A 62,028-nucleotide genomic window follows, 5' to 3' on the forward strand; every position below is an offset into this window, starting at 1 on the left:
ACCCTCCCCACCCCTGCACGGGTGGAAATCACACGTGTTCTGTCCCTCTGTGCCGCACTGTGGGGCTATGGGGGTTAGACACCCTGGAAAGCATGAGCAGGACATGGCTGGGATTGCACATGGCATGCCACGCAGCAGCAAGGTTATTCTTAGGAGAATGTGGTTTCTCAGGTTAAACTCTTAATACCCAATTAATTTTTTTGCACATTGCTCCGAATGCCTCTCCCTCTGCTTTTGGAAAGACAGCAGCATCATATTTTCCAGCAGGAAAAGTCTTCCCGTGTAACAAACGTTCTATTTCAACAACGTGCTAAAGAAGTGCAAAGGGTCACGGGAGCTTTGAGATGACATCAGCCTCTTTACTATTAATCCTGTGTTGAATATTATCCAGGAGAGAGTAATTTTTAATGGGGCCCTGGTTTGTCTTGTTTAAACTTGCACATACCTGAGCTACTTTTAGGCCTAAACCCACAGAAAAGAAAATAATGCAGCTTGGCTTTAGAGCAAGCAAGAGAAGTGCTAATTCCACCTTCTTTTATCTCTGCGTTTACTCAGTAGTACAGAGTAAATACATGAAAATGGAGATTGTTACATTAAGGCACACCTAACAATACTACACCATTCTTAATGCCAATTAACTCTGGGGCCTTTCAACATTGCAATCACTTAGAGCACACTTCAGATAATACAGCTGATAGAGTAAGTGGAAAAAAAGTCGTGTGATCAGCAGCTGTAGGTTATGCTGAGCTTTAGTGAGTGAAATGGAAGCTTTATCACAGCAGCACACAGCATCTTTGTTCTGCAGGTCTCCAGGGCTTTATCAATAACTAACCCAACTCCAACATCCCCATGCTGTTATTAAATATTATAATGTACAAGAGTTAAGCCCCAAGCAGCAGAAAAGAAATTCAGGAACCCAATTTCAGTGCTAAGGTTTCGCCTTATCCCAGATTTACAAATAAACCCAGGTGTAAGTTAGCTGAGCAGCTGGCCTAGGCTTGCCCAGCCAATCATGGTGAGAGGTTAGGAGGGACTGAGGCACCCTGCCTTGGCACAGCTGGGAGCTGGCTTAGGTCTCACTCCACGTGAGTAGAAACTGCCGAAGATGACACAACTACGTGTGAGCAAACAACCAAACTCCAGTCCATGTGAAGACCGTTGCTGTCTGTAGAGATGGGTGTTCTCTGCCAGGATGCAGGTTACACAGGTTTCCAGCCCATTTATTAGTACAGATATAACTTTCTGATGGTGCCTCAGAAAAGCCTACAGAAAGTGTAAAGTTGTATTAGTAATCAAAAGAGAATTTAAGGTGTTGTTTTTTTTTTTACAACCATCTGTCTGCTAGTAATGGCAAAGTCTCCCATGAGACTAGTGTCTGGGTCTGACAGCAATGCCCAGTTACACAGCCAGACACAAAAAATCCAGTGCCTGCAGAGAGGAGACAGGTCCGTGGTTCACAATGCTGCTCCCAAATAACTCAAAATGCCCGAAGCTGACCAAGAGAAACCTACAGTCAAGTGGGGAAACTCCATGGCCAACAAGCAAGAGGCTGCAGGAGCCCAAACTGCTCAGCAGTTCAAGAGTGAGCTTTTAATTTTCATGCTTTAAATTAAGTCATCAGGTTTGGTTATTTTTGAGATGGAAGGTATGATCTTCCTTTCTAAATATATGTGTGGAAGGCTGCCAGGGGTAACGTGGGCCTCCAAAACCAACAGGCAACTCAGCTTTCAGGAGACAAGAAGCCCTTGAGATCTCAGGAACTGTTTGAAAGGTCTTTTTCATGGCAGGGAAAGGAGACCTTAGTAGGCTTTGCAGATGGGGAGATGCTAAGTTTCTGATGCAAACTGAGAAGTGACAGAACCTTCAAAGCAGAGAAGACATGCGTAAGCAGAGCAGCCCCACAGTTCAAACAAGCCACAGTGCTCTTGATTCGACAGCCTCCCGTTAATGAGCGGGACAGTGCCCTGAGGAGAAAGCAAGGAGTTGGCGATACTCATTGCGCCTTTGGATCGCTCCCACACCTTTGACTGAATTAGCTCAGCTCATTTTAAACCTGTTTATGGCCAGACCGCAACATTGCACATCGTCATTAGCTACCCAAGGGTATGGGACCTGTCTGACAGACACTCCAGACTGCGACACAACCCACCAGAGCTTTGCTGGAGGAAGGCTCAGGCTCCTCGTGAGGGTGGGATGCTTCAGGAGCTGGTGCAAACACTCACAGTGGCACTGCCCATGTCCTGGGACACATGACACGAGGGGCAAGGCAGTGCTCTGGGCATCACAGGAAGCCCTACAGAGCAAAAACCCCCATTTCCTTCCCCCATCAACCCCAAAGAGTGATTAATTAGGGAAAGGTGCACCAATGTCACTTGGGCACCAGAATGCTCCAGAGGCAAAGATAAAACCCTCAGCAAAGAACCAGTCTCACACAGACAAGTGTGGCATCAGCCCATGGGACAGAAGCTCCCTCCAAAGCACACCAGCAGCTCTGAACAAGGGTTTTCAAGTTTCGTAAGAATTCCAGCTTCCAAAAGCATTGCTTCTCTGCCCTTTGCCCTGAAAATCCAAGATTTCCAAATTTTGAGGAGTTCTAAATTTTTCACTGGGCATCAAAAAGCATTTAGAAAAAAAAACCTGGGGAGAATTATTCAAAAACATGTTTTGATGGAGTAGAAGTAACCTGCAACATGTATGCCAGGCAGAGAATTGGCTCAACATTCAAATCCAAGGTTTTAGGAGGAGTTGCTAATTTTAAGAAAACACCTTGTTACAACTTATAAAGGCAATTGATTAAATCACAGAATCTGACACTATGGAAAAATAAGTTATTGCTTGAGGGGGAGGGGAAAGAAATTATTTTTCAAACGCAAACATAACTGGACTGATTTGTGCCAAAGATTTTTTTTTAAACCTACACTGTTTGCTCTGTGGCACAGACCTTGTTTCAGCTCAGAGCTCATGTTTACAGTGTAGTCACCAAACCGCAGAAGGGAATGTCTAGAGCCGTGGGATGTCACCCCAGCAAGCACAGTGCAAACCGAGGCCAGGTAACAAGAGCAGCCCAATGGCCTCGAAAGAATAAAACCATGCTTGCTTGGATTAGCACTTTGGACCAGTTTTGCAAGTGCAATGACTTCTGAATAAGTGTCTAGAAGTTTTCACTAGAGCCATAACAAAGTCAATCTAACTCGTTTCAACAGACTTTTCCCAGTTGCAACAACAGGCTCGCCCATGGTTTATAGAGGAAGGAGCCTACTGAGGGAGATGCAAGTTAGAAAGAGCAATACCCGTGAATTTTAAAGTCATCTGCGCTGCCTTTTATCTACGCGTTGCTGAAAACGTGAGCAGGATCATGGCAAATCAGGTCATTTCACACCACAGAGCCATAAGAGAGCTCTCTAGGTCTTGCTGCTCTAGTTAAAGATGGCTCGGGCAGAGCAGCACTTGCAGACAGACGACCCAGCAGCCTTCGCCGTGCTAATCAGAAACAGTTTGACCCGTCTTGGAGACTAAAACCAGTCCCCACTACTGCTTTGCTGAATGAGCAAAACCCATCAGCAGGTTTCAAGTGAATTTTTCTTTTCCATGGGGCTGGATCTAATTAGTAAAGGAACAGCACCACCAGAAAGGCTAAAATTAAACTGTCCCTTCAATTAGCGAAACACTGCTGGCAGCAAAGCGGGACCTCTGGGCCGCTGGTTTGCTGTCTGTCTTTGGCTTGGCTCTCCAGGAGCAACAGTCACTCCCCTGCCTTCAGAGCCTGCTTGGTAGTTGGATGCTAATTTAATTAAATCAGGGTTTCAGCAACAAAACAGGCGACTTTCTGGAAAATGCATGAGTGGGCACAGGCTGACTAGTACTGACTCACTGCCCTAAAGCCAGAGCCACTCCTTGTCCGAGAGATGGAGATAAAACAAGATTACTGGCCATGCTGGTGCTCCCCAGTGTCCCAAAGCTCCACCAAACATGAAGGAGGGAGGAGGGCCAGCCTGAACACAAACTAACCTCTTCTGCCTTACCCCATAGAGTAACCTACCAACCAGCCTATGTTAACCAAATGAGGGATGCTAAAAATTCATCGTTTTCACCCAAACCCACTACAATCATGACAAGAGATTAACAGGTCTAATTACTAACTCCTGGATTTGGCTGTTGCTACCAGCTCCTCAGTGCAATACCACATACAGAAGTCCATCTCCAAGCACACATATACTCATGAACATCAAAAGGCTTGCAGATGCCACTCAGGATGGAGAAACCAGGTATTCTAATGCAAATAAACATCAATGCATCCACCCTATTACCCAGAAATCAAAAGCAAGGCTCAACCAGAAATACAGCTTCTTCAGATGGGAATCCCTTGTGACATCCAGTCTTTCCTGTTTCTAATGAGATCTAGAATTGCCCTGAAAGACCCTTCAAGATAGTTCAGAAGACATGCTTTTAGACTTCCCACTTGTGCACACACATCTCCACTGGAGGTCACAGGACAGGAGGTGGTGACAGTCCCATCACTGACCTGCCCTTCCCCAAACAAGAGTCACCTGCAGGTATCTCCTACCTTGTGACAAGGATGTCACAGGAACCAGACAGAGATCATAAAATTCAAAGTATTATCTTCATTTTACAGTCCTTTGAAAAGAAGTGACTTGCCTGAAACCAGAAGTAGTATTATAGACCATAACCCATTAGTTCCCAGTCTACTAAACTGGGACATGGCCTACTCCAGCCTTCCTGTTGAAAATCAGCAGCTCCCCCATCCATGCTGCAAAAAAGCTTCTGCTCAGTGTTTCAAAGAGAGTCACTTTTGGTGGAAAAATGGACACATTCCTCATTTTAAAAATTCTCTCAAAAGACTGCAAGATTTATAAAAAGGGGACCCTAACGATGGTAAGAGAAGAGGCCTTTCCTGCACTCTGTTAATGGGGTGTTAAATTATCCCAATTACATGTGTTGCAATGTCACATATTTAGCTCTGTAACAAGCAGTAAAATCTTGGCATTGCTTTTGGCCCAAGGCAATTGCTTATCAAATGCAGTGCCAAAGAAAAATGATAACAATTTCCTAATGCATTAGAGGAATTTTGCACTAGATGCAGAGCTTCATTAGCCAGAGACAAACCCATTGTGATCGTATGATTTTAATCTATACGGGGTCTAAGGCAGCATGTTGTGGGCAGGGAGGTCTGTGAAAAGAGGCTCCTGTTGAAAATGAGATGAGCAGAGCACAGCCAAAGACACATGCACTGACGCATGTTAATTTAGTCGCGCTGCTTTTTATTATTATTTATTTAGAAGGCTTGCTTTCTACATACAACGAGCTGCAAAGAGAAAACCAGCACAGAAAGGATTTGTGAGCATGCATTATGCTACATGAGGGATTTATAGAATCATTTAGGTTGGAAGAGAACTTTAAGATAATCAAGTCCAACCATCAACCTAACACTACCAAGCCCACCCCTTCAGCCAGAAGACCGGCTGCAGAAGGAACCAACAAAGCTGGGATGGGTGTTCCAGGTGTGGCTGCCTCCAGCCCATGGCCACAGCAGCCAGACACTGCAATCTGGGTGAGCACAGCAACCCTGCAGCACCAACCAAGCACAGCCCGACTCTTGCAAGCGCCATCGCCACCTGTAAAAGGAAGAATAAAGAACATCTGCTACCCTGAGCAACACCCAGATCTTTGATGGATACATGACATCGATTTAGTCTGTTTGGAGAGCCAGGAGCAGTGCAATGTCAGGATTGCTCTAAGTCACACAGGCACTCTCAGGTTTAGGTTACTGGCTTGTTTCAGCCCAGTTTGGAAATCCTGCAGCGACAGCTACAGCCTCCCCCAGCACTTCAACAGCTCCCGTGTCCCAACCCTGCTGGAACCTGGATGAGAAGAGCCTGCACTGAAGGAAAAAATAACATGAGGGAGGAAGAAAGTTAGCTGAACTTTCTTTAACCCCAGAAAGAGTGCAAAGGGATTTCTTATTTTCTTCCCTCTGGTTTGTCCATCCCTAATTAGTATCTCAGAGAAAACCATGTCAGTATTTCATAACCCCGCTAGAACAGGGAGGCTCAGCCAGGATTGCTTGGTGTTGCAGAAATTTATAGCTTATGCTTTGTCCTCCTAGCACTTCTCCCAGGCCAGACCACAGGGTGTGCCAGGGGCCAAACTGCCAGACATCAAAGCACACCTTGGCCCAAAGAGTCCTAAAAAGGTGACTGAAACAGGATCTTCTGGGAGCTGGAATGCCTTGGACTGAAGCCAGCACCAGGAGCATGTGGGATCATACCGGCCATGGAGGTGTAACAGCTTTGCCATCCAGAGGTTGGCCCAGAAAAGAGATAAGGTACAACTATTGCTTTCAGCTCCCACCGAGGACAATTCTGTCAGTTGTCCATTTAAGCTGAAGGGTGAGGAGCTCAGCTTGGGAGGTTGCACGCCCCCAAGCACATCTAGAGATGCAAGAGACTGAGGTGGAGCAGGAAGGACGCAACCCACTCTCCCTTCCAGAACTGCAGGGCTAGCAGCTGGTCTCAGGGAATGAAAGTACTTCTGCCATCAGCTACTAGAAAGCAGGATTTCTGCTCAGAGATTTATAGATGTTTCCCAGGAGTGCTGTGGCAGGGAACCATGGACACAGCCTGTGAAGTTTGGGGAAGGCTGAAACAAGTTTAGTGCAGTCAGACTTTGAAGACTATTTACTGGAAGTGGGTGTGTCAGGATTCATAACAGCCAATTTAAACCAAAATGGTAAGAAATTCTATTGAATTCCATTGAATATTCACAACAGAAGTCAGATCTCAAGAGCTACGCTCCACCAGACCAGAGAGCAAAATCTGTGCTAGGTGATCTGTTGCCCAGTCAAGAGAGTTAAACAAAAATGCCATGACTTACTAACAAGCCAGAATATGAGATTGCTCATGCAGAAACCTTGCTGTTCTCTTGGATCAAAGTGCTTGAAAGGAATCTTATCAATTCACCAATTCCTCCCACCCATGAGCTACCAAGACCTGACCAGTACATGCCTTTGTGGATGGCAGATTTTTAGACCAGGTGTTGTCAACCAGTATAGGTTCATCTTCAGAGCAACACCACAGTTTTACAACCCATAGCATCTGGCTCACCAGGACTTCCTACTGACCAGAAGGTTGTAGGAGGTGCCCTTAATACATATATATCACCCCTCCCCAGAGCGCACCCACCACAACAGAGCTCACAGATGACTTCTCCTGGAGAAGTGCAGTCATTAACAGCTAGAGGAGGGGTCTCCATGGGAGGGATTTACTCCAAAGAAGACACATCCTTCCTGATAATGTGTTCCAGTTTCCTTTTTCCTATTAACATCTGGGGTATATTTATAGGTAGCCAATTTAGCTCAGTGATTCCACATATGGTACTGCAGCATCGCCTTTTTCAAGCCTGAGCACTCGCTGTGTGCACTCAAAGAGTGCAGAGAAGTCCTTCTTCTGGAAAGCAGTGAGAAAACCCCCAGCGCTTTATAAAGTTGAACAAGGAGTCGCTAACACGCGAAGAAACAACAGGAAAAAGGAATATAGCTTTGAATAAAGTGGTGCAACAGCTCTGGAAAAAAACAAGCAAAAATTATCCAGTGTGTATAAGATATTCCGAAACCCAGTGTCAGTCCATCATGTTTTGTATTAAACCCAGATGTATATCATCTTCTCAAAGAGAAGTGGCTGTAGCTGTTACAGTTGGCCAGCTGGTTTTAAGCTCCCCTTTTCCCCGTAGTGTAATATATCCCGTGCTCGTTGGAGCTTACGTCCCATGGAATATCTTTGCAATTTGTAACCAGCACACACATACAGCTCAGCTGTAATTTCATAAATCACCCTGGAGCCTCCGTTTAATAATAAATCTTCTGATAGCTTTGGATTGCAAGGGACAAAGCAGAGGTCTGAAAGGGGATTTTTTTTTGCCTTTTGAAGAGACAGAGAGATGCAAAGACATTTGCAAAATCCACAAGGGGTCAGTGTCTTGGCAGAAATCCTCCTTCAACGTTCAGGAGCACAAGCGTGGTCTCAGCTCCAGGATGTTTTTAATACTCCAAGACAAGGGTAGGATTTGTGGGGGCAGAGGTTTGATTTTGATGTTTCTCCCTCACTCTAATGAAAAAAGCAACTCAAGCAGCAATTCTGCCTTGCTGCACTACTTTTCCGCTTGCTTTGGCACAAGCCACTTCTTGGGAGCAGGAGCACCCAGCCACAGCCCTGAAGAGTGATGCTGACCTTGGACCTGTATTGCTCAACCAGGATGGAAGTTGGGCCAGGCAGGGAGGGGGGCTCAGCACCACCAGCCTTCCCAGAGCTCAAACATCCTCCATGGTGGGAGAGCAATGTCATAAAGGGACAGTGAGATCAGAGCCCCTTGGGTTCACCCAGTCCCTCAACACTGGTGCAACTCCACAGTGAGCTCAGAGCTCTCCTCAGGTGCCCTGGTGATTCCCGGTTTGGTGGTGACATCCCCACCACACCTGGGAACATCAGCCCAGCCTGGACAGGCTGGAGCAATGTGAGGCTGCAGAGCAAAGTGTCAGTGGATCAGCAACAACCCAAGTCTACCCAAACTGAAGCCTAAACTCACATCTGACCACAGGGCCTGTGGCGCAGTGAACCTGTGTACACACGATGCCTTCCAGTGCCATAGAGCAATTTATTTATTTAAAAATAGATACCAGCCTCCACGTCCTCCCCTCTCCTTGATCCACCTGAGGGGTAGGTTACCAACAACATTCTAGAAAAGGAGGGAACAGAACATTTCCCAGCTTATCGCAAAACAATGATCCCGGGGTGTTTTTAAAACAAGGGAACATCTTGTTCAGCACTGCTCCAGTATTTTTCATTCACAGCCATGTAAAAAAGCAGGCTGAGCTTTGAAAGTTCATCTGCTACATTTCCCTGTACCATTTTCCTGCCCACATGGAAGATTGCAGGATTGTTTTGCAGATGTTTTCTGTTGACTCAAGGACCACAGCTCCAAGAAGTGATGTCCAGAGGCTTTATGAGCCTTTACTTTGTTTCCCTTTCTCTGCTGCATTGTGCTGAATCGGCTTAAACTGATTGAGGGGGGTGTAGGTTGGTGAGAGAGGGAGGATTGCCCAAGTCTTACTCAAGAAGCAGTTCTGACCTCCCACCCCCCCTGCACACCACCACTCGTCTTGAAGGAAGCATTTCACAACATTACAATGAAAAATTACCTCAGTTTTATTTTATATTCAACAAACCAAAGTTTATGAAAGTTAAGCTGATACCAAAGACTTCTGGAAATTTCATCTCTGCTTGCCTAGTTTCAGAAGTAAAAAGTTACAACCATCTTTGGCAGCTCCAAAATCATTGCGCAGCCCCTTGCTTGATGCCAGCTCATATATGCATATTTGTGAGATGTTTACTGAATCAAGAATTCAAGGGCATAGCAATCAAGTTGGGGTTTTTTAAAGAAAAAAATAAATACTGAGGTCAGTTCCTATCAGGGCACCACACTCTTGAAGCCACCTCAGATGCTGAGAGGCTTCCCACCCAAGTTACTGTACATGCACTGCAATTTAATAAGGTTACTTATACCAACAGCAGCACAAATCCTGCTTAAAGGCTGCCTACTGAACCCAGCACAGGTTTGACCCAGGTGTGCGATGTGTCAGATCCCAGGAATTGATAAAACGGGGAAGCAGAGAAGAAGAAATAGGTCTCTAATAATTTTCCCATGGATTGAGAGCTGCACTTGTGCAGAGAAATTCTCCCTACAGAAACTGCTGGAGGTTTATGTGCAGGAGACCAGTGGGATCTTTGCACTTTGTGCCTGTAAAAGTCCTGTGAGTGAGTGCAGGGCGAGGAAGCCCATGTAAGGATGTGACACCTCAATCCCCAAACCCCTGGTGCAGAGGAGGATGCTTTCAGGCCCCAAATGGGCTGAGCACAGCTCCAACAGTTGCAGTGAGTGAAGGACCTGGGCATAAGGAGCATGCCACAGCATAAAGTTGTAAAGTTATTTCCAAAGCAAGGCTAGTAGGCACTGGCTGCCCATAACAGAAGTACACTCATTTTATTAATCAGAATTCACTAGAAATGGAACCTCAATTTTGCTACCTGTTATCCTGCTTCTTGGGATTTGCAATAACTACATGCAAGACAAAAGCTAGAAGTGGCAACTAACTATGCACAGATCCCACAGATCTTTCCCCAGAGACAAGGGAAGGAAACAGCAAAAGCAGAGAACACCAAAACAATCAGCTAAACTGAAAGAAAAGCGCAGGAGCTTCTTAAAAGTGAGAGAATACTTTTTGACCAAAAATACTGATCTGATGGAACTGGAATAATTTGCAAGACTGCAGCCTTTTGGACTAAGTGAAAAACTGCAAAGCTGAGTATTCTTCAGACTAATCAGGTTCTGATTTAGTTTCTTGATGATTTTTAAAGCAGGAAGGACAGACAATAACTCTAGTACTACAGAACAGAGGAGCTCTTGGTTCATAAGAGCTTTCTGTGCATCCTTTCTCTGGAGAAGTAATTTAGATGTTTCTTTGAGAATTCATCCTCCAGTTCACACATGAAACCCTCCAGATCCAAATTTGGTGGTGCTAACAGCTTGCTGATCCAACTAATTATCTCATCACCACATACATGTCAGAGCCTAGCGACAAGTTACACAGCAAGCTGAACACCAGCCAGACATCGTGCTTCTAACACCACTAACCCCAGAAGGTACAGGTGGATTTGTCTCCTGCTCTAACCCATGCCTTCATCTTACATCAGCAGTTCTGTGTTTGTCTCCAATCTAAAGAGAAGGAAAGTCTCATCAATGAAGCAAGTCAGTGTCTGAGGCAGCTGAACCCCTTCCTATTCCCCCTTGCCAAGCATCATAACCCATGGAGGCAGAGTCCAGATGTCAAAGCTGTGTTTTTCCAAGGAACTGGTTCCTTGGGCTGTCCAGGAGGCTCTAACCGGTCACCCAAGCAGTCTGTCACTGGGACTACATGAACCCTGAGGAAGCAGCAGAGTTTTCAGAAGTATTTTAGATCAGCAATGTCAAAGGTTCCTTCCACCCACTTTCTGGAGCAGAGCATAGGTCCTATAGCAGGTTACTCTGCAAACACTCAACCAACTGGAGGAGTGGGAGCATTAGCCCTTATGAAATACCAGAAGCAGTGACCAGAGGGGAATCTCGTGCAGTTCATTGCCTGCAGCAGCAGGACAACTCAGCAGGGACTTTCCTGGTGGGAGACATTTTGAGCAAAGCAGAACAGCCTTATTGACCATCTACATGGAACTGCTCCTTGAAAAGCTGCAAGTGAAGCAGCTAAAAGCCAGATGAGTACAGGAAAAGCATGAGACATTTTAGAAAGGCATCAAACCCCCAATGTTAGAGCACTGAAGGCATTCCCACATGCTTAACTTGTTCCACTAGAACTGAGGAAAAAACATCTGTAGGAGCAAAAAAGCTTTTTAAAGTTTCCCATGCCAAGGGTTCAGCTCCCAAAGAGTGTCACTTCACAGGAGCCTCCTTCCTCCACTTCAGAGCCATCAGGACTGGGAGAGCCCTGTGAGCAGCTGGAGAGGGTCTGGGCTTTATGGGGCAGCTTGAAGAGCATCAGGACATGAGTCACCAAAGAACTTCTGAACTTTTATACGCTTCTGTTTCCAGCTTTATCTATTTATTATACTTCAGAGATCTGAACTGGAGGAAAGCAAACTGAACTCAAGACAGAAAGACCACAGCAGTCCAAACCAGGGACTGTTCAAAACGAAGCACCTTTAGAAACCAGTGTTATGGACTACTTCCCAAATTTCATAGCAAAGGTGGTGGAAGTGAACAGTCACATCAAAGGGACTGAAATCCTGCTTGAAAGAGTGTGAATCCCAACCACGCATGCATGGACCATAGAGTCTGGAGAAGTGGAGTAAGTAGAAGCTCTCGAGGCACCATGCCTTCTGTTTCTTCAGACACAGACAGGTCAAGATCTAAGAGACTGAACACAAACCACACATGGTCTGAAGATGAGAGAAAGGAGGATTCTGTAGAATTTGGATATTCAGCAGAAAACCTAGATGTTTCTGCCAAAACCTCTAATGCGTTTAAACTTTTTTCTTGGTCTTCCAAGGCCAAAGAAAAGCAGACCCCTTCCCTGTGTGAACTCAAAGAATACACAAAGACCTCTGCAGAGGTGAGCAGAGAGGAAGGCCACAGCAAGATCCCAGCTGCAGCAGTGCCAGACACATCATGTAAAGAGCTTCTCCTACAGATAGAGCACCAAACCATCATATCCAGAAATTCACACAATTGAGAGTTTGAAGAAGTAACAATGGGTTAATTATTGACTCAAAGCTATTTTAAAACCACTGCTATGACATAGAAGAACTGCAGAAGCTGTTACAGCATCAGCTCCCCTAGACTGATGGTCCCACTCAATCCCCACCATGCAATCTGGACCATCGGCTGGTTTACGAAGTCTTCAGAAGAAAGAAAAACATGCTGAATTCCCCAGCATTTGAATCACATAAGCGTTTGCCAAGAATGGGCCTCCCTCGTTACAGTTTCATAATTCTTCAATCCTTTCAGACTAACTCAGACACCGTTTGGGTAATAATTAACCATTCCCAGCGCTAAGCGCCTGCTCAGTTGAGCTCTGCATGTTCAAGCTTGGCATACAAGACCTTAAAAATTAACAGCATTGCAAAGTTTATTTGTTAATTATGCTATTTTGGAAGGAGAAGAGGAAGGAAAGCAATTTCCAGAGACTAGTGGGGGGTTTCTTTGTACCCTCCGCCCCCCAGCACCCTCTGGGAGAAGGCACTTCATACTCATGTATCTTCCCCAGAAATGGGTTGTGGTTTCAATTCTGCATCCCAAAAGTGAACGCAGTGGCATGTCAGATATCCCTGCTGCCACGGGGGGAAGCACAGCGCATGCTCCACAAAGCCCTTCAGATGGTGGTGTTTAACCACAGCCGGGGTTTCACTTTGCTCCCCAGAGCAGTTTGTACCACCTGCCTGTAAAGCGTCACATCCCAAATATCATCCCACAGCATGGCACCATAACCCACTTCAGCCCAGTGCTGAGATAGAGCATCATCCAGCTTAAAACATACAACTCAAGGTGGTAGATGACAGAAGGCATGGGTGTTGGATGAAAAACAGCCAGGGACAATGTGCAGAATCGTCTCCATCTAAAACCCACAGCCAGGTTGCAAGCAATGCTTTAGGGGCTCTTTCCTTTCTCCCCAACCTGTGTTTTCCCCCACTGCACATGCTCTTCCCTGTGATGTCAGGCTGGAGGGCATGCTCTGGGGACAGGCAGGCTGTGACCTCCTGCCATTGCAACTGAGTGACACAGCTACACATCCCCCACTGTTCTCCAACACTGTGGCTGGAGATGGGCAGGGCATCAAAAATGTTTTGTGGTCATTTTATTTGGTTCCTGTCCCACCATGGGTCTATGGTGTAGAGGCACTGGGGACAGAGCAAGTGTCTATGTCTCCTGTACCACTACCACATATTACACAGCAGCAGCAATGGGCAACCCCATCCTGGCTATACTGGGAAGCAGGCAAACAGGCCAGAGATGCTTTCAATTTATTATTCCAAAAAAATCAAAGACATTTCTGGGAGTCATTTACATGGGCAGAATAACCCCATTTCCTCTCCCCTGTGTCACAAGTTGATGTCCACTCTCTACAGGAACTGTGGAGGACCCAGATAGTCCTATCACATATGCCACAGAGCCATTGACTTGTCACCCAACTCAAATTGGCAGCTGGAGGATGCTGAGGTTGCCTGCACCCCCAGGGCTGTCACACACCAGGCAGCTGGAAAGCACCAACATGCAGATGAGGAACCTCTGAGCAAACACTTGGCAGCAGTTGTAAAGCAACAGGGAAACCATGAGCTCTGAGGATCCTTTATTGGGACCACAGGCCAAGAGCAGGATGGGGAGATGCCACCAGCCCATGGGCCCTGGCAGACAGTCTGGCATCCCCAACACCAGTTCCCACTGCCAGTGCTAACCCCCTCCCGCAGATGCGATCATGCCGAACACAATCCCATAAAGAGCATCCAGATGTGATTTGGGAGGCTAAATAATAGTTCTTGATCTTCTGACAATAGTGCCCAGAAGGATTTGGAAAACTGACAAAAAGCTTTGAAGTTTTATGTAACATGCTTAGGACTTCTATAGTGACAGCTCCATCATCCCTGTCCCACCCTGACAAGGAGATGAGCACCCTTCCCACACCCAGAGGTGTTGCTGTGTCAAGATACACAAGCCTAAAATTTGCAGAGGTCTTGTTCAGGAATCAGGAAGCTCCGATGCTGCTCTGCTGTTTATCTCCATCTTGGTGGTCTAGAAATCACACTGATGTTACCCAAGGACAACTGCACTTAGGACACTTCCTCTGTTTCCTGGTCCAGGCTGAAAATACTGTGGGAAAAATTATTCCCAGAAAAAGATTGGTAGCTCTAAGCCTGTCCCAACAGCAAGCAGAAAGCAACAGGCAGGAAAAACAGCAGAGCAGCACTCCTTAAAACTAGAGGGTAGTTGGGGTTTATTTTTAAAAAATTTTCCACAGGGGAGCAAGCCACCCTGTCCATCCCCACAGTCTTTGAACCCTTTATTTGATTTTAGCAGAACTCGCGAGAGGATGAGCAACAAGAGACATTTTGCAGGGTCTAGCATATCATCTCACACAGCCCTTGCTGTCCCCGTGCAGGAAAAGGCTGTAGCAAAACCAAAACACTTATTTAATAAGGAGCCTTCACAAACAGGATGCGTTTTACACCCCTCTCCCAGAGCTCCCTCAAACACACACCAGGTTTCATCTCACTTCTCAGAGGTTCATTTTCAGCTTTGTCCCCCAAACCCCACATCCCCCCAAGCCAGGGCCAGAGGGCAGCTGTGAGAGTCACATTTCCCCAAGAAATTCCGGGAAAGGCACTCCTGCTTTTAATGAGGAGAAGATTTTTTTTTCCTCTTCTGACTTCCATAGCCAAGCTAATAAAAATGGAAAGCAATAAGAAATTCCAGCAGAAGGGAGGTGTGGGGGAGGAGGAAAGGGAAGATACTGCTCATTTGAACCTATCCTAAACAGGAGAAGATAATTAGCCACATATATCCCAGAAAGAATAGCAGCAGTATATGCAATTATTGGGAATGCACACTTTAAGAGCATTTGCCAAAAATGCCTGCTTTTATTAAAAAGGAATGGTTTCACAAAGGCCCAACTGTAAGAAAGGTTGTAATTTGCCCAAATAAAACTTAATTTGATCCATGAAATAGCTGTGGTTTATTGTGTAATATATGTGCTATGTATTTTAATTTAATAGAATCCAATATAATTGTAAGCCAGTCGAGTTTCAGAGCAATTTTGGGTTGTTCCCACAGTGTATATAGTACAGATGCTACTTTGTGCATCGTACCAGCACATACATAAATCAGGAATATAGAAAGGATTATCCACAAAGCAGCAAGCAATCCTTCATCATGCACCAAATGGAAAATAAGACCTTTGAGGAAAGCAAAAGAAGTTATTTACAGAAAATAACTCTGGATGCTATATCTCAGACTCCTGGTCCCAGTGCTGGGACAGGGGCTGCAGGGATCAGCCCAGGGATGCCACCCAGCACCAGGTGATGCTGTGGGCCCCATTGCAATGCCATGTCACCCTCAGGACACCTCCCTGCCTGGGCACTTTGCCAGATTCAGCAACCCAGTCCACCTCAAGTGAGAGGGAACAGAGATGAATCTTTATTTTTGCTTTCTAGGAAAGTTGTGGTCCATGCTGGCCATCTGTCAGACCAGATCCCTGTTCACCCACAAGGCAGCTCCCACTCCCAAACAGCTTGGACGAGGGACAGGAGGGACACAAAGGGGCAAAAGCACCAGCATCAGTCTCACTCCCCAGCATAGCTCCGCAGGCACCCCACACCCTGTTTCTTGGGAAACTGAGCTTAAAAACCAAACAGTGCAAACAGGCAGCAGCAGATTCACCACCAGCCCCACTCACCAGATTCAACAGCTCAAACCCCCAACACAGAGCAGCAGTTTCACACAGCCCCGTCCCTGCAGCTTGCTCCCTCCACAGGGACATTTACCTGGATGAGACATTTGATTTTTGGTCATGGTGTTTGTCAGAAAAAAACCCACACCACTCTGGCTCCACCCTCGGAGGCACCGGGAGAGCAGCAGCTCCAACATCCTCAGGCTCGGGACCACGCCGTGTCCTGGGCAGCTGCTGAAGCTCTTCCTCCACTTCAATCCCACCCACTGGCTTGAAGACAAACACAGCTACAACAGCGGAGCAGGCAAAAAGCCTGAGCCTACGGGACCCACTGAAGTTTTGGGAAGTGCAGATACGTGTACAAGTACTTCAGCAACTCCACTGCTCTTGTTAAATACTTTAATTTGCATCCCAAAGGCTGGAGTTGTTCCATTACTTACAAAGACCATGAAGAGAAGCATCACACCCCAAGACAATCCTCTAGCTCCATCGCCTATAACAGCAGTGATTTTTTTTCCTTTTTCCTCACTAGTCCACACATGCTGGGCAATATTCAGCTTTTAACGATGCTTTGAATAAGTGTCCTGCACTTTAACTGCAGAGATAAAATCCTGAGGAGGACTGTGGTCTAAAGTCTGACAGACCCTGTAGAACTGTGGCAAAACCTGTGCCACAGAGGGATCTTAGCTTCTCCTTTTAAGAGGAGCAGACCACAGTTCCTTTAAACATTGTTTTCTTTTCCATTCTGGCTAGGAAAAGGTATTTCACAGTCATAGGAGCAATGAGCATCAAGGACAGGGGTTACGACAGTCATCTAAGGAGGAGCAGCAGCCTCTACAACCTACCAGCAGTAAGGGGCTGCTTCTCATCAGCTTATTGCAGTTTTAAAATGCAGTATTACTCAAATTAAGAGGATCATGTCAAATAAACAGTCCACAGAACAAAGCCCATAAGGAGTCAGGTCCAATACTAGAACTACTAATACAGGACTTCCATGTGAGTAGACTTTGGGTGTACTTGGCACAGGGAAGCCAGAAACAGACTGTGCAGACCTTAAGCTCCTGGTTGCACCCGTAGCCCCCTGAGGAACCAGCTGATGCCTCTGTCAGTGCTTTGGCACTCACAAATAAATGTGTCCAGCAAGTTTTGCTGCCTGAGCAACATCTTGGGACATCTCCATGTCCCACCACCTCCACAGATGATCCATAAAGGAGCCAGCATGAGTCAGACCACTCATATTAGTCTCTTCTGCAGGATCAAGGTTTTACTCCTCCTTGACAAGGAAGTTTGAGGGCTGTGGTGTGGGGAGGCTCCACCTGGGGAGGAGTCACTGCCTTGGAGGGGTGAGACTCACCAATTTAAGATCAGCTGAGGCACCAAACCCATGCAACATCCCCATCCTACAACAAAACCACAACCTCTCTCTACAAATAACTGATGAGTTGGAGCAATCTTCAAGGCCAGTACATTGCTGGAACCCTTCAGCACAGGTGGAAAAGGGTGTTTTACGCCAAGATTTACTGCCCCTGACTCTTTTCTAACCATACAGGACCTGAGGTGCTACAGTGATCCTGTCATGCTACTGAGCACACCCAGCTCCTCCAGCTCAGTCTGACCCCTGGAGCCACAGGATGAGTGACCCAGCACTACTACAGAAAAAAATGCTTCCCTGCTGCACTGCCCAGCACATCTCTCAAAAAAAGCACTTGGTAATAACATAGCCACGTGGCTGATCCAACCACCTTCCCAGGACAAAGCTACAGAGACTCCAGCTTTGAAGCAATCACACAAAACCTGGTGGACCCCAGGACTAGGACACCCACATCAGCATCAGGAGCCCAGTCCCAGCACAGCTCAGGTGGAACCACCCCAGGGACTGCTTTCCAGTTCTGCCCTTAAAACAGCACAACCCCATACAAACCTTAAAAAAACAAAGAGAGCATAGCACTCACCTCAGGTGTTAGAAGACCATGACTGTTCCAGGCAGGAGAAGGAACCATGTTCAGAAGAGCTCAGAAGCTTGTGGCCATCTTGTTTTTATAGAGGCAGGGGCAGATGAGCAACCACCAGCAGCTGTGGCTGTGAGCACAAGAGACCCGTTGGGTCATTAGCAAAACCTAACAATGCCCAGCTGCTCCTACAAGCCCTGGCAGGGAAATAATTGTTCTTTCCCTGATATAAGTCCCCTCCATGCACAGCCACCCCAAGGGCTGCTCCAAGTACTAACATAGCCATCAAACAGCCCCCAGGTTTAACTCTAGTGTGTGGGATCACATGGGGAAGGTTTCAGCCGAGTCTTGTGAAGGTCCAGCATGAAGTTCAATAGCTTTGAAGTCCTAAAGCTTCTTTAAAGGATCTTAAGTTTGAATGATTACAATAAGGTATTTAAGGGAAAAAATGGGATAGAAAAGAGTACTTGATGTCTTATTTCATTGCCCTACCATAAAATCCTTTTTTATTCCCTTTAAAGCCTTGCTGTCAACTGAAATAAAACTCCAGATTTATTCCTGGGGAAGTGCATGAGTAATAAAAAAAAATTAAGCACAATCAGTGGATTGCACAAGAGAAACCCCTAAGTTAACCCCCAAATTTCAACCCACAAGAATCTTGTCACTGATGCAACCCTGGGACAGAGCTGGAAGGCCCCTGACCAGCCTGGCCACACTGCAGATGCAAAGGGTTAAGTCAGTGAAAATCAACAGCACACCACAGCTTCCATGGGCACTGGGACAAGGTCCTTTTGTGGGTGGTATAAAAGCAAACAATAATGTCCATTCTTGGTGCTATTTTGTCCAAAATGTGGAAGAATCCAGTGGAAAATGGACAGCACTGCTGCATCTGTGTGTGCATGCAAGGAGGAGGACAGGGAGGAAGGCAGCAGCCAGTTTGGGATACAAGTGCAAAAAAACCCTCTGGGTGGTGGTGGGAAATGCCAGGAAAGAGGAGAAAAGGGAACAGGGAGAAGCAACTCAATTTTTGGCTGGTTCTTCCCAGTTAAAATGAGAACAGTATTAACAAAAATCTCTTTAAAAAAACCCGAAACATAAAAATGGCCTCTTGACCGACTGCATGGAAGTGATACAGTGAGTGATGCAGGCAGTATGGCAGAACACACCAAATCTAAGCCAAAGGGGATTAAAAAAACCTGCAAAGCTCTTGAAAGCTGGCTTTAAACGATAGTGACATGTTTTGACACCATTCCCTGACAACAATGGCTGTAACACAAACAAAATTTAATGATGTCAAGTATTAATACCGATGCTGCATAAACTCAACCAATGTGGTCCCAATTAAATATCAAGTATGGTTATAATTTGAAAAATGACTGCGGAAATGTCATTGCAACATTCCCTGCTCGTGTCTCTCCTCAACGTCCAGCCCGGGTCTGCACATTTCCCTGGCGGGACGCAGTCCCCTTACATAGTGGGATCCGGTCCCCACCTTCCCCATCCTTGCTTGTGGCTGCTGCAGAAACACCAAGTCCAGTTGCCAAAATGCCTGACCTTGACATGTGTCAGGAGGGTTTTTTAATAGTAAGTTTATGTCCTGTTTTACTGAGTTTCGAGCCACTGAGGAGGTCTCATTGCACGTTTTTCTCTGCAAGTATCAGGGCTACAAAAACTTCCTCTGTAATACTGAAAGCTGAGGTGCTTCTGCAGTCACTGGACTCTGGAAGCTGGGACTTCATGAAAATCAAATGTACAGGGATTTGTAAGACAACTCTAAGTCTTGGCAACACTAGTCACTGGCAATAAATAACTTCACTAACCAAGTGAAGCCAGAAAACATCCGACCTGCCCCTTATGCAAGCGCATGGGTGCTAGAGCGCTGACAGCAACGAAGCTCACGCCGAAGTCAGCAAAGTGCCTGATTTTATCCAGATTTCCAGAGAGAGTAAATCAGCCGAGATAAGCTCATTTGACCAGGACTCCTGGCCACAACTGCTCCTCAGAGCAAACATATTCTTTCAAAAGATCTCCCAACTTCTGTATCGGTTTATTGCCCAACTGGGAGATCTGCAGGACAAACCTGCACACAGCTCATCCGTCTCACCTCTGCCTTATTTCAAGTTACTGGCGAGGTTCCCGAAATTCAGGCCATGCTACAGTGTCTCCAACTGAGGATCCACCCAACCATGAGTTGTCCAAACCCACCACTTGTTTCACAACCATCAGATAGGTCTGTGAGATACCAGACTCAGAGACAACCCCTGTGCAAAGCTGATAATGCAAACTGGTCCTACTGGGCAGCTTTTAGGGCCACGGTCTGTTCTGCTCTTCCCACCAGCACTGATTTGTACTGATAACCATTAATTTGCAGCAACATGAACATGCACGCTCATCTTTACCATGTCCCCATCATGTTTTGTGTTATCAGAGAGATCCCAGAGCCCTGAGCAAGAACAGCTACGTGAGGCTTTCCCCTCACCTCCTCCATTTGCTCCCTGGCTCTCAAAGTGTCCTCATTTACCCTCCTCTTGGAGACAACTGCAGCCTTCCAGCAACTCATTTATTGTTTTTCTAAGGGTCCTGGCTGAGATGGGAGACAGCAGTTGACCCTCTGGAAACTCCCCCCTGACTGCAGAGCACCTGAGCAGACACTGCTGTGGACTTCAGTCAGGGGGGGAAAAAAAAAGACAATTAAACCCCCCCCCTATAATGCGAATACTTTATTATCAATGAGTGACTGGTATTAGCTTTTTGTCTGGGTATTAATAATATTTCAAAAAACCATACATCAAAATTAGGGCTTTCTCCTATTTTTGCTGTATAATTTTTCTTTTTTAAAAAATCTGTATTGAAAGAATTATATAAGCCAAAGTGCATTTTCTGTTTTTTGTCCATATACACATTGCACCATACATAAATAATTACATTGTAAAAATGACTCCATAATTACAAGTATAATATATATTTTCATATAATATATAAAACTTTATATTAAATCTAGGTAGATGATATTTGGGATAGTCTGTGTCTTTTTTTTCTTTTTCCTTTTGTCAGAGGCCGACCGTTACCGATTGTTACTGAGTAAAATCTCCAGCCAACAAGGACATGACGTGATAAACTGTCTTGAATAACACGGCCCCCAGCCTTTGGCGAAGCTAATCCGCACGCTGTTTGGGTCGTAGGGCCCATCTGCGTAATCCAGATCGGCTGTGTGCTGCAAGAGGCAGGATTTCTCGTAGTCAAACACCTTGATGGAATAGCCTGGCATCACCTTGCGCACTATCAAAGTCCTACAGTTGGGGATGTCCAGTGTTGGGGAGTTGACGAAGATGGGATGCTCGCTGCGGTTGTAAGCCCACACACCGTCCGGTTCTTTGCTAAGTAAAATCCCGTAACCGATTTTACTTCGAGTCCTTCTCACAGTCTCGCTCCTGTTTTCCAGGTTTAGCTGTCCGAGGCAGAAGCCGTTTCCTTGAGGTAGGTCATAAAATATACTGACAGACTGTTCATACACTGTGTAGAGGCGGCCGACGCGCGTCCGGTGCTCCCAATAGGCCACGTTGCACCAATGGCTCCTCTTCATGGCATCGGGCGACGTACTGGCATCTGTGGGGGAAAGCAGAGAAGAGTCAGGGTTTTTTGCTGTGACCACCTGGGAAATGACAGATATGGAGGATAAACAAATGGCTCTTCCCACCCATCAGCTTTGCTCACATGGGAACCGAACTTGTGTTCAACCCAAAGCCCATCTTCAATTATGTCAAATGCCACCATCAAAGAAGGCCACCCACCAGCTTCCATGTTGCTGGTGCTCAACGCGTCTTTCTCTCTCTAATTTAATGTTCAATCCTGTGTCCAGCAGTCAGAACCTTAAGTACTCAAGATATGTGCATCTCTACCACAGATAGTGTACCACTGCAACTCAGCCACTTCCAAGCTTGGAGGGTCCCAAGTCCCTCCAACACCACTGTGGTGGTGTACCCCCCTATTCAAAGGCCAACGTGTTGAGCTCAAACACACGGGATGTCCATGAAGTGCTTGCGTGACTGACCCGACAGTTGTCTCTGCTCTGTAATATTCTTTGACAGCGATGCTGATGTTCCCACGGGGAACATGAAATCTGAGGAGGCATTTCATGCCAAGGGGGAGTAGCTGCTATGAACTATACATGTCCTCCTACAAAGTCACTGGAACTCTCTCCAGAACAATGTCTCTTCTTTCTAGGAATTACATTCAAGGAAGATGGGAGGGACGCAGACTGCCAGAAAGCTGTTTAATTTATGATGCCTCCAGAATTTATGATGCCTCCAGAATTTATGATGCCTCCAGAAGGAAGATGGGAACTCTCAGCCCTAAAAGAGCCCCGAAGATGGAGAATTAACCTCTTGCTCAACATCTTTCTTGCTCCTACCACACCAGTTAACAAGAAACCACCCTGGGATTTCACGCAAGGAGCTCTGCTTCGAGCCAGCCCTACTACATGCCTGGCATTAAGCTCCCTGACAATATATCATGCGCCTGCGGCCTGCTGACCCCTCTGCCTTCGTGCCATCATGTCCGATTAACTCGCACGCGGGGTGATGCCATTATTTTGCTTCAGAGACTGTATTGACACACCGGATTTCAAGCGCAGCCCTACAGCCCTGTTTCTTTTCAGGCTCAAATTACCCCAGAGGGGAAGGGGCTCTCCTCCCCATTAACGATCTTTGAATTAAGCTGCTTTGTTAGAGTTGAAGTTGAGTTGTAACTATACAAGTTTAAGGGGAGGGAGACAGGGGGAAGGGGGGTAATTGGGCAAGTGGGGAGGCAGCGGGACCAGCAGGATGCCCTTTGCTGTGGGCAATACTCACCATCTTGCATAGACCCCTTCACCCATCAAAGGTCTAAACCACCCCAAAAATGCCAGATTGGTCCCTTTTTCACCACTCATATGTTTAAATGATTTTCTAGGACCCAGCACAGCCACCAACAGCTTTTTTGGTTTGATGTGCATTTTATCCAGAACTGCGAAGGAAACCACACCACACCTATCAGACACTTCAACCTCACTGAGAAAAGCAACACCACTTCCCTGCATTTATGGCAATCCTCCATGGGAGAGCAAGGCAACAGCTTTGTGCCCCCTAACACTGGAGGTGATATCCTGGGCCTCCTAAAGGCATGGGGAAAGTTCTGCTGAACACAACTGGGTGAGATGTGCCCTTTAAATTCAGAGTTAGTGGCTCCGCACAGCAGGAAAATGGGTGAAGACCCTTGGTCAGAGCAACGGCAGCATCCTGGAGCTCTGTGAGCCAAACTTAGGTTTCTTTGCCCCAAGGCAAATAAACCTGTCTGTCCCCCAGCTACAGGCCTTTAGCACGGTGGGACACTTCACCATGCCCCAGTGGCACCAATGGGGTCTTTGTGTCTCCGTGCTTCTGAGCCATCCTCTAATGGAAACCACTCAGTCACTCTCTAATAAGCTCATCCTAATGTTGCACTCTGCTAACGACAAAAATCAGAAAAAACAAAGGGTCTTCCCCATTCTTAATGTATGGCAAATAACTGTATTATTTCCTTTGCTATCTCAAATGACCCTCCTGAGTCTGGATTGTCAGGAGTTAAATTAACAACCCAGCTTGCTCCAGAAGGGCAATGACTTTATCGGGAAGTGCATGACAGCTATGTTGTACCCAAGCACATCATTAAATACTGACAACTGGACTTGACTCTTCCTGAAGTATCTCATGATGCTCTGCAAACCACCAGCCGTGTGAACATGAAGTTTTAGGAAAGGAAGAGAAGATTCAAATGTAATTCTGGGTTAGAAACACCGCCAGCACCCTAGTGCCAATACGATGCACTCATCTCCACCAAGAACAGAAACTTTGATGAAATAACTTTCCTTGGTCTACCACCATGCAGATGCTCTTTAAAATGCACTATGGCAAATAGTTCTAGATTTTCTTTTAAGAAGTGCAACAAGAGGTAGTTCATAAATGACACAACACCTGCAGGTACATCTTCCACAGTGTCCAGTTTTCACAGTGATCTTTCCTATGGGACATGAGACAGCTGAGATGTCCCCAGTGCCTTTCCAAAACTCTTCTCAAGTACTAAATTTTGCTGTTGTCCCACTCGAGTGATGCTGGAGGGCTACAGACAAGCTCAGAGCTTTTCATCTGCCAGACCCAGAGGCTGGTAGCAATTACTGAGCTCTGCATCTGTTTAACCTCCCAACCTCCACAAAGCCCTGCATGCCCATTAGGTAAGTTGGTTTTGTTATTACATTTTTTAGAAACTACCACTCAGCCCCTGAATTTCCCTTACAGACTAAGAATGAGACAACTTCGAAACTCAAGTTTCCTCATCAGCTGAATTAATTAGGGGAACAGTCAGCAATAAATATTTATATAGGTGTTTCCCATAGTTTATTGCAAACTAACATACCTAGTGGGGAAAGCAAAGCAGGGAAAAAACAGTGTCTGTTCTACAAGAACATCTCAATGTAGGTACCACCACCCCTGGTGCCATCTCTGCTTTCCAGAACTGGCAAATATTTTAGCAAAATCATAAATCTACACACATGCTGAAAACAGGGGGAGGTTTTATGACACCTCCTGCTTTCACGCATCTGAAACGATAGCCTTACTAAAATCACTTCCACACAATTTATGGCATAAGCTTCAGTCCATCCATACACTCACATCTCAGGGAGTGAATCTCTCCCTGTCAATGTGCTTCTCATCTCTGTCACCCCATGACAGCTCCTGCCTGGTAGTGACAGCTCTGCCAGCTCAAAGCACTCCTGGAGACGTCCTGTGCTTCTTCAAATGGGCAAGGACCTGAGTTTTAGGTAACTGCACATCAAGCAGCTAGAAGCTTCCTACCCACCCCATTTTCCCTGGCTGGGGGTGAAGAAAGGCTTTAAAAAACAGGCACCAGCTGCAAAAGCAACCTGCCCATGGCCCACAGGCAATTAAAACACCCGGAAAGGAGACAGTTAAAAAGGCTCATCTAAAAAGCCTCTGCCTCTGGAAAGCTTTTGGCAGGGTTCCTCTTCTCCCCCAGCCCCCTCCATCGCTGCCCTTGCTGCCTGCCCCGCTCCCTGTGCTGCGGTGGGTTCCTTTGCCTTCTTTTATCTCCCAGGGCACTCAACCAAATCCCGAAAAGATGAACTCATCTCGCAGCCCTGACATAAAGCAAGCACTTTAGCAAGCCCCTAATACAAGGGGGCCTGCGCTGTGTCTTATCCCCTGCCAAGTATTAGTTTCGCCTCCAGCTATTAGCCACTACCACTCAGCAGACAGCAGGGGCGGCCGGCAGAAAGGCATGTCCTCTGCCTTTTAAATAAATATTCCATTTTTTCCTCCTCTTTTTCCACGCTGCCCTTTACGCACAGACAAGAAAATCAGCTTTTTTTTTTTTTCTTTTCCTTTCTGCTGGAACAGAGGCAGGCTTGTTTGCTTTCTTTTTGAAGAAAGAAAAATATTTTAGTCCTGCAGTGCCTCCCTCGATGGTATATGACGCATTTTTAACAACTATCATTGTAGGCAGCTACAACTTCTAACAGCTACATTTAGGCTGGCGTCAGGGCTATCTCTTCCATCAAAGCCACCTTTATCGATCAGATGGACAGGCTGAAACTCTGGCTCTTGTTTACTCGTTCCTCTGAGTCGCCGTTTCCTCCGCTGCAGCAACGCCTCGCAGCAGACACATCCAAAAGGAAATTCAAACAATTTAAGATAAAAAAACAAGATAGGAAGCAAGACAGAGAATCAAAACCAGAACTTAATGGGAAAAGAGTCTTGCACGGCTCACGCAAAAGAAATCTAGGTACAGGAATAAAAACCTCACAGCATTAGCAGCACTGCTGCTTTCACTCCCTGCAGAGTGTGGAGGTAAAGAAAATAACTTGAAGTTTTAGATTATTTGTGATTTGACAGTGCTTTATGCCAGTAAAGTTCAAAGCAGTGCATTAAAAGAGAACAGAAAGATGCTTTTTTTCCAAAACAAAATGCTGCACAGTCCCACTGCTTGATGCTGCACTTAAAAGCAGGATGGAAAACATGGGCAGATCACAAAACATATGAAGTATCTCCGATTCATGCTTTGGCTCTTCCAAAGCCACCAAACCTCTTCTCAGCAGGTCAAATGGCCCCCACAATACATGGCTGCAAGTAAGATCTTGCTGCGTAAGGAAATGGGGGTGGGAAGGGAAGTTTGCTGCAGTGCTTTGAGGAACATTTCCATTTTTGCATGGACTCCTAAGGAAACAGTCACAAATGACACCATGTTTCCAAACAGACCCCCTGAAAGCAATGAGTGATGCCAGCCCCCACTTCCCCACCTAACCCCAAACCACGCTCCTGGCTTTTCAAAACACATTTAAGAGGTGCCCACAGCGAAGATGCTGCATGTAAAAAATAAAAATAAATAATCACTGCACTCTCCAAATGTGACAGGGACTCCAATGCCCATCTGGGCACCTGAAGAGATGAGGTGGGATAGCCAAAACTGTCCTCACGACTTAGCCCACTCGTTCTCATGTCCCACCCTCCCATACTCCTGCGTCTCAGGGCAGCCTAATGCTCCTCTGGCCACGGAGCTCAGTTACATCCCTTCTCAATAGCCACTGTCTTTCCATTCAGTTTTATTTCACTTTAGACTCTATGCTCAGTCTTTTTTCTCCCCTCTGCCCTAGCACAGACACATGCTTCTACTTCTACTACCCAACACACAGGAGAATGGAAGCAGGATGGTTACAGCCATACGCAGGCCACTGTGAACAAGGTCCAGATAAAAAGCCCACCACAAAGAACACGCAAATCTTTTAACAGTGCACCAGGGAGCCATTGCTTAAAATAATCCTCCATTAATACTCTTAGAAACAAGTTCCAGTGTAAGGAAGGGGTTAAAACTTTCCACAGCAGAAATGGAATTTTTATGGCCCTACAAAAAGAAAAAAAATTAATTGTCAATCTTCCCCAGCAAAGCTCTCAAACATTTTCGTTAAGCCAATATACTTAAAATACCTCTGCCTTACAAGTTTCAGCTGGAATGTATCACTGCGGCCCCCCGGGAGCCCCCAACACTGCAACCAGCACCATGGCATCTACCCCTGGCACAAGACCCTGCCCGTTGGGTTGGGGAGAAGCTGAGCATTGTCCCCAGCACAGGGGTCCCCCATGCAGATGCCCTGGGAACACAGGGCCACAAATTGGCCAGCGTTTGTCTATCCATCCTCATCGGGAGCAGTGGGGTGGTACTTTGAAGGCACCTTCCCACCCTCGGAGGAGCCACAGGAGTTTGTGAGCCACATCTTGGCCAGCAGCTGTTCTGCCAGCCCATGGCAGTGCTCCAACACTGGCTCAACCATATGTATTTAAGGCAACATCCCAAGCCCACCAGCAAATGAATGCTGGATGCTGGGCAGGAGCTGGGCTGTCATCCTGCAGTGGCCCTGGGGATACCAGAGGAGAGGAGGCAGCAGGAGGTTCTCCATGCTGTCCCACGCAGTGAAAGTCAGGGGAAGTCCTGATGAGGACACAGACAGTTTAGTCCCCTTTTCTAATCAGTTCTTGGTTTCTCTGATGAAGCAAGAAGCTGTGTGTTTCCAGTCGGGCAACGGGCTCATGCAAGGAGATGACAACTAGGTGCAAGCAGGAAGCTGGACAGCCCTAGGCTTCTTCCTGGACATCTTCCTTAAGGCCCAGAATCAAGTGAGGATCCTTTAACGTCCCAGCTTTCACCACGACAAACTTGTTCCCTGATTCAGAGAGGCCCTGAAAAGCTGTCACCAGCTCCCCAGCCAGTGACCAAGGTCAGCCATAGGGACAGCAGTCTAGACCTTCCCCATGCTACAGAGCATCAAACTCTCTCCCAGACTTCTCTTTTGTTCTGCTGAGAAAGACATAAAGATTTGAGTCCAACTCATACCTCAATTCTAAAACAAGAGTATGATTTCGTATTACGATTAATCTGGTGTCACCACTGTTGTGGCAGGATCCCAACTCCTCCAACCCCAGCACGGCTCCTGGCATGTTCCTCACGCTGGATGTGACTGTCGTGCAGCCATGGAGACCAGTTCAGATTCAGCAAAAACCAGCACCAAAGATAGCCAAAAAGAGCCCTTACTCCCACCATACCCACCACAGAGGATGCATCTTACTCTCCTTCCTCCTCCAGCCCATACACCTTGGAGCAGAGCTCTGGTGCTCGCCAGCCTCCTCTGTGAGCTGATTTAATTTGTTAACCCACTAGATGATTAACTCAGAAGAACACTTGCGCTGGGTTAATTAATTAAATTAGTTCAAAAAAGGGTCTGACGAGCAACAGAGATGGTGGAAGAGGCGCGTGGAGAGGCCTGGGGGGGAAAGGGGGACATTTCCATGGCAGCCCAAGAAACAAAAGCAACACAGGACAGGAGCCAATGCCAAGAATTAGGATGAAAACAATTTTCTCTGCATAAAAGAAAGCACTCTGCAAAATCATCAGCTCATGCTAATTTTTTCATATCCTTCAAAGAAAAACACATGCCATGTTTAGTTCTGCCTGGAAATTTGTAAGTCATCATCAGTTAGCTTATTTTCAAGCTAAACCGAAGAAGTTTGTTTCTAATGTACCTTCTTTGGCCATTAAATACTCAGTCCAGAACATGATTTTAAGGTATTTTAGCATTTTTTTTCTTCCAGCTCCCCTGCATGGTTTACAAAGGTCTTTTCAGCCAAAGGTGAAAAGTCCTAGAAAGTAAGAAAACTGGAAAAGCCCAACTCAGATATTTTTCACTTGACATTTTTATGCATTACTTCTAAAGGCCAATGTTTTTAGAGATTTAGGTAATTTTTTTTTTGAGTCAGTCTCCATATAATCTCAGCTTCCCTTGCTCACAGCTTTCGCAGGCACATTCATTGCTTTTAAGCTCCTGGGCTGTGCATGTAACCGCTTTATACCTACCATGTAAAAGTTAACACAACAATGTAAATATATCTTCAAAAGAAGCACAAAACGTAATCACCTACGTTGGCTGCCAATTATGAAAGCACCAGACCTGTCATCAACCAGAATTTGGCTGAGACTTCTCCACTGTTGGAAAACAGCCCTGGGTAAATCCAAGCCCAGCAAAATCCCAGGGTCGTGCTCAGCACCTCTGTGAGCATCCATAGCATCCTTACTGCCTGGCCATGGGTGCCCCCACCAGCCAAAAAAATGGGGAGAGAAATGAGCTGGAGAAAGATATGCAGGATAAGGGAGGGGGAAAGTCTCCACTAACTGATCTTCTGTCAAATTGGGAGGTTTGCTGAAAATTGTCTGAGCATCATCTAGTTGGGGTTGGCTTTTTTCTCTGCCTCCCACTGTCAGCTGGGCAAGGCACTGACTACACTTGGAGGGAAGAAGGGTCATTTCTCCATATGCCCTCTGCAGGGCAGGACTGTGAGGGTGGGGGAATGCTGGGACAAAAAAAATGGGAAGAAAAAAACCCTTTTCTTCATTTTCAGGTTGAGAACTCGCACATTTTCAGCTCCTCCAAACAACTGTGTATGCAACCCCCCCCTTTTTTTTTACTCAGAGCCTGAAAAACGCTGAGAATCTGGGAGAAATCACCCCATAAATCACCCGATGGCAGATTTCCCTTTTAGCAGCCGCCGCAAGGTCCAACGCTCCCTTCCCTGCGCCGCTCCCGCCTGGCACCACGCCAGCCCTCGCTATTAATTAATCTGGGGGCCGCCTCCTGCAATCCCAGCTACGCCAACCGCATCCGACTTGGGCTGGGCTGGTGGGCAGAAGTTAGGCTGGCCAAATCCCGTGGGACCTCCTGAGCTCTTCTCTGCCTTTCAAAGCCATTTCAGCTTTGCAGAGCAATTTTTTAGGTGCTCTTAGCAATCCCAACTGATGCCCTCAGGGAGGGAAATAAATTTGCTCAGTGACCAGAGTTGAAGCAAATCGGAGCATCCCACGGCGGAGCAGAGACTCTGGAAAATGGTATAAATAAATAATAATAGTTTGCACTCAGAGAAGTTTCGGCTGAGTACTTCAAAGCATTTTAAAAGCAGAAACTAATTAGTAGGTCCTTCTGAAGAGAAACAGGAATAACACCACTTTCCGCCTCCATCATGCCTCTCGGGCAGAGCACGTTGGGTGCCAGACTCGGCTCCTGGCTGAGCCTGGGAATCACCGTACTGGAGGGTGATGGTCCAGAGGTGGGAGGCTCACTGTGTAACAGAACCAAAGTGCTGCCGGGTTCACACTGGCATTAAATGAAGGGGTTTCTGCAGGAGAACACTGAGGTGACGGAGCTGTCTGGGGAAGCCAGATGCTGAGCTGGTGAGGACATCACCAAGGAAGATGCTTGAACCTCCCCACTCACCGCTGAGAGTGTTGGAGCACCACTGGTGGTAGCAGGACCACTAACCCAGACAGGATGCCTGACACTGACACCTACTCTGGAGAAAAGCAGCGGTTAAAAAAAAGAAGGCCTTTCTTTTCCCTCCAGTTGTTAGATAAACCAAGGGCACTGAGCTCCTCTGAACAAAGGCAGCTGTCCTGCAAAGGCCACACAGCCAGGCAGCACACCGTCACCTACTCACCGCTCTCAGCACAGCCCCAGCCCCAAATTACAGCTCAGCTCCCTCTGGTAACAACCAGATTTGGCGTTTCCAGAAGGCAAATGCTCAGCAGTTCCCCTACACAAACAAGGCCTCCTTAGAATGTCTTAGGCTGGTCGTGCAAAACTCGCTCCCCAAAACACCAGCAAAGCTAGAAACTTTGGGCTGAAGATCTTGCACAGGACATGGGAAACGAAGCAGGCTGTGACTGCAGCAGCTTTGCCGCGCCCTTCTATTTTTACTAACCAGAAAATGAGCGGAGATGCCTCCCTGGGAGGAAAATCAAAGCAATACCAAATAAAACGTCACCGTCGGATATATTTTGAGAGCCTGCAATTGCACTCCAGCCGGAGCTGTTCCCTCCAGAGCAAGAACGAAGCCAGCCTCGCCCCACTATCACACCTCTGTCAGATTTGCGCCTGAGAACAAGCCGTGGGGTATTCAGACAGAGGCAGACGATGTGAGAAGCAGCAAGCGGGCTGAAAAAACCCAAGGCCACCCTGATTTGTCTGAAGCAAGGACACCACGTAGCCACAAGCAGCATCCTCGAGAGAAGACCAAGGCACTGAAGGCAGATGTCTGTTGGCTCGATGCCAATAAGACTGCAAGTATCAAGGACTGCGAAAGCTTTAGGGAACTATTGCCGACCTGGAAAACAAGCTGTGAAGGAGGAGTGCTGGGCCAGGGAGGCTCCCTGGGGGCCACAAGCAGGAGCCCATTGAATGTTTTTCTCCCCATGGGCTGGGAATGAGCTGCTTTGCTCCTCCCTGGCTGGCTGGGTGCAGAGTCTGGCACTGGTGAGCCATGAGACCCCAGCCTAGGACCTCTGGGAGAAAAAAAATCTTGGGCTTTCATCCCAAATCCCTGCTGGTGCCTGGACTGGCTGTGAGTCCCACATCCCAACCCATCCTCTGACCCCCCAGAAGGGCTCTGGCTGATGCCTCCTCTCGCCTGGTAACTCTACCCCAGCATCCTTAAAAAAGGCTTTTTTTTTCTTTTTTTTCCAGCAGGGTATCAGTGCCCTCACATATATGGGAAGCAGACAGGGGTTGAGAGTGAAATGGAAATTCAGGCTTTGTTCACACTGGCCAAAGCCCAAGATCCTTCTCCTGATAAAGCTCTCCCCGAGACTCGCTGTCTGAGCAAGCGCCACAAGACAGGGAGCCACGGCTCCATGTCACGCTGCCTGCGGTTGCTTCAAGTCCTCACTCGTGGTGGATTTGCCAAAGTTTTACAGGGAATTAAAGGATTTTGGGTGCCACCGTGGCCTTTGCAAGGAAACAATCCCTCCGGTGTGCAAGCCAATTTGGTCACGCTGTAAGGATAAACCTGTATGAGGAAGTCTTAGGATTTGTATCTGTTGGAGAGGAATTCAAAGCAATGGGGATGGATGGAGTCTTTGAGCAGCCGTGGGGAGAGCCCAGCGGCGGGCAGGCAGTGAGGCAGAGGCAAGTCTTGGGTGCCGTGGTGCTGGAAAGGAGCACAGGGACGGCTCCTGCCCTCCTGCTCGCACACTCACGCATGTCTGCATGGCCGCAGCCGGGCCAGGAGGAACGTGCAGAGGGATGCGTGCATGCGTGCGCACCCACACACGCCAGATTTTCCGATAGCTAGTTCATGTATTTATGTGTAAACATTTTCTGGGTCTATTCCAGCCCTTACTCCAAGCAAGCAGCTCACTCCACTGACAACTGCTCGTGGCCAGCATCCATGGACTCTTACTCCCACTTAAAGCAAAGACTAAACAATGACTTAAGCATCTCAGGATTTAAGCCCCGTAGTTGGTCCCTCGAATTCACAGTTGAAGCAGTGAGGATGCTGCTCTGGCCATTTCTCCTTTGCAGGAGGACCTACACCACCGTGAACATGGTGGGTAATAACGCTTGCACCATTTGGGAGCCATGGTGGATGCACAGGGAGGGGTCTCCCTGCCCTTTTTCTGTAAAAATCCACAAATTAGCAACCCAGAAGAGCGGATGTGGTGCAGTACATGCATTTCTGCTAGCCTGGGAGAACATCAGCCCCAAAGGTCAAGTATACGTTGTCATGCTTTTATACTCCCTGGAATGGCGCTGTGTATCTATTACAGTGTGGATAAACAGCAAGAAAATTTGTGCAAGTGATAACCAGGGGATGGGGGATGAAAACAGATGTATTTGTATGAAATCCACAGCATTCATAAACATCACTGCAACCGGGCGAGGCAACAAAGTGTGGCCTCTGAAAGTCCCCCAAAACACCTTCACAGTCATCTCCCAGATGACAGAATTCCTAACCCTGTATTTGCCCACGGAGAGTGGAGGTGACTCATGCTAATTACCCTCTCTGGCCAAGATGGACTTGTTTTTATTTTTCAAAACCACAGTTTCTTTTAAAAAAAGGGGGGAGAACAGAAAAATACCAAAATATACACAGAACTCTGTGGGATACATCCTGTCCTGCTGTACTAATATGAATCCCAGACGCCCCGACACTCCACTCGGGATGTACAAAGAGAAAGGGATTAATGAGGTATAGCAGGGACACAGCCAGAAACACGGTAGAGACACTGCCAGCATTAGCTCCGGGTCTCCTGATTTCCAGTAACGCTCATTCTATATAACCCAGCTAAAATAATTTGTGGGTGTATGAGCAGAGCTCAAGCAGGGTCTTTGTTCATATTAAAAACCCTCCCATCTTTCTTGGGCAAGCTCTCATCTTTCTTGGAGGGCAGCTGAAATGTAAAGCTAAAAATAACCTTTTCAGGACACCAACTTATGCCAGGTTCATGGTTGCAACTCCCCGATGAGACGTTGCGGGGGGGGGTAATGCACAGGCCACAGTTATAAACTGCAAATTAAGTACACCAAAGCAAATGACCTTCCCATTGAGAGGAAAATGGGAAGGAGAGCAGGTCGGGCTCTTTGTAAATCAAGGACAGGGAGATTAACGGAGCATGTGAACGCTTCGTTATGGCTAATGAGTTCAAGACTGCACACCCATCAACACAGCCCAGCACTGAAAGAGAAATACCAAATTCTTCCCCTCCCCTCAAGGGAAATCGATTTTAAAAGATAAAGTAATGCATACTGGGGGGAAATACGCCTGGTATTATACACTAAAAAGCAGCCTGTCAGCAACCTAAACCAGACCCATTTCTCTTCTCCATTCTGTATATATATATATATGTAATATATATATAAAGTATTCACATGGATGAAAAGAGCTACCCTGCACAAAACCTGAGGAATAACTGAGTGTAAAATCAGGGTCAGATATTTTGCAAAAATACAATCACAAAGCTCCAATGAGTAAGACAGTTCCCACTCTGGACAACTTTTGCTCATTATCGCAACATTTCTGACTATTTCCAATGGGGCTGCAGATGATGTGAAAGCCTCATCATTCAACCCTGGTATTTGCAAGGTACAAACAAACCAATGCTATCGACATTACAAACTCTGTCAAGTTCCTGCACTAGAATCCTTAAATTGTTAAAAATAGGAAAGAAACTGCACAGTTCACATATTTTATAAAGCTGGGTTAAATCAACATCTGCAAAAAATATCCCTGTTAAACGAAATAGCAGGATTTCATTAAGTAAATTGCAAGTTGGCAAAAATTCTGAAAGAAAGGGAAAAAGCCACAGCCAGCCCTGTAATTTAAACCTTATTTTAACTGTGACAGCACGACTGTGAGAGGCTGCATTTCCAAGCGAAAAAATAAATCTAAAAAAAAAGTACATGTTCCCCCTGTTCTCCATCTCAGCACACCACAGTGTCTGCAGTCATTACGGTAACGAGCCTTTCCCAGGAAGATAAAGAGGGAGCAGGACCCGCTCCCGGCCCCGCATCCTCTGCAATGGACCCACCAAACCTGCAAAATCCAGGATTTTCCACCACGGCCGCACCCGGATGCCCACACAGCAGTGGGCAGTGAGGTGGCAGTGTCTGTGGAGCCCTGGGAGCCACGAGGGCTTGGGTACACCCCTGGGGGTCTGCAGCCCGTGCTTCCAAGACAGCATCAAGCCAGCCCTTTGCTCAGAGACCGAGCAGCTGAAAGCTGGGATGAGATGGCTGTGGGTCTGAGAAATAGCTCAGTCCAGGTGACACTTCATCACTCTGTATTTTAAACGCATCCTGCTCCCCTGCATAAGACCAGGAGCCAGCCTGAGGATGGAGTCTGGGGAAGGGCTGGTGGCATCTACCCCCATCCTGCGTGGTCCCGTACGGGTGTCCATTGGAGCTGGGGGCTGCAGGACAGGGACAGGGACTGTCTGGCTGGGTGGGCTCCTGCTGCAGGGACACCCTGGAAGGCACTCGTCCTCTGGAGTCACCTCCTCCACCCATCACTGGGCACTTCAGGTCCAAATATTAGCTCCAGAATTGCAGTAATTACAATTTCCCACCCAAAAGCTCCACTGTCCCAGGGAAATCCCCTGGAAGCAGCATGCTGGGATCAGTAAAATCTCTTGTCCGGCACATACTGAATCTGTTTGCTTTGAAAATCATTGCAAAACCTCAAAACAAAACCTAAAAACAACCATTCCAATATGCAAACTTGGAGCTGAAGAGGAGACCTTTAACAAAAAGACCAATTATTTGCTTACAACGTTTTGGCTTTGCTATTTTTCCTGGCACTTACGACATCGGAGTTATTTTGAAGGGCTGTTTGCTTCATGAGGAGCAGAGAAAACAGCGATCCTATTTCCTCTCTGATCTAAACATCCGTTTGCCGTGCGAGCGGGAGGAAAAAAAGACCAAAACAAAAAAACCCCTGTGCATCTCAGGAAGAGCAAAGAAAGGGGCGGTGGGTGCCAGGGGGTGGAGAGCAGGCAGGCACTCACCCCGCTGCTCCCCACTCAGTGAGTTTTTCTATTTCCAATTTTTCCATTGCCATCCAAGGGGGCATCCATCCTTTGCCGACCCTAAATGAAAGGGAATGGCTGTCCTGAGGGGTCTGGGCTGTTCTCCTTGAAGCAGACCAAGCAGATGAACCCTGGCCAGACCCACACATCATCCTTAAGACATCCATGAAGGCAAAGGCTGCCCAGCTCATCATCACCAGCAGCTGCAGGCTCCTACAGCAGGACTGAGCACCTCCTGAGGCTGCAAAACAGGCAGTTGCACAGACTCATGCTGGATGAAGCAAGAAATAAAAGCTGCACAGGCACCTTACAGACATGCTGGAGATACAGCATCGCTGGAGCCTTGCAAAATCGAATTTGGGAGCAAAAGAAAGGTGGTTATCCTGAGGTCAGTGCAAGGCAAAGCAGTCAAAGCCCTGCCTGTTGCTGAAGCTCCCCCCAAGTCATGTTCAGCAGTGTGGCATGAGTCATCTCAGCACCCAGCAGTGAGCGGGATGCTGCAGGGGGCATGACTGGATAATCAGAGTAATTGCAAGGGCAGGGTGAAAGTGCTGGAGATGCTCATGCCGTCCCCAAAACCACCATGCAACAATTGCCTGTGTTTTGGACACCGTGCATGTTCAGAAAGAGCACCCGTGTCAAACCAGCCATCTACAGACCGTAACACCAGCACCACCTGAACCCCCAAACCTTGCAACAGGAACCCCCCAAGGCTGCAAGTCATTAATCAAACCCTGCACGGAGACAAGACCTCACGCGTGCGATTGCTGCGCCTCCAGTCAGGTGCCTCCTGCCAGCGCTGTGGCTGTGGCCATCATGCCTCCTTCTTTGGGGACACAGACATGTCACCCCCAGGACCTGTGCTGTCCTTGCCAGCATCTCCTCCCAGCCACATTTTCTACTCTTCGTTGAGCAAAGGGCCAGCTCACTATCATGTTCCTAAATTTCCTGGCTTTTGAGGATACAAGCCAGGCCATTAACATTATTTATAGGTTCCTGTGTATGAGTTTCCATTTGTTCGTCTGCTTAAAAACAGTTAGGTGAAAAAAAGAAATTCCTGGAGGTCAGAGAGTTAAACCATCCCCCCCCACGTCCATGGTCTGATGGACCTAGAGGATCAGCAACTCCTTCAGAGACATAACTGTTTCCTTAAATGCTTGTTGTGTAAATATTTAAGCTACTTTATAAAATTTTTACAATGTACTTAGGAAGCATAAATCTCCCCATCAGAGCACGGCAGGCCATCGCAGCAGCGCACGCTTAGGCGGTTTTAAGAACACAAACAGGGACATTTCCAATGCTAATGCTGGACCCAAGGGGCCCTAAGGTCACAATCTTACGGAAATAATTACTAAGCTGATCCCCTTCATTCACCCCAAAACAGAGTGTGGTTATGTGCAGCAACAAATATTGCAGTAAGTTTAACTCCGGTGTCACTGGTTTAAAAAAAATCTATTTTACTGCACAGTGGTTGGCATTATGAAGTCCTGAGATTTTTCTCTTTGAAATGCAGCACCAGATTTAATATCATACAGACAAAAATTATATAAGTCCAAAATCATCCACTAATACAAATACATTTCAAGAATTAAATGTTTTGGGTTTTTTTCAAATGCTGTGTGGCAGGTTTGAAACAAAGCCTAACTCGTTACAGATGACTTCTGCATCCCTCACTGGTACAGATGACTGCAACCAAACCAGCACCAACTATCCACTGCAGCCACTCTTGGGGGTGCTGTTTGGAGAGATTCACTTCCCAGAGGTGAATACTCCCTTGCATTAGGAAAAAAAAAGATGCTGTGCCGACTGACGCCATCTGTATTCAGGGTGGTTTCCATATGGAAAGCTGTGCAGCTTTATGAGATTTGCTTGGACATGGTGTTTCCCAGCTCAAATTCTTCAAATAAATGCAGATTTTCTTATCTAACACAGGAAATAACATATTTAGCAGTTTTTCCCCAGAACAGCTTCTTTACTGTAATTTAGGTGTGTTTGAGGCAACAACAACAACAAATGGAAACGGGGAACTAGAAGTTTATTCACTTCGCAAAGCTTTCTGTTGTATATGATGAAGTGCATAGAAAGTCCAGAAAAAACTTGGATGGGAGTTCAAACACTAATGTCTTAAAGATGAAAGCGTGCTCTTCGATTAAATGTTTAAATAAAGTTTTCTTGTACTAAATCACTTAAATATTTTCACATTCCTCACATTTCTAGAAGCACTGTTCACTTTTATTTATTGTCATAACCCAGTGCCCTCAGCAAGCAACCACAGCTATTTGAGGGCAACCTGTTTTCTAAAGGGAAAGTTCCTTCAGGACAGTAAAAATTCATGATGAGCAATCCCCATTTATTCTTCAACCATCATTATATCTTCCTCTTTTCCTTACAAATGAATTCTTCCATGCTGCACATGGGGACAGCCAGGTTCTGCTCCAAATATTGACCAGAAATTCGAAGCAACTTAACTGACTTCACCATGGCTGTATTTAGACAGCTGTAACTCAGAGCAGAAATTGGCCTGGGCATTCAAACTGTCTTTTTCAGAAATGCTCCAGCCGTTCCAGTCTGCCGTCAGTGATGAAGTCAGCCTTACTCATCCAAACACAGAGTGCAGCTCTGCCATCAGCACCATGAAACAGCTCCAACAAGCTTCAAATTCATGTGTGATTCCTTCTTTTAACGATGTAATGGTGGATCAGGTGGAGGGATCTGGCCACAGGTATTTTGGACATTCCCTGCTTCCCAGCGATAGTCTCACTGAGGTCATTTTAATGCTTGCAGCCAACAGTGATGGCAAAGAAACTCGTGCCCTGCTGCCACCATGATGCGAGGTGATGGTAAAGCTTTAAAGTGACTGTGGAGCCATGCTCAGACCATGCAGATCTGGGATGTCTCATTCACTGAAGTGTCCTTCTAAAGTCCTTGAGTTTGCTGAGCAGGTACAACTCAAGCCCCGTGATGCAAGGAAGCTCTAACCTGCCCTCTCCCAGCCTGTGCTACAAAAGCTTAAGGGAATGAGTAGCTACAAAGAGATCCAGAATAAATGGTGATAAACTTGCCATGAATCCATTTAGAGTAGAAACACTAGAAAGGTTTCTATTGCAGGACAATGAAGCAGTAGCAGAGGAATGGAAATCTGATTTTTTTTTTTTTAAGATGTAGCTTGACAAAAACATAGTGCAGTTTCCAAAGTCAGAAGGCAAGCGGGCTAAGTCACCCAGGGTGTTGTTACCAGCCCTTATGTTCTTACTTCCTTGTAAATCCATCATTAAAGAAAAAAAACAACCACCCAGACCCAAGGGGACATTAGTCTTCACAAGTCTCGCTCAATGCTCAGGGTACCCTGATGGTTTCATCCCCGCTGTACTCCACTGAACCTCTCCCCATGAGCTTGCAGGGCTGTTTAGTTAGCGCATCCCAGTATAAAACTCCGTATTTACTTTGGCACTATTCATTTAGAAGGCCCTAAAACCCAAATAAAGTCCATTCCCCTTTCTGTGTATCTCCAGCTATTGACACTGCTCATGACCAATTTGCAAAACCAAACAAACGCACGTTGTGTAATGGAGCTGGAAAAACAATCAGGAAGGGGCTGGAGATCTGCTTGCAGGTTTCCGCGGGGTATGTTGGAAGGGGAGGCAGCCCAGGAAAAGATTACAAGAAATTAAACTTTTACTCTGATAACAACAGGTGCTATTTTCTGCCTCTGACATCATGCTCCCAACTGCTATTAAACACTGGAGATAGTCCAGTGCTGGTTGAAGTTGCAGAGAACTTTGCTGTTTGTTTCAGTGGCCAGCATGGTCCATTTCCCTCTTTTAAAAATCGTTTATTTTCTTTCTTTCATATGCCTCACAACCACCCAAATCCCCTCCGCTGGCTTGGCTGACTTGAGGATAAATCACAGCATCCCAGGTCCATGTGAGCAAGACCAGACCTTCACGGCTGCACTCTCCCAGCAGCGAATGGTTAGAAATAAGCACATGTGGGGCACAACTCATCCGACTTCTAGACTTTTCCCTTACAGAGAAGACGAATTGTGCTCTAAAAGTGGCTTTTTCTCCCCACTGACTGCAGTTAAGTATCTAGAAGAACTGCTCAGACATGGACATTTGTATTACTGTAAGGTAGTGAGGACTGGTAAGCAGACAGCATCAAAATGACCCCAAAAACTATCAGTTCCTGAATTACATGTAAAAGCAACATCTCACTGAAGTAATTCATATCTTATGGGCAATATGTCATCCTCATAGGTTACTCTGGATGTGAAAACAAGCTGGACACAGGACTGTAAATTTTAATGGATCAATGGATCCTTCTATCGTCAGGCACAAAATTGATGTGTAATTGGTGGCATTTAGCTGCACCTGCTTAACTAAGGGATGCCCTCAAAATTCAGTGTCTTTCAGTACTGCTAAAAACAAAGCACACCCCCATGCCTTGGAGAAGGTAAATGAGATACCCCGATAGTCTTTAACGGCTACAACCCACATGCTCTAGCCTTCCAAAAATCAAAAGCAGTCAATGTAAGATTAAATAAACTATTTAGAGGAACCAGGGGCTGAAAAAGCACGATGCTGTGGTGTACAGGAGATGGCAAATTTACAACTCATATTCATCCATCCCCTACCTCAGACTCCATTTTTAAAAATAAGAGTTGCCGCTAACTTCCCTTGAAGTTTGAAGAATACTGTGATGGCCAAACCCAAGCTGCTGCTGAACAGAGAGACCCATCCCACCCAGTATCTGCATCAGCAGAAAAAGGGTTTCCTTTCACATGCAGTGTAAGAGGCAGAGCACCGATTCTTTTTTAGCCCTGTTGCTAAGAAAGACATCTACAAAAATAAGTCCTGCTTGCACTCTCCCTCAGGAACATTCCCTGTTCTACTCCACAGCATGGAGAGTAGTAGAGGATGGGGAGAGCGGTGTGCAGCCCCACGCGCCTTCCCCAGCGAGAGTCCAGCCTTGGCCAAACTCACCTGGTTTCAGGTTTCCTTACAAACCCCGAAACACAAATACGTTCCTAATTCTGCTGGTGAAGCTGAGCCAAGTTTCTGGCAGAACTGCGTTTGGGACTGAAACAAGCAGAAAAAAAACACAGTGGTTTTGACCCAAAACCAAGATCTCTCCCTCTAAACTTGGCAGTTCCCACTGCCTTTTATTTTGTCTCAAAACTCAGGGCTCAAACACCCGCCTTGGGGAAGGGGTGGGATTTTCAGAGCCCTGCAAGACACCCAGCTCCCTGCCTGATGCTGGACTTCTTGATGGAAGCGTGCTACAACAGCCAGCACTTCTCCAGTGCAAAGACGAGGCAATCACAGCTTTTAATGCAGCAGAAACCCAAAGGGAATGGAGCCCATACCGAAGCCCTCACTGCAAATCCCATCCATGCCCAGAGACAAACGCTCCCAACAGCAGTCGGAGGCTGCACACAAATATAGCTGCAGGCATCTTTCCGACTGCTGCAAAGGCAAGTTTAAAAGCAGGATGTTTGGCTGAGCAGCTCTTCCCTCAAATAAACACCCACAACCTTACTCAAAACAGAGAGGCACCACTCTGGGAGTACTTGAGTCGCCGTGTTTCCAAGAAACCAGTCCTGATTTTTCCCCCTCCTCACTGCAGGAATGTCACTGGGCTGGACAGTACCTCAGGAAGGGAGCAATGGCCAGAGCACTCCAGGGGGCACACAGGCATCCCAGTACACACGGCACACGTTTTCTCATCACCCCTTTTGCAGAGAGCTGCTAGCTTGAGCTAGCCAGAGAAATCATGTTTCTGAAGCTCTGAAATGTTGAATTGTTGAGAATTTCTCCCTGCATCACAGTCTGCTTCATCTCACCACAGGAAAATAATTCAAGGTATCGGGGTGACCAAGTCTGGGAGCGCATCTGCGTTTAAGGCTCACTGTTGACTTTGTAGCACCAATTCAAGTCAGTCTGGAGACCACAAACGTCTCCAGTTGTGTACGACTCGGCATCACTCACAGCATCGCACCGAAGATGTGCCATCCCATCACTGTACGGTCAGTTAAGACGGGACAAAGACACAGCACTTCGGAAAACTGCTTCTGCTGCCTGTATGTTACATCCTTACACAATATCTCAGCTTATTCACATGACGTAAGCATTAAATGCAGCTTTAAAGGGGAATCAGTAATAAAAGCTCCAAGATAAGACCATACTGTGTCCCTCAGGTGGATGCACCCACCCAGGCACTGGAGAAACGCTCTTCCCCCTCTCTTAGGGCAATAAACCACCACCACTCCCATGTGCAGCTCCATATGCCATCCACAGGGCTCGACCGAAGGGCACTGCCTTGCATGGCTGGCAGAGACCTCAGCCTAGGTGAGGAGCCCAAGACAAGCTGTTAATCCCAATATATGCTCTTGTACAACCCCCAACTTTCTAGTTTGTGCTGCCTGCACCATTCTGGGGCACTGAAGGATGGACCTGATCAGAGAGGTGTGAGTTGTTAATGCTTTAACCAATTTTGCCTGCAGTTAAAGCCTCAAAACTTGTTTGCCTGCCTTGGAAGCATCCTCTGAGTGTCCCAAACCTTCTTGGGTGTCTGAACAGGGTGGAAAACAAGGCTTGAAATCCCAGTAGAGGCTTCCTGTGCTCAACATGCCACAAGTACTCAAACCCAGGGATCTGCATGGAGGCAGCCTCACCCACAGAAGAGCTTGAGAAACAAATAAGCATCATGTCTCACAAACCTCTAATCAAAGCAAGCTTGTGCTGTGATGGCCGGAGGCGGCTGAGCCACGGCAGCGAGCTGGGAAGCCGTGCGGCACATCCCGCATCCCAGTCCTCCCTCCGCACCGCCCGCCCCGGGCACCCAGGCGATGCTCCGACGTGGGATGGCTCAGAAGCCAGCCCAAAACCCCAGGCGTAAAAACACCATGTGTTTCAAAGAGGACAGGGCCAGGAGAAAAAGCATTTTGTAGACAGGGAGAAGCAGGGGCTGAGCACGCCCCGGCACTGCGCGGTGCCAGCTTCGCCCTCGCCCGGCCCCTCTGCGCAGCTTGCTCCTGCCTCCGAGGGGAAATTCGCTTTTCGAGCCAGCTGTTTCTCATTGTGTGCCTCTTGCAGCCTGCATGGGGGGAAGAGAGCCTGCAGGGAAGGGGAGAGGGAAAAGGAGGGGCAAGAGTATTGGGATTAAAATAATATTGTGTAGAAATCTCAATGAGAGGGAGAAAAGGGGGGAAGAGGAGAAAAACAAACGTTTTATGCAAGGCAGCGATAGAGCAGCAGTGGTTCGAGCCGTGGCTGATCTGGGATTAGCTTCTGGCTCTCAGAAATGTTCTGGTGTTGGTTAGTTTGTCCTTATTTAAACCCTGATTGACCACACTGCATACATCCAGCCAGGGCAGCCCCTGCAGTTGGCGAGATACGGCAGCCTAGAAGCATCACCAGAAATGAAGCCGTAGACAACACCCTCTGCTCACATAAACCTTCACTGGTTTTGTGTTGGGCTCTGAAGCAACTCCCTTCAGCAGCCCAAGACTTTGGAAGGTGACAGCCATTCCATTAGCAGCTTTTTTTTTTTGCTGCTGCTGCTTATGTATTTTAAACAAACAACATTTGCCGCACACATACATCAGGCTGGATGGGAAAGGTCTTCCTTCCCCAGCGTGAACAGAACCTGTTTGGTGACAGATCTGATCTAAACAGACAGACAGTTTCTCACATTTTTGCTTTCAAGATTAAGCAACTTTGGGAAAAAATAGATTTCAAACCAAGAACCGAGAAACTGCAATATCATTTTTATTGTTTACCTTTTTGTGAGTAATAGCTACAGTCGAAGTATCTCTTGCAGTTGGCTTCTGCCTGCAAAGTTGAATTTTTCTGGGACCAACCACCCCTAAATCTCAAAGTCATGCAGGTCACCCATGGGCTCCTTCTGTCTGTAGCCAAAGCAAGCAGGAATGGGGCAGGGAGGGAACCACGTTTAGGACTGTATCAATCGCACAGACCAAACCCAAGGTGACTGTAACCACCCGAAGCCCTACACCCCCCACCCCCCAATCTACATATATACATATGTAGATACCTGCTTGCCTCCATGCAACTAGTGCACAGGAATGCTCAAGTGCATCCTCACATGTGAGTTACAGGATGGGGAGTGGACTGGACACCAGCACATACAAGTCCCTGACAGAGCTCCAGCACTAATTTCCTATCAGGAATGAGCCCCAGGCATCCAGTTTCCTCGATGGCTTCGAAAAGCTATGCTCAGCTTTTCCTTCCTGCAGGTTTTAACAAAGTCATTAGCTGACGCTTCCCCGTGAAGCAGCAGAGCTTCACGGACAGCAGAGTCCAACATATAAAATACCAAGTGCAAGCAGCCTTTGAAGCGAAGCCCTTCAAAGACAGACACATACCAAATCCACTGAGGTTTTTTACACAAACAAATTCAGCATGGCAAGAGCAAAACTAATTTGCAAAGATCTTTAATGTTAAAAGTCTCAAATGACCGACCCTTTCAAGCACTGAATTCAATCCAGACCTAAAGGTCCATACTGATGATTCAACATGGAAAAGACCATGGATATTTTAAAATATGTGGCCGTAATTACCTGGAAATAAAAAACGACTCTAATTTTCCTGTTTCAGAGGTGAAGAAGCTGCCCAGGGAACTCCTATTCTAAAACCAGTGATGTGTGACTTTCTTTTTTTTTAAAAAATATACTTTTGCTGACATTTCCCTTTCATTAAAATAGCTCAACAATGGGGGGAAGAGCAACTCACCACGCACATAGGATCTTTACCTTACTTTGTACTCACAAAGGAATTTCCTTGCCCTCCCCTGGGGTGGAAGTTTCCACAGTCACACACGACCGGCTTTAGCAGAGTGTCCCACAGCATCCCAGAAACCGGTTTGCTCCCTTTTTCCAGGAGATGGCCGTAAATCTTTCAAGGGGTATAAATCAGCTGGACTAAGAGAAGACAGATGTGATGCACTGCCAACGGGGTGCGAACAGCTGCCCCCCTCCATGCTCACCCCGATGTCCTGCACTGTGGCTGCCTGCAGACCCAGAGCCATCTCCAACGCTTGGCACGGCTTCAGCTAAGACATCTGCACCGTGCCAGGGATGGACAGAGGCTCTCGTTGGGCAGCACGGATGCCAGCTTCCAGCACAGACCATCCCTCTGTGCAAGAGTTGAAATAAAGCCCAGTGCCAATGGAAAAGTCGGATGGATTCCCACGCTGGGAACCTCCCGTGATACTTAATAAAACTGGTCAAGTCAGACAAGGGCTTGTTTTGGGGTATGGTCTTCCAAATAAGCCATCACCTGGCTCAATGGGAAACAACTGGGTTTCAGTGGGGCTGGGATGTCCCCACCAGAGACATGGGCTTGGGAAGCAAAGCACATGGCTCATCACCAGCTCACTGAGGGACATGAAGTGGTCTGATGGACTCCTCTTGCCCACCCCTCGTCCCAGGATCATCCTGTCCCCTGTGGACAAGAGCTCACACCACAGGAACACTGATGGCTCTGACTGAACTAGGAGGATGGGGACCAAGGGATGGAGTAAGAGCCAGAGAGGTCGCACCCTGGCATGGGGACCCAGAATGGGAGCAGCCCTGCGGCTTGGTCTCCTCAGGGGCTGCCCAGACCTCTTCATGTCGGGAGGCCATGGCTCCACACTGGCAGGTACCAATCCACAACAGCTGTGCCACCACAGGGATCCGATACTCATTCACATCACATTAATCAGTTGCCACTGATGGTTATAGCAGGTCAACGAGTTAGTTATTGCTATAATTCAGACTGACCTATTCACTTTTTTTGCATGCAGCATTTCCCTTAACTCCCCACAAGAAAACTGAACAAAAAGGGCAGAAAATATGACACGAGCAGACACGTTTGAGGCATCAATGTCAAAGCCCCAGGTAAGGCTTTTCCCAAGTGCTGTCGAGCTACTCAACACGAGGCACTTAACAGCAACCAACTCTGCCTGCAACATCTCTGCATCGGCACGGCCTCCCTGACCAGCTCTTCCCCACCCACTGGATCCAGTGAGCAGAGACTAGACATGCCTGGAAGCAACATGCATCCAGTGTCCTCACCTGCACTCTGGAAACCCAGCACGAGCCCACCTGAGATAGAGGAAAAAGCCCCCAGCCAGGTTTTGCAAGCTCGGGAGTTAACTAGAGCTGTCACCCTTGCCCAGCTCAGGCCCCAACCATAAAACAAGCTCCACAATGGTGTTATTTATTTTTTTTAAGTCACAAATTATTTCCAGCAGCAGGAGGGTGGAAGGATGCAGCGTGCTGGACCCTGCTTGCCGGCACCCAGCCAGTCTCATAAATGGTTGGCAGTCGGCAGAGCAGCAAACCCATTTCTATTGAAATGAGCTTGTTACTACTAATTTTTACTGGCTTCCCGGTTGATTCATAAAGTTTTGTTGGGTTTTTTTGTTCAGTTGGGGTTTTTTGCGGATCTCAGAAAGCAAGTCCTGAGACACTTGGGGACAAATAAGCCCTGGCCTCCCCACGAAGGGCTGCTCCTGCACCCTGGCACAGATGTTTACATCCCCCTCCAAACTACAGCATTTTGTTTTCAGGGCTTCATAAAATCTTATTAGAAAGAGTTCTCTAGTTTTGAAATGGGGAAAATCAAAACCTCATGGGTTCAGTTTTACCATTATCAGCCCCGTGGCGGAAACAGCTCAAGACTTCAGTGGCAGCTGCAGACACACATTTTATAGGGACAGTTTGGGTCCAAGACATAAACTCCCCATTTTCACATCTGCTCCCGCTCTCCACAGCTGGATGCACCAAGTTGTTGCACTGGACAAAACCAACCAGATCTAATCTTGGAGCCTGAACTTTTTATAAGTACCAGCAAGTATTAGCTGTGAGACTCAGCACAGCTCTGCTCACTGATCTCAACGTCCGCATGGATGAGAGCTCCTCTCTTTTCAGATGGGCAAGGACAGCCAAAGCGATACACCCTGCAAACACCGGAAGGGCCACTACGGTTTTAATCCATCAAAAACCCCAACACAGAGACTGTATAAGGCAACACACACACATTAGGACACGAGCTGAGAGCACCAAAATCAAGCCCAGGAGGAGGGTGCTACAGGAACAAGCCCACACAGTGTCATCTCCCCCAGACTTGTTTGTGTGATATTTCAAAGTGCCTTTAACACTTTAGTATGGCACTTCCCATACACTTTGCTTATTGCTTGGACTTAATTACTGTAAAGACCTTTCCCTACATGTTTGTTTCCCTTTTCCAACTGTTGGACCCTAAAGAAACCTCCAGCACTGAGCACAAGGCAGGGGGCGGCTCGATGTCATTCCACAGTTCCCTTTTTCCAAAAACTTGCGTTATGCCATGGCTTCACTAGATCTTAAGATGAATGGGAAAAAAACCCCACATATAGCTCATTTTCACACAGAGCTCACTCAAAGAGCAACAGATATAAAAGCCACATGAAGAATTCAGGGCACAATGACTGTGTGTGCTCCAGAGCTCAAGGAGAAGATGGAACAGTGCTCCCAAAGGCATTGCTGGGGACCAGCGACACCAACCTCATTTATTCAGAAGTGAAAGCAGAGCCAGGGGACTCCCCAGCCACCACTGCCTGTGTGCAGGACAGGGCAGGCAGGGATGCTCCAAGATCCCTCAGCCTTTCTGCATGGGGAGACGAATCAACTGCCTCATTCTTCCAAGTGGACAAACTTGCATTTTGCCGGTGCAGGATCTCACAAATGGACTGTTGTCCGAGTGCAGCGCCAGGCGCTCACCCCCAGAATAGGCCACGCTTTATAACAGCCACAAGGAAAAAAAATAAAAATGAAATAAAGGAAAGAAAAGCGATGTTCTCTGAACAGCATATCCACCCCTGCGGGACCCTCCAGAGACAGGTGGAATAAATCTAAAGACAACACAGTGTTATCGTCACCCACCAGACACCCATGTGCTACACTTCCATGCAGGCATCTACAGGGCTTTGTTGCACACCCTTCAGTCAATGCTTTTTTCTTCTTTACTAAATAGACAACAGTGGTTTGCATCACTATGTGTGAAAGCATAAAGCAGCTGGCATTTTTTTTTTTTAAAAGTCTTTAACATTCTTTGGCTCCTCAAATGGAAAAATCTTAGCAAATGAGACCTTAGTAAATGGAAAGAGCTGAAAAATAGCCTTTATGCTGGCACGTTTTGCTCCTGCAAATGGAATACGTAGATAAAACCAACACAGTTGTGTCTCAAACTCTTCCGCAGTGCTGCTGCCAGAAATAATTTCCAGGTATCGCTGATGTGGTCCTCCTTGCATCAAGAGATGCCCCTACAGCAGGTGAAGCCCCCAACTCCTCCTCCAGCCTCTAAAACACAGCCAACGTGAGGAAAGGTCAGCCTGATCCTCCTCAGTTGCTAAAGAGCACTGAGGAGGAGGAACACCTCCAAAACCATAAAACCCGAACGCAGGCAGAGGAAGGGGAGGGCAGTAACCAGCTCTTCAAAGCCCAGGCAGGGAGACAGCCAAGCTGCAGTGGGTCCAGCTGAGTGTCGGCATCCAGCTGGGAGAGCAAATGTGACATGAGGGCACTCGCACGAATTGCCACTTGGGAAGGGAAGCAGGGCTTTGGTCCAGGGTTTGCTCTGAGAACTGCGCTTGGAGCAGCACGGGGAAGGCTGGGGGATGCTGCAGGGCAGGACCACGCAGGCTCCGCTGCAAGGGGCCCATCTGGAAAGGCCTCCTGCTCCCCCAGGAACAGAAAACTGCTGTGATTTAAACAAATTCTCCACTGATCCCACTCTCTTGTGTTGTTGGGAATTTTGACTTTTTGGCAGGTTTCATACATGGGCTTTTATAACCTGAAATTCAAAATGCTGAGAAGCATCACTGCCTGTTCCCAGCTAAAGTTTGTATCCCCATGGAGAGGCAGGAACAGGTTTTATTGTATGAGAAGAAATCCATGTCTGGTCAGAGTTAAAATCTTACACTTTTTTTTTTTTTTTTAAAAAAAACAGTATGTTTGTTTACCACCAGCTAAACAAGGAGTGCAGATCACAGCCAGACCTCTGCATTGCATTATTTCAGGGTGGCTGGCTGGGCTGGCCCGGCTGTTGCGGGGCACAGCAGAGAGCAGCTGGCTGCATCCTGATGCAGGGCCACAGCGTGCTGGAGCAACACGCTGTCACGGCACCGTCACGCACCCCAGGCACCATGCTGGATCACTGCGGCCACAGCTCAGCCTCCCCGAGCGAGACATAACCCTGAACCCCAATATGGGCTCAACCCCAGCGCCCACCACACAGCACCACTGGGGAAGCAAAGCCCAGCACAAGCTGCTTGCCTTGAAACGGCCAAAAAAAAAAAAAAAAAAAAAAAAAAAAAAAAAAAAGGATGATTAAGGAGATGCTGAGGCAGGAAGAGGGCTTTGGTTTTAATTGCAAGTATATCCTCTGATGTTGCTGGTATTTTCCCCGTAAGCAACAGCAGGGATGACAAACCAAAGCAATGCTTGGTTTCTCACCAAAGGAAAAGCACCCCTGGGAAGGGGGCAGCAACATGCTCCAGCGCTTCAACACTGGAGACCATTTAATCCCTGCTCCAGCCCCAGGACCTGCAAAGGCCATTACAAGTCAGTGTTTAGCAACTCTGGAAGAGGTCACCCGAGACAGGCATTTCCATGCAAAGTGTTTTTGTCCTTACAGAAAACAAAACAAAACAAACAAACCAGGAATTCAACAGTTCTCAGCATCCGAAGCCTGGACCCCAGCGCTGGTGATACACTGCACAACTCATCAACCTCCCCTCTCCAAGCACTCAGTTCCCATAGCAGTTTTCCAGGCTAAACACCCACTTTTTGGGGGAAATCAACCAAGGGAAAGGTCTAAAACAGGAGGAAGAGCGAGCATGGCCCGCTGCTGGAACAAATACCATCCAAAGATGATGTTCTGTGAGCAAGGTGGGACCTCAACGAGCCAACCTCCACCTTCATCCTCAATCACCACCCAACACCTCGGTCCCTGCACAGGCTGGGGAGCAGAAGGCTCCTCTCCTCCCTCCCAGAGCCCATGGCACGGCAGGACACACAGCAGCGCTCGGCGGGGCTGAGAATCACAGCAGCCGCGTGCCTAATCCCCGCCGATCCCAAGCACTTTGGAAGGACAAAGAGCCGAGTCTCCTTTGCCAGTAAATTGAACCTGCGGTTCCAGGGGCTCGAGGCACTTCAAAGCCTGCAGCAGCCCGGCCAGCAGCAGTAAAGGGATGTACTTTTCGGCTGTCGAGCAGCAAAGTAAAATCCACACAAATAAGCAGTGTTCCAAAAAAACAGGTTTAACCATCAGCAGCTCTGAACGACAGGGGATGTTTTTCCTGAAGGGTTGGGTTTTTTTTTCTTCCTCCTCCTTTCCAGTTTGTCTTTTTTTTTTTTAATTTCTTACTAAAACACGTCTCAAGCTCCCACACCGCACAGCCTTTTTGGGTCTGAGCATCCTCCAGAGGTAAAATGCTGAGTTAGGTATTGGAGTCCAGGAAAGGAGGTGCCTTTGATGAATAGCAAATCTACAGACTTCAATCGTTTCGGTGAGCGCCACAGATTTAATAAGTTATTTCCGTGGAAAACCTTAGTAACTCAGTTATGAATCAAGCCTATAAACACCTCTCACTCATCAAAGTGCCACAAAAAAAAAAATCTATTACTGTAACTGTGAATACAAGCCTCTCTCTACAGGTCCCTATAAGAAGCCAAAATTCCTCCTTCAAAACATTCACCATTTTCAAAGGTCATAAATACACTATGTCCAGTATTCAGCGAATCTGTTTAAAAAGCAAAACACAGGCACAGAGAAAAAGTAAAGTTCAAACAAAGACGTACCATCAGATATGCACTGTTTAAAACACACAACCGGACTTACATCAAAAGAACTTTTACTACCTTGAAAGCCATATCCAACTCCTAATAGGGTGTAAGAATGTAATATTTTGGCTACAAAGATTAAACTAATTTACTTTTAAGTAACTTGCTTACTTCCTGATGTTTCTTTTTTTAAGTGTGATGCTTAGGTGCTTGGAGAAGTGAGGGATGCGATTATTCTGTGATTCAAGGCCAAACATCATAACTACTCAATGAACCACAGACAAAAACATATTTTATCTGGGTGTTGTACTTACTCCAGGAACTTCTAGGCTGAAAACATCTCAGCTAGCTGCGAAAAACCATTCCAGTTCCAGGTAAGAGAAGGAGAAAAAGGGCAATTCTCCCTCCTTCCCTGCAGAAATGTACAGAGAAGTTCAGTGTTTTGCCTACAAGGAAATGGTGCTGCCCAAATACTGCCCATGGTACGCTCATTTGCATCATCCTGTCCAGCTCCTTCACGGCAAATTCTCCTTCAGAGCTGGGGAGCTGTGTGTACATGCACAAATGCAGAGCTATCATCTGCAAAGCAGCTTTAATTCCTGCATTAGGCACAGGGCCAAGTATCAGTAAGACCAACCTTCCACCCCTTGTGCACCAAGCTGTCTGTGTCACTCCAGACAGAGGATCCTAAGGCTCTAGCAGCTAGTTTTGCCTTTTTTTTTTTCCCCCCCCTCCTTCTTCTGGACAGATCTGATCATCCACATTTTTCTAAGTGCTCTCTGTGTTGGAGGGTTAAAGCAGTAGTATCAGCCATGATGACAGTCAAAAAGATGTTCTTGTATGTGAAGCAATGCAAGCAACAGAGATGGTGACGAGGGAGATTTCAGCTCAATTCACAGCTCTGCAACAGCAGACATCTACCCTGGGAAAACCACGGACTCCCTGGCTCCTCTCCGGGAAAAAACACATGGGAAGAAGGGAGTTTACCACCATTTCATCAGCTCAGATGAAGAACATCACCGGGGCTGTCTCCACTAAAGATGCTCCTCGGGGCAGGCAGGTCCCTGGGACCCAGCAGCCCCAGCTGAGTACAGGATGCTGTGGGAGCTCCTCCCATCCTCCCTGCTTGGCACCATTGATGCACTGCCCTCACAAAGCATTTGTACAGCTAATAACAACCGGACATTTCTCTATCTCCCAGCCCAGAAGACACCTTCCCTCATGGAAGACAGTATTTTGGAGGCTGGTGATGATACTCTCTCACTGCACAGGATGCAAAGCCTCTGAACAACCTTTATTTCCCGCCTTGGAAGACCTTCAGCACAAACCATCTCTTTTCCCATCTCCAGCACATTCCCCAGTGGTCCATCCCCCTTCACAAAATTAATTTCCTTTCCCCATGTTACTAACTGGGCCCAGATCCGAATTCATTTTGAGAGCAAAAGGCTTGCACTGTGAGCTCGTAACCCATAGGACATTTTTTACAAACAGGTGTCACTTGCTTCAGAAACCCTTCTACAGCTGCATGGCCACTGCCAAAATTTCATCCTCCTTCCGGAGGCCCACGTGCTGCATAGACTGGGGTCACCGGCACCTCTCTCCTGCTTCTCTGGACAGGACATTGGGCTCAGGTGGCAACACAAAGGTGTATTGTCACCAAAGCGTGGTCATCTCCAAGCACTATAAGAGTAAGCTCCTGAAGGCTTCAACACTACAGCTCTTGGGTTTGGTGGCACAACGTGAGTTGCCCTCCAGGGTTTTAATGAAGAAACAGCTGCGTGCAGGGAACATCTTCCCCAGCCTTGATCTAAGGTGCTCTTTCTTCAATTGGTAAATAAGAGTGTATTTGCTCAGTCTCAATGCTCTGGGCAACATTTTTATGCATAGTAACAACCCAAGTGGAGCACTCTCTGCTGGGTTACATTGCTCATGGATGAAGCACTGACATCAACAGGCTTTGGGCACAATAAGGAGCCCACCTGGCTGCAGGATCAATGACTGTTTCTCTTCCCCTTCTGCTCCAGAGAACAAAAAAATATGTGAGCTGCAGGAGCTGCCACCTGAGCCACCCACCATGGCAAACACAAACATAATGCAAAAAACCCTGCAGCCCTCCCATAAATCTACAGGCTCCAGTGGATTTATCATCAACCCAGAAAGACATTTGTTGTAGAAAAGAACACCACACCTGCACCCCTCTGACAAGGACATATTGAAAGCCTGGGGATGCCATCTCTGAGAGCTTCTCCACCTTCCCTTTCAGGGATTAATTCTGTGATTCACCCTGTAGTTTGCATTGATGTCAACCCCAGGCAGGGCCAGAAGCTGCACATGAACGAATCCAATGCAAAGGCAGGTGGTTGTTCTGAAGTTCTCCCAACCATCGGGAAGGATGCTGCTGCGCCGTCACGCTCTCTGATGGGGATTCCCACGTTCATGGCCGTCCATGGCCACGTGGGGAAAACCTTCACACCGAGCAAAGAATTCCTCTCTGAAGCACACTGGAAAATAGATGCATTTTATTTCCCATTGGCAAACTAAAACTATGGAGGAAAAATGTTTAATATAAAAACATCTGACAAAGCACCTCCAGGATGTATTTTTTTGCATCAAAGAAGCAGCTCTTGGCAACAGGCTCACTCCTCTGACATGAAATGTTTTTAGCCAAACCCTGATTGTTATAGACTGCATAGGGTAGGACACGCCAGCAAACTTAAAGTTAAATATGAAAGAAAAAGGAAACCAAAACCATTACTGGCCCAAATAAACATCTGTCTGTGATTAAACTGGATGCAGATATGCTCTGCCTTTTTTTTTTAAAAAAAATAAAAAATAAAAAATTTACGTTTCTGCAATAGGATGGGGGGAAGAAAGGACGAAAAGGCTCCACAGTGCTGCTGGGTCAGATTGACCCAACCCTTCTTGCAGCCCCCAGCGCTGCCACCCCGATCCAGCACCCACACCTGAGGCTGTGGTGGGAGCCCAGCACCGAGAGGTGTCGAAGCCAGAGGCAATCATCAGGAAGTCACAAACCCAACGTTTCACCCCCAGAAGAAACTGCCACCCTATTAATGAGAAAAATATCTTTTTTTTCCCCCTCTCTATTAACAGGTAATTTCACAATCTCTCCCCCAATGTGGAAAGGGCAATGTTTGCCCAGTTTCCACACATATCCGCCTTACATATTTAATAGGCTTTTTTTTTTCCTACTCCTAACACACAGGATCTTCATAAATTTTCTTGTTAGCATAAATCCTTGCAGTCTGTTATTTCTGGGGGGAGAGGAAGAGAGACGTTCACTTTCTCCATTCAGTGGGTTTTAAAATATGCTTCTTTAAGTTCATCCTAAATATTGCTGGAAGCAGAAAAAAACTTCCAGCTCTAACTTTGGAGTCGTGGCATTGCTTCAGCAGGGCTGAGTCATCAATTGAGATGGACAGGCCTGCTCCCACCTTTCTTCTCCCTTCAGGGGTACAGGGACCTTGCTCCCCAGATCCAACACCCTCAGTCCCACCATTCCCCTGCAAGCAAATTCGCCACCTTCCCAGACCTTGAAAATAATCCAAAATAATTTAAACAAGCTCCAGCCCATTCAGTGTTTCTGATTCTCCTCTCTCTGTTGATTAACAATTATCCTCCACAAAATTTGGAGGGGGTAACACAGAATATATCACTGAGCAAAGCTCATTTCTATGTGCAACCTGTCATCTTCTAGACTTCAGCAGAGCAGCTCAGAGCAGGCTCACACGTGCACTTCCACTTTCATCAAGTATGGCTCCCCACAGCTCCGCAGCGCGGAGAGGAATTAATCACTCCTCCAGCGAACACCGATTCACATTTTTTTCTTTCGGATGCACATTCCCAACTACAAATGGGTTCACCAGAGCTGAAACTCTTGAAGAGCTTTAAGTACACTGGAGGCAAATTTTCAGAGTCTAAAAAAAACCCCAAACCCAGTATTTTTTGAAAAATCTAAAGCAGCACCTTCCCTGGCCTCCTGTAAAGCCTCTTGCTTCTGGTGCAAACCCCACTGCTGTCCCCACTTCCCTCCTGCCTTTCTCCCATTCCTAGCTCCCCTTTCTTTCCTGGCAGCACTCATTTCTCTTCTCTCTTCTCGTTTGCAACACGGAGCACCAAACTGCCCTCATTTCTCCATTTCTCCTATTTGAATCCACCCAGCGCTGAGCATCCTCGAACGCCAAGCAGTGGCAGAAGGACAGGGTGCAGGACGAGGTCCTCCAGCGCGCTGCAGAACTAAAGGGAGGCGGGTTGGACATGGACACTTGTGCTCTGCAAGGAGCCCTTTCCCTCCAGAAAACCCTGCCACACACAGGGCTCGAGCCTCGCGGGCAACATCACTTCACAAAGGCATTTCCATATGAACAATGAAACTTTCCACACAAACACTGGTATGACTCCCGATTAAGTGAGGAGTAACGAGCAGGCATGTAGGGACACATGAGAAAGGCTCTAGTGATGAGTGGCTCATTTTGAGGGAAAATAGCTATCATAAGAGCTTGGCACTGTCTGCTGCAGGCATAGCCTTCATTAAGTAACTTCCATGGAGACACTCAGCCTGTGCAGGACCTCTGCACAGTGGCTGGGGACCAGTGAGCTGCATCCATCACTATCTGTCTGCTCCTACAACTAATTACTCATCCTCATTTATTATGGCTCCAAAAAAACCTGATGCCCCAACGTTTTTGCACTCTCCAGAGGATGGACAAGCCACTCCAGACCTGCAGCAGCCATGAGCAATGGTAAAGCCAGCGTGGAGAACTATGGGACACTCCCAAGCAACACCACCACGCTTTGCCCTCCTACCTGTGCTCAACCCTTCCTCTCCCCTGCACGGTCCTTAGGACTTCCAGACTTCAATGCCACTGCTAACAAGACCTCTGGTCACTACTCATAGGAATTTATGGGGCTTTTTTAGCCAGAAAGACCAACTGAGGCAGCGTGCCGTGCAAGGTGAGCGCCGAGGAGTGGGGCTATTTCATGGTCTTTAAGAGAGTGTCCTTCCCTGGGAAGGGGAAGAGAAGATAGTCCTGTGGGATTTAGGGGAAGCCAGGGAATCCCAAAGGCCGTGGCCCACAGCATCTGCTCCAGCACGTCCCCACCATACTGAACCAGTTCCCGCAGCAGCAGCGCAGCCCTCTACAAGCCTGGCAAGTCTAACGGGTACAGCAGCTTCTTGGCATGTGGTAGAGGAGCCAAGTCTGAGGAGAAAAAAAAAATACTACAAATGTTCCACCAATTATGAGTCACGGGGCTGAGCTTTTGTTTCTGCCTTGCTGGGTTTTGCCCTTTCGCTGGTATTTCCCCAGCTCTGGCCGGGAGAGCTGCAGGGACGTCAACAGCAGCCAAGGCTCTGCCAGCACCCGGGGACGGGCACAACCCCAGCCAGGGGAACCACCTGGGCTCAAAATACAACTCCCAAACCAGCACGTTTTCTTCACCTCTATTCCCCAGGAGTACATGGCTGCAGAAATAAATCTAATGCTGAAAAGATGGAGACGCTCCTCATCCTCTCGGAAGCCTGAATGTGACACTGTTTGAGCTCAGAAGATGAACACTTCAGGATCAAACACCTCCAAGTGCCTTTTCCCACCAAATCGGATCTTCCCAAGCCATTGTACCTCGCTGAGAAATCAGAAGCATCCCCAACCCGAGGGAAATGCTGTGGCTGGACACTAATTCTTGGACAGTCAGCTTCATTTCATTGACTCAAATGCTCTGAACCTCCCAATGAAGAGGACTCTGGGGTATCATCCATCGACCCAGCTCCTGACACAGAAGGTTGCATCTGCACAACTATTCACCACTTGTGCTTCCAGTTAGCATTGACTGTTAGTCCAAATTTTATAGCGAGCCTGCTAGTTCATTGAAGACTTTTTCCTATTTTTAAGAGCAGTATTATAGCCATGAAAAGGTCTACTTCAAAAAGAGGGTAGGATTTTTTTTTAAGTTTATACATATGACACAGATGATCTTTTGACTTCATACTAAAACTTCCTGTTTAGAAGTCCATCAAGTAAACGAATAACAGTAGAAGAATGGTTCTCTTTGTTATCCAAAATTGAATTTTGTGGTTTTAGTAGGAAAAGCCTTTTTGATGATCAAAGCTGAAGCAATAAATAGTAGTGGCTTGATGCTAGATCCAAAACGTACTTATTTTTGGAACGGGAGTTAAGCGCACATTGAGCTCCTTTGGTACACACAAGAAAAGGCGGGGAAGACCACGTGCTTTGTGTATCATTTACACAGCCCTACATTTCAAGCAGACCTATTAAATAAGTCGAAATGGAGAATAAACAAACTGAAATATGGCAGATAGACAAGAGTCTAAGTGGTCTTTTTTCCTTCTGCTTCTCTGTGATGACAAGTATGGGTTAACTTCAGTGAAGCTCTTATCCTCTTTCAGCAATCATGAGCACTGGGGAAAAATAAATCACACAGCCCCAGACTCTTATTAAAAGTTACACCATTGGAAACTACACAGGGGGAGAGGAGGTATCCGATTTCAGTACAATCTCAGTCACATGTTATCATTATATTGTTCAAGTAAAAGTTAAATTCTCTCTTCTATTCCAGAAAATCCACCAGATGTCCCATAAAGGACTCTGCTGTGAGAGAAGCTAAACCATTACATCCTTAGGAACCCCGGTTTTCAAACTCAGCTGCTATAATTAATGGCAATTATCAAGTTACAATAAAAGCCACGGGCATGGGGAGCTTTACGGACGTGTATTCAGGCTGAGGAATGTTTGTTAGGAATTGCGAGCGCATTATTTATTATAGCACAACCCTGAACGATCCAACTCCTGGCTATCAATTGTTCCCCTGCTATGGACACTTGGCAGCACAACAAAAGCGAGGCGGGCCGGCGCGCCGGATTCGGCACGTGGCAGCACCGCGGCAAAACCCACCGCGGCAGGAGAACCTTAAAGAAGAAGAAGAGACAATCCCTGGAGGGAAAAGCACCACCATGCCATGACACTATGGTGCCGTGCTGTTTAAATGCTCTTTAAAGCGCTGAGCAGTCAGGATCGGTTTAAACATCCCAAAGGAGCCACTGGTCTCACCACACCGGTCATGAACTCTTGCAGGCAGAGAACAAGAAGAGAAAAGCCGTGGCTAATGGACCAGTACGCCGAGGGTCCCCTCCACCAAATCATCCCCCAGAGAAAGCAGCAAACCCCAACCACATGCTCAGCAATCCGGCAGCTTGGTACCCATGTGCCGCAAAGCCCACCCCAACCATTGGAGGAGGCACGTGGAGCTTCACCGGGATGAAGGTTTGTCTGTCTTCATCTTAGCTCTCAGACCATTAACCAGGTCATTTCTTACAGAGAAATTAAACCTGGTCCTACAGAAGGTCCCTCCTCCCCTCCACGGAGGCAGCCCCCAGCCTGGGATGGGCCACCAGAGAGGAAGGACGTGAAACGATCACTTCAGCTGGAGCCCAAAGCCAAGCAAATGAAAGCCCCAACTCTCCGCCTGCTTGCAGGTAAAACCACCCCGGGCCTTAAAGAGCTCTATTAAATGAATGAAAGGTTGCAGGGGTGGGGCAGAGCAAAAACCAGGACCTAATTAAGCAAAGCTTTGTTCGGGAGCTTCAATGGCATCGTAGCTGGGAGCTCTGCTCATGAAAGCAGGGTTTGCACTTGGGGCCAGGGCCCAACAGGTAACGCAAGCTGGACGGACTTAGCAAGAAGCACCACAAAGCAGCGTCATTTGAAACAGCCTCGCTGCTCCTGCCATGAAAATGGTGACGGCGCACAGCCCAGCCCCACACCAGCCCACGACCCCCAGACTCGGGTGAGGTTTGGGTGGCTTCCACAGGGGCCACATGTGGCCCTGAGGCCACCTCCCAGACATGCCCGCTTGTCCCACATGCTCATTCCAGCATTTTATCACAACACGCGGAGCGCAGACGTCTCTGAACAATCAACTCCGATAGCTGCTCTTCTTTTCAGACCAAGACTATAAACCAACAGCAGCAGCCCAACCCCATCTCCTGCTCTCCTGCCCCAGCCACAAGCTCCCGGGTGCATTGCCAACCTGAGAAGTCTCCGGGCGTGACGTTGGGTGAGTTTGTAGCCTCTGTTTCAGTGTAAGACAATGTGGAATCTGATAGATCTGGAAGAAGAAAAAAAAAAAAAGCACTTTTAGTCCTCCTGCGTTTGCAAGTGCTACGTGAGCACCAGTAACTCTTCAGCTTCCCATCACCATCCCAAGAGAAACTCTCTGCTGGGCCAGAAAGCACCGATTAACTTTGTACCTCTACCATGCAAATGCAAAGTCTGAATTGCTTCGACCACAAAAATAACTGCAGTTAAGTTGATCAAACAAGTAGGAACTTGGTGCTTACTGGATAAAGTTACATTAAGCCTCTAAACAACTCAGAGTTACTATACTTAATTATCACCATTAAAATTCTTGAAGCTGTTTATTCTTGCTTCCTTCCTTCCTTCCTCTTTGCTGAAGCGAAGGAAACTTTGTTTTAACAAGTTAAGAGTCTTTGTTATTCTCTCTTGCTTACACCCCTCTAATTAAGTGCTCAACTGTTTGCTCACAGATTAACTATTATTTTTCCAATCAAACAAGCCAGTGAAGCAAATTTCAATCCCTGGCTGTTGTTTTAATAAAGTCACGTGTCACTCACTATCATCTCTCCCTGCAACACAAGCAGTTTCTAAATGGAATTAACTTGGAAGGGGGAGTACAGGGAGGGACAACTCCTTTTTTTTTTTGCCTCCACACCTAAAAAACCATGACCAGTGAATTTTGCTATTCAGGGCGCTGTGGTCACTGCCCCGTGCCAGCCAGGCCGCAGCGATGAGGGAGCCGGTCCCCGCGACAGGCGTGCCCGCACGGTCTGCGTTGCAGGCAGGTCGCAGGCAGCTCCCAGACCTGGCAGGGCAGGGACTCACCTTTGGCACGGGGCAGCTCCCGCCTTCCCGCAGGGCTGGGTGAGACAGGCAGGCAAGCTGTCCCGCTCCTATCGCCCTGGCAAACCCAGCCTGTCTCCTCCCTGTCCCTGCCCCATGGGCAGCGAGAGCAGCTTGCCTCCGTCATCACCCCCGCTGTAAATCAAGAGCCACCGACTATGGGACAAAGGCAGAAATCCCACGCTCCAGACGCAGTCACAGCACCGATCCCGGCAAGAAACACAAGAGGGAGGTGGGATTCCTCTCTTCCCTCACGTATTTTTGCTTCCCATTTACTTGAGCAAGAAGTGGGTGCAGAGGAAGGACAGTCAGGGTGCAGCGATGCCAATTCAAACCACCTCCAAGCCAGCATGCACCACGGAGGACCAGGATCCAAGGCTGCTTTGTGCTGGGCTCTCCAGTGGCCTTCGCTTCATGCCCAGCTTACCCACCCAAGCCGCTTTCGTTAGCCTTTTTTTTTTTAAAAAAAAAGGCTTTTATAATTCATTAGGAAAAGTGAAACACCATTCAGAAATTACACAGCACCAAGTTTCAAAGAGTTTACGTCTCATTTTAATAAGCAGAGAAAGGGTAATAGCCGGTTCCTCCATGGCGCAGCACAGCCAGGGCTTTATGGAAATGGCATCCAGGAGCTCCCACTCCCCCTCTGCTCCGTCATCCCACAGATTACACACGCAGACAAAACATGACGTCTGGTAACCTTTCATTACACCTTCATTAAAAATAGTGCTTCATATTATTTTGGAAAATATGCATGTGTCTACACGGTAATTTGGTATGATAAACTGACATCCATTTACTTCTTAAAACCCGTCAGCTGATGCTTGCTCAGAAATAATGAGCAGCCATAAAATCCCGACTTGTTGGCTTTTGCCTGATGTGCCACGTAGAACCAACACCAGGACTGCACCATGAAAGAGCTGCCGGGAGATCAAAAGAGACAAAACACATACCCAGTGGCTTTTGCTCATCATTAGGAGACAGCCGAGAGTAGGGAGGTGGTGGAGACTCTGGAAAAACAAAACTTTATGTTAGTGCTGCGTTCGGTTTATCAACGACACCCTCGCCCTTTCTCTTTCCTGGTAGGAACTCTTCCAAGGTTACAAACACCCAATGGAAGAAAACCCACTTGGACGCAACTTGAGACCAAGAGTTTTCCAAATCTTTGAAGAAAGGAGGTTCCACCTCGATCTTTCAAAGTGAGTTTTACTACTGAAAATGCTGCGGTTCTCCTCTCCGCCCCTACCCCGCATCCTGACCTGGGCACCCATGACCCAAAGCACATGAGATGGCACACTGCTCCCAAAGAATGATGCTTTAATCTTCTGCACTGAAGACAACCATGGCTCAAACACATACACAGACTTTACAAAAGCTCCCCAAATACTACGTTACAATGATGGAAAAGGGGTGTCAGGTGACAAAAAGACACTCCTTTCTTGGCAGATGAAGCCTGACACCACAGGCCAGGCGGGCTTCAGCCAACAAGACACCGAAGTAACTCTGGTCCATTCCAACAAGCATCCCATGATCCCGTGGCAGCACTCAGCCTCTCCTGCCCCACTCCCACTGACCTCGATCCAGCAAATCTCCCAAACACACACTCGGCTTTAAGCAGTGGCACATCTGCAGTCATGCACTTGAGCGAGTCCTCAAAAGCACTTTGCTGATTTGAATTAGGTCATCTAACTGGGTCTTGCTGTGCTTCTAAGAGTCAAGACCACGCAAAAAGGTGAAGAAGGTCCTTCATCATCTTCCTGCATTGGTTAGAGGGGTTTTTCTTTTGAACGATAGGAACGATTTTCTTCTGGAGTTGTAACTTTGCTAAAACTGGCTGGGCTCTATCATGGCTCCAGGATTGAGCAGACACCGACTTTGGTGAGGAACTGTCCTGAAAGCTCAATGACATCACACTGACCCCAGACTACCACAACAAGGGTGTCTCCTCAGTTCCCTCTCAAATCCAAAAGCAAGGCGCTCGGCCCAGCAACTGCAGCTCAGCTTGGATTTTCATCGAGAACACCCCCAGCATCCCCCGTGCAAGGGCTCAGGGATGGCCCGTGGTCATTTACTGCTTCTAAGCAAAGGTTCCTGATCTCCCCCAGCCAAGCAAGCTGCCCTGTGGCAAGATGCTCTTTGCACAGGGCGCTCAGAAGTCTCAAAAAAATAATGGTGCCAATGTGGGGATGTAACCTGTGCCATGCACAGCAGGCTGGTCCCAGGCTAGAGCCGGACCTGCTGCCACAGGGGACTTGGGCGAAACCTCGAGGTGATTTCACACCCCTCAGCTACGTCAGCCCACAGAAAAGTGGATGACAAACGTGAACACGGACGGTCTCTGCGAGGAGCCATGCAAACAGTTGTAGGAAAGGACATCAAGGCCTTTCCCCAGCTCCCGCCGCCATCCCCAGCGCCCGGACGGGTCGGGTGGGGCCCTGGCACAACCACCCGCTATCAAAATGATAAGGAGCCACTCGATAAAAGCTCTGCTCTCTCCTACTCCCCGCACAGGGCTTGGAACCATACACCGCTGGGAAAACAACTACCGCTGCAGGAAAGCGAGTTGGAAACTTTGCCCGGTTCTAAAAGAAGTGCACATTTACTCCAAGTGTAGCAAAAAAAGCTGCTTACAGCCTCTAGTATTCTTCGGGAGAAGCACGCCCAGCATAGAAGTTTCTTTCAAAGAAGTGATGCAAAGCGAGGCAGGATCCCCGGATTGCAAAATAAATTTAAAAAAATCAAAGCTCTTGCCAAGAAAGGGACCGTCAGCAGGAGGTTGGTGTCCTCCAGGATCCCTCTGCCCACGGTAAAAATTAAGAAATCCCCGAGAAACGCTTGAGCTCCAGCTCCCCCCCCCCCCCCCCC

General features: G+C 47.3%; 1 protein-coding gene across 1 annotated transcript; it reads right to left on the bottom strand.

The window, feature by feature from the left end:
• Positions 1-20,654: 20,654 nt before the first annotated feature.
• On the bottom strand, positions 20,655-60,416 carry SMAD6 (SMAD family member 6). The gene is made up of 4 exons (XM_026856040.1): positions 60,410-60,416; positions 60,117-60,173; positions 58,274-58,351; positions 20,655-21,555 (listed from the first exon to the last, which is right to left on the bottom strand). Exons 1-4 carry the CDS (start codon positions 60,414-60,416, stop codon positions 21,014-21,016), a joined length of 684 nt encoding a protein of 227 aa, XP_026711841.1. The 3' UTR covers positions 20,655-21,013.
• Between the last annotated feature and the right edge of the window lie 1,612 nt (positions 60,417-62,028).

This window comes from Athene cunicularia, assembly GCF_003259725.1.
Source record: "Athene cunicularia isolate RWA chromosome 10 unlocalized genomic scaffold, athCun1 chr10_part1, whole genome shotgun sequence".
Taxonomy (NCBI): Eukaryota; Metazoa; Chordata; class Aves; order Strigiformes; family Strigidae; genus Athene; species Athene cunicularia.

Coding starts and splice junctions, on each gene's coding strand:
- SMAD6 (XM_026856040.1), bottom strand. Junction 58,352..60,116: donor TGATGAGCAAAAGCCACTGG/GTATGTGTTTTG, acceptor TTCTTCTTCCAG/ATCTATCAGATTCCACATTG. Junction 21,556..58,273: donor CACGCCCGGAGACTTCTCAG/GTTGGCAATGCA, acceptor TTTCCCCCACAG/ATGCCAGTACGTCGCCCGAT.